The following is a 72,089-nucleotide window of genomic DNA, read 5'->3' as shown; positions in this document are numbered from 1 at the left end:
CATCATTGAAAACCCTAAAGAAATGGTTATACCATTGTTGCAAAGATACATCATTATACATAAGTCTTTCTATTCACCGATCTTATTATTGCCCAAAACGTTTTAGAATCCTTAACTGAATCTCTGTTTTTTTCTTCGCCATGTTGTCTTGAATTCTCACCTAAATTATACTGATTCTTTGTACATGTTACTTCTACCGGTAAATGCCACGAGTCCACACTCTCACCAACATGCAAATCAAAGTTCAATAATAAATCACAAGGAGTAAGAAAATAATCTATCACACTGCATCCACTGGGGGACACAAAAGTACATTCACCCTCTGTGTCGCCGATACAAAAATCATTAAAAATGACCACATCAAGCATGAAAACACAAATCCAACAAAGTTTTACCAGAATTATTAATCACCTGGTCCATAGAATTGCGCGTACAACTTCCTTCATCCACTTTGTCACACTCCCATTCATTCACATAGTTAGCCATGACTTCAAGTTCAGCTTGTTCCTGACCAGTTCTAACATTCAGATCTCCAGTGACCATGAAATATACTTTATCTTTTTCAAAATACTGTAGTAATGCTTCTTCTAATAGCAATATACCATCTTTAATCAGTTTATCATTGTACATCGGGCCTCCTTCCGGAACAACGTAGCAAGCTACAAAGGCTACATCTTTATTCAAACCAAAAACATTTTTATTTATTTTTATTACAACGGTATTATCACACTCCACCTTCACTTCAGTCACTTGCTCTGCCAGACTCTTTCTCACTAACAGTAACACACCGCCTGAACGTCTGCCATAACTTTTTAGCAGGAAATTTCACATGGTCAGTAAAAACACCAGAAAAATCAAATGACGAATCAAGAAACGTTTCTGTAAGGCAAACAAAATCAAAGTCATTTACATAATTAGCGAATGAAACATCTTTCAATTTACTGTATAATTTTTTTTTTTTTAATTTTCAACGTTATAATTCAGAAATGTCCCATTGTTTTGGATGGTCGAGCCTGTCCTATGGCTTTCTCAACACGCTCGAACGGAGGTTCCTGTCACCGAAACCGCCACCTCTCCCTCTGCCACTGCTCAAATTTGCTGGCGACTTGCGTGGCTGGTTCCCCAGGAATGCGCTCATCTCGGTCTGTTTACCTGCAACAAAAGAACTGCGTGCTGCTCGTGTGCCACCCCAGGGGTGACCCAGGGAATCCCTGCTGCCTCTGACTGACCCGCGTCGTTCCCCGATGACGTCACCTGGCCGCTACGAGGGAAGTCTCCGTCTCCACTCCCGCTGCCACTGTCACGCTGACGCTGACACGGAGTTGCACGGTGTCCAAGGGGTGAGGAGGGGGTAGAGACAGTCCCGCTGACACCTGTTGCACCGCCCTGCTCCGTGTCCACTGCCACCCCTCTGACCACCTCACTGTCAACCCCACGTGATTCCTCACGCTGATCGGCGGAGACAACCGTCTCCGTCCCCACTTGGTTCGGTGCTGGAGCACTGTGTAGGCCCTACTGGGTGAACTCACAGATTCATCATGTGTTATTACTGCACACTCTGCACGCCCACCCCCTACAACTTGTGCATTGGTTCGACTGTCAGGGAGCCTAGGCCCAATCACTAGCTGACCTTTTTGGAAATACGCCCTCTCTCCCTTTCGCCTTGCCTCGGCAACAATATGAGCCTGTGCATTGGTCACATCATTTGCAACCCTTACCCCTCTTTCCTGCAGTATTGTGTCCCTGTCTGTAATGACTGACATTTTGTCTTTCCATTTTGTGAACCGGACAATCATGGGTTTCGGTTGTCCTTGTTGTGAATGTCCTGTACGATGTGCTCTTGTAATATCGTCACTTGTCCATGTTTTTGGTCCGTCAATACTGTTTAAGATGTCGACAACTGCACTGGCACATGTATCAAAAGTTTCTGTGGGCCCTCGCTGGGGAATCCCCAAAAAGCGCAAGTTGTCTCTGCACGAGAAACCTTCAAGTCTGTCCGTGTCAGATTTCAGTTGATTTACTTCTACTTGCATTTCATGAATTGTATCTCTAATATATCGCAGTTCGTCCTTGCCGTCATTTGTTTCAGTGAACAGTTGTTGAATGTCTGCCGTAATGTCTGTCACTGTTTCTGTCAAGTGTCTGTGGTCTCTTTCAAGTCTGTCACAACGTCTGTTTATCTCCTCACACTGTTGTTTGACTTCACCCAATTTAACTTTGATTTCTCCAAGGTCACTCCTAATCAACCAAGTCTGCTCACTAAATTGTTGCTGCATTGCTTGCATCAGTTTGTTGATCATGACGTCTTCTACAGTCTCCGTGTTTGTCACTGTTTGGGAATCCCCGTTAGAGTCGCTCTGTCCGTCAGAGTTGGGACCAGGATTTTTCTCCACGTCACTGCTAAGAAGCATCCTCCGTAGTGAGAACATGGCGTGCTGCACGCAGCATGCAGAGAGGAGCATTGGCACATGCAGTGCAAGCTGACATACACTGTCACTGACACATCCCTCCTTCTCAACACATAACATTGTTCCTAAGTGTCAGTGCCCTAACAATTTGTCAAAATGGTCTATCATCGGGCAATACACTTTAGAGGGACATATATCAATGGCTACTGACCGTTGCTTCTTGTTTTTAGGGCAGGATGGTCAGTATTGGTGAGTTGGCGTGTCTGTGGGTGTTGTCGTCCTCGTAGTGGGAGGGTGTGGGCGTTCCAATCTTGTTTTGGTTGTCAAAGTTCATCAACGTTCAAGATGGCTGCCGTCGATGAGTCACTGGTCCGGGACTGGCGCGAAATTGTGGCTGGACTTCTTTTCAGAGCTGCGTGTGGTCAGATGCTTTCTCCTCGAAGGTCGAGTGTACACTGCCCAGATTTTCTGATGTGTCAGAGTGACCAAACACCAGTGAGTTGTTTACAGCGCCCCTCCTTTGCTGGTGAGAGTAACCGCCCCTTGGTGCTGAACTTCTGGCGTCTGCTAACTGTGTTTCACAACATTCCCTTTCTGTTTGACAGTTCTGTCAAATATGCACCACTGGTTGACATCAGTTTGCACACATTCCAACAAAAAGTGTGAAACAGTGATAAGATCATGCCACACAGTACAAAAGCAATGCAAACATTAGTCGATGTCAAATGTGCGCAACTCCTCACAACAGAAAATTCGCTGTGTGAATTCACACGGGCTGCTAGCCGGCCGCCATTACCCGTCATCCCCCCCCCCCCCCTAGAAGCATCAGAGAGAGAGAGAGAGAGACAGAGAGATTGAGAGACAGAGATATGACACTCCCATATATATATATATATATATATATATATATATATATATATATATATATATATATATATACATATATATATATGTATGTATGTATCTTAAAGTTTGCACGCGTTCTCCCTGTACACTATATATTTTTGAAAACAAAATACAAATACAAAGGCAGGCTTGCCAGACGTCTAGGAACGACTCGGGGTTTTTGATTGTTTTTTTTTTTTGTTTTGTTTTTGTTTTTTGTTTGTTTGTTTTTGTTGTTGGTTTTTGTTGTTGTTGTTGTTGTTGACCCGTCACCTGCACCGTTTCAGTGGCATCACTCCCATACCGTTCATTCCAAGTCCACCTTACACAGCCACACTCGGGTTCGCCTGTTACAGTCCCAGCATCGGCAGTCCACAAGGAACCATCCATGTTAGGCTGCCATGAAATCCACACCATATGAGACCCTGCACTGCTGCTGAGTCACTTTGATGGTGTTTAGTAGTGCCTGTTCTGATTTAGCGTACTCAGAACATCACCTACTAAGGATTCTACTGACGACAATTGCTTATTTGCTGGAGCCACGTAAAAGGAGGGGGATACAAATTGAAATCACCAAGAGAGCAGGGTATAAGGCCACTGTATATGTGATATTCTTCTTCTTCTACTTCAGCATCTTAGTCATCATAATATCATTATCATCCGTCATTATTATCATTAAAATGTATTGATCATAAGGGAGGAGGAGGAGGAGGAAATGGTGCTTTTCTTTCATAATGATAGCCCGGCATTAACCAGGCCCGAGAAATACAGACATTTGCAGCGTTGGTCAGGAAATTTGAGCAGCACACCCAAAGACGCATCCGCTAACTTCGCCACAGCGGCTGGTCTACGGGAGACAATCATGCATGTACATCCGTGCGAGATAGCATGGGTCCTCTCCCCGAGACCATTCATTTTCCAGTGCGTGTCTCGCGCGAGCACTGTGGTGTTCTCTCTTTGTGTGTGTGTGTGTGTGTGTGTGTGTGTGTGTGTGTCTGTGGCAGTGTCAGCACGTGCACTGTGATGTGTGTGTGTGTGTGTGGCAGTGCCGCCACGTGGTCTGACCTGCAGGAGGTGTGGCCGTGGTACCAGGGCAGTGCCTGCAGCGGACGGGGGGAGGAGGTGGTTGGGGACCAACCCTTCTTCCCCCCCTGTGCCCCCCACCTTCCCCAAGGAGTGGCCACCTGGGGTCGCTTCCCCTATGTGGTGAGACAGGGGGCACAGCTGGGGCCCCTTCTTTTCTTCTCTCTTTCGTTCAACGTCTCTTCTTCGCTTTGTATGTTAGACGTGCAGTGTCTCTATGAGTGTGTGTGTGTGTGTGTGTTGGGAGGGGGGGAGGGGTGTGTGCAGGAAATGGGGTTCATGTGTGTGGTGAGATAGGGGGACTGCTGGGGAAGGGGACACTTCTGTTCTCTGCTCTTTACTTCAAAGTGTTTTCCACTTTGTGAGTGATGTTAGATGTGTACTGTGTCGTGTGTGTGTGTGTGTGTGTGTGTGTGTGTGTGTGTGTGGAGGGGGGTTCTCCTATGCGTGTGTGTACATGTATGGTATTGTATTGCATTGTATTGTATTGTGTTATATTGTGGTTGCATTGTATTTTGTTACTCTTCTGTCGCAACAGATGAGTGCGCCACCCTTTTTTGCATTTTTTTTCTGCCCGCAATTTCTTTTCTATTTCTTTTCCTATCGGAGTGCCTTTTTCGATGGAGTTTTGTCCCGGACAACCCTTTTGTTGCCGTGGGTTCTTTTACGTGCGCTGAGTGTGTGCTACACATGGGACCTAGCTTTATGGTCTCATCCGAATGACCAGCGTCCAGACCCCCACTCAAGGTCCAGTGGAGGGTGAGAAAATATTGGCGGCTATGGGATTCGAACCAGTCCGTTCAGATTCTATCATGCATTACCACTCATTGAGCGGGTCCTTCAGAAACCAGGGGGATGGGAGTTCAAACCCACGTGGGTGTAAAGGAACATTAAATGAGACACAAACAAACGCTGTTAGTTTTTCAGTGAAAAACTGTGCTCACACACACACACACACACACACACACACACACACACACACACACACACACACACACACACACACACACACTGTTATTTATGGTTTTCATGGCAAGTAAATGATTCTGAGAATTATTTCTGATTCTGATATACACAGGGCGCGAGCGTCCGCGCACACACATACCCAGACACATTAGTCTGACACAAATATTTTTTTTTTCTGTTCCTGTCTTCAAATGTATCTGTTCTACTATCTGTACATGAGCGTGGGTGATGGTTGGGCACAGTCCATACTTGCCGTGTTTTAAGGCATTCTTTATTCCATGTCAGCGTTCATCAAGCTACACACATCAAGTGTGTGTTCACAGGTAAAAAGCCAGACATCAGTGTACAGAGTGATTGATCCCTCATAGCATGAATATGGTTCCTGTCAAGCAGAGTTCACAAAGAACTGGTGATCAGATCACAACTAATTACATCCTCCTTCTTATGATGAATCATATAAAATGTGAATACTTAGAAATAAGAAAATGAAAACTGTAGATCAAACAAGATATGACTTTGAAGGGATTACAATTTAACGAAAAGACGAAAATGCAAAAAAAACAAAAAAACAAACCCCCCCCCCCCCCCCCCCCCCCCCCCCCCAAAAAAAAAAGAAAAACCAAAAAAAATGAACAAACAAAACAAAAACAAACAAAGAAACAAAACAAAACAAAACAAAACAAAAAACCAAAGAAAAACAAAACAAAAAAACAACAACCTTCAATCAGATTCTCATGGAAAAAAAAAGAGCATTAGCGATCAAGCAGTTACCTCCCTCCCTAAAAAAATAACATGCAAGAAGGGCATAAGAAGATAGATTTAACGAACACTGTTGGTAAAAACAGCACATACTCGCATACTCTTACAAGAGGCACAGACAGCAAAGAGGGGTAACAACATGGAGCAAGACAAACATGACGCACCAACAATGCAACAGAACGCCTAGTGATGATCTGAACTAATAATCGTCAACTTGGACAAGTCTTAAAATCAAGGACCACAGTACTCTCAGACTATTGTACCTTGGAAGAGTCTCTAGTGGGTAGTGGCGGGTGCAGTGAGACCTGTGCGTCTTCGCCGAAAACCCGGCTGGTAGCCAAGTCGATGCGGTGTAGTCACCTGTCACCCGTACCTGGTGATGTAGGGGTCAGGCCTAGATGGCAGTGTCGGCGGGCGAGGCTGCAGCTTGAGTAGCTGCAGGCGGTGCAATGGCAGTCACTGGCAGTGGTGGAGCGTCGCTGCCGTCTGATGTACCGCCGGTTTCGGCGGTAGGTGCTGCCATCTTCAGAATGTAGGATCGTGACGTCCTGCTGCGGGTGGTGATTCTGGTGGTTGCCCGGGGCCAGCTGCACGAACACTTCATCTCCGGGCTGGAGGTCAGGGAGGGGCCAGCTGCCGCGGTCGTAATAGCGTTTCTGGCTGGCCTGGCACTGACGGCGCCTGGCCACCACGATCTGTGGATTGACAATTCGGGGCTGTAGTTGGCGCTGAGTCACGGGCAGCACAGAGCACCTGGCCACCACGATCTGTGGATTGACAATTCGGGGCTGTAACTGGCGCTGAGTCACGGGCAGCACAGAGCACCTGGCCACCACGATGTGTAGGTTGACAACTTGGGGCTGTAACTGGCACTGAGTCACGGGCAGCACAGAGCACCTGGCCACCACGATGTGTAGGTTGACAACTTGGGGCTGTAACTGGCGCTGAGTCACGGGCAACACAGAGCACCTGGCCACCACGATCTGTGGATTGACAACTTGGGGCTGTAGTTGGCGCTAAGTCACGGGCAGCACAGAGCACCTGGCGACCACGATCTGTGGATTGACAACTTGGGGCTGTAGTTGGCGCTGAGTCACGGGCAGCACAGAGCACCTGGCCACCACGATCTGTGGATTGACAATTCGGGGCTGTAACTGGCGCTGAGTCACGGGCAGCACAGAGCGCAACGACCAGCTCATCAGCAGTTGTGCTGGGGCTGCCAGTCCGTCCACTGGGGTGTTGCGGTACTCAAGGAGGCTGAGCAGTGCGGAACCTTTGCTTGACTTGGCCTTGTCCAGAATGTTTTTGGCGATTTGCAGTCTTTTCCACCAGGTCATTGGACTGTGCATGCCGGGGGCTAGTCGTCACGTGCTCGACATCCCAGGTTCAGGTGAAACAGACGAACTCGTCCGATGAGATTGCGGCCCGTTATCGTTTATTAGAGTCTCTGGGATGCCGTGCCTGGCTTTCTGACCACAGCTGCTGTTGTCGTGGTGGTCATCTCGTCCAGCTCGAAGAAGCGGCTGTAAAAGTCCATGGTGACCAGATGATCTTTGCCTTCCCTCGAGAAGAGATCAGTTGAGACCTTCTACTATGGGCGGGACATCATGTAACAGCATCGGCTCCTTGCAGTTGGACGGCCGCCTCTCGCTGCAGACGGCACACGCCGTCACGGTGCACTGTATGTCCGCCGCCATCTTGGCCCAGAACAGCAGCTGTCGGGCGCGCTGCAGGCACTTTTCCAATCCCAGGTGGCTGGCGTGGATCTTGGCCAGATTCTCGGGACGCAACGAAGTTGGTATGAAAATACGCTCGCCCTTGAAGACGACACCGTCAATGAGCAAGAATTTGTCTCTGTAGTTCCCGAAGTCTTCAGCGTTATTTTCACAGCGCTTGCGTGAGTCTGGCCAGCCGTCGCGAATGTAGGTCAGCACCACACTGAGGGTTGGGTCTTCAGCAGTGGTCTTTCTGATCAGCTCCATCTTCTCGTCGCTGACGGGGAGGTTCTGCACAATGCAGTGCACTTGTGCATCGAAGTCTTCTGTGACATCATTAAGCTCAGGGGGCGGCGATTTCCGTGACAGCGTGTCAGCGACAGGTATCTGTTTGCCAGGGACGTGCGTGACCTTGCTGCTGTCCTTCTGCAGGCGCAGAAGCATGTGTTGGAGACATGGGGGTGCTGACGCCAGCGGCTTTTTCATGATGGTTTCCAGGGATTTATGGTCGGACATAGAATATACTGATGGAATCTTTCGCAGCCAAACACGATAGCCTACAGTTCTTTTTCAATTTGTGCATACATTTCCCAGGCCGTGTTTGCTTGCATCCACCTGCAGTGTTATTTTCTTGGGTGGGTCGTTGATGGCGAGTACAGCTTGACTGGCCAAGGTCGACTCCATTTGCTCCCAGGCAGCTTTCCGCGGCTCTTCCCACACGAAGTCATTTTCTTCTTTGGGCACGTCTCGTAGCGGCTTCGTTTTTTCTGCGAAGCAGGGAGCGAACTTTGACAGGTACATCACCATTCCCAGTATGGTCTCCACCTCCTTGTGGTCTACCGGTGGCTTCATGTCTTCCACGCCCTTCACCTTCAGTGGGTCAGACTTCGACTCCATCAGAGAAAATGACGTTGGCAAAGTATTCTACCTCCTGCACGCCGATAGTGAGTTTCTCAGGGTTCAGCATCAAGCATCTCTCAGTGGATCTGACAAGGGTGTCCTTGAGGTTCTGGTCGTGCTCGTCCTTGGTTCACACCGTCACCAGCAGGTCGTCCACCAGCGCCACCACGCCTGGCATGCCTTCAAAGATTTGCAATTCGTCTTGTGGGCTCACCAGGTCAAAGGGCATGCGTAGGAATCGGTACCTGCTGAAGGGCGAGTTCAATGTTGTCAGGTAGGAACCTTTGTTCGACAGGGTCATCTGCCAGTAGCTGCTTTTGGCATCTAATTTGCAAGTGTACTTGGCGCTCAGAATCTTGGCCAGCACGTTTTCCAGCATCAGCATGGCGTAGTGCAGCCTCTTTAGGGTCCAGGCAGACACGTAGCTTGCCGTTGGTTTTTTCTACCACCACTAGGAAGTTGAAAGTCAGTGGGACGCATGACTTTGGCGATGACTCCAGCAGCTTCCACGGCGTCCAGCTCTACCTTTAGGCGCTCTCTCACTACGTGTGGCACGCCTCTGGGCGGGTGGACCACGGGTACGCTGTCCTCTCGTTGATGAATGTTGACCTCTCCTTCCAGGTTCCCCAGATCGTCCTCAAACTGGTGACTATTCCCGAAGCACTGCTTCCTTCGTCAGGTCAGGGTGGGACATGGTAAGCATCATCATGATAATCTGCAGCTGCAGCAATGCCTGAAGCCAAAGACAGGTTGCGAGTGATCCGATGTGTCGGTTATGTAGAACGTGCAATGGTAGTGCTTGCCTTTGTAGGAGCATTACAAGGTCATGATGCCGTGGATTTCGATTTTGATCGGCATACCCGTACAGGCTGGATTTTCCTGGCTTGAGCTGTGGCGGTGCGGACATCTTGTAGATTTGGTGTGGAATCACGTTCGCCTGCGCCTCCATGTCGATTTTGAAGCGCAGGACGTCGCCTGTCTCCATGCTGATGTTAACGTATGCCGTGTCAGGGTGGTCTCTGCCGTCGGCGATGACGTCAATGGTGAGAGACGAATTCAGCTCATTTTCGTCCACCTCTTCCACCACGCCCCTCAAAAAATATTACTGAAGGACCTGTAGTTTTCCGCAAAATACAATCTGCTACGCAACAATACCCAGATGCACCCTTCAACCGGCTAAGAGGAGACAACCTGACTAAAATCCCCAATCCCTCGGCTTTCATACAGTACCAATGGGATGAATGGCTGTTGGGTTAAACAGTCACTAACTGTGTGCAGTCTGGCCTTAGGGCGACACCAGGCTGACGGACTGCACACAGATGGACATCCATTGCCCTTCCCTGATAAGAGGCCCTGTCAGGGCGACCGAATATTTTCCCTCACCACACAGAACACCCTTCTATGGATACTAACAAAACCCTGTCTCGCGTGCACCACGGGGATCAGCTGCATAGCACGAGACAAATTCAGATCCCCAAAACCCCAAAACAGACGTGGCAAAAGAGGTAGGAAAAGATTGTGCTTAGGTAGCAGAATGACAAAAGCATAGCGGCTGTCAAAGAAATTCTTTAAAATCAGCGGTTGGAATTGTTCAAGCGCGAGAATGAGAATCTCAACAATTGAGAAATTGGCATATGATTTTGACATTTTATGTCTCCAGGACAAGTGCAGACAGACCAATACATTTTGAGAATTTCAGTCTTTCAAAGGAATGAAGGAAGAGGAGTAGCAATCATACTGAACAAAACCTAAAAAACAAAGTTTCCACCATAAATCTAGAGAAATGGTGCAGCAACTCATGTGAACTAGTGGGGGTGTGTCTTGAAAAACCTGACGGAATTCACAAAAGCATCGTGCTCATCAATGCCTATGTTCACCCAGGAACCTGCACAACAAAAGAGGATTGGGTCTTTTTAGAGGAAATAGAGAACGAATTTGGAGACTCAGTCATTATCTGCAGAGCCCTTAATGCAAGATCGAAGTTATGGGACCAGCGGAACACCAACCCACAAGGACTCGCACTTGAAGGAATGATAGGGGAAATTCTTCTTAGCCCATTAACAACCACATCCCCAACTCGCCTTGGAACAAGACAAGGGGACAGTGACAGTGTGATCGACATCGCTCTAACATCTCCAAAATTCAGAGCAGAAATGAATGCAGAGACGCTTCCACACCAAGGCAGTGACCACCTCCCGGTAGTTTTCAGTCTACAGAAACTGTCAGATAAACCCTGTATGAAACCGTGTGATCCATTTCAGTATGGAATCAAAGAGACAACCATCATCGAAAAATTAAGACGCAGAAGAACGGCACCGAACAGGATGCAAACTATTCAGCCCCCATGGTGGAATACCGACACAGAAAGAGCCTGGATAGAAAAACATGCGGCTGTCAAACTTTGGCAAAAAGAAAGAACAAAACCATCTCCGGACAAAGATACTGCAGCAAAAATGAAAGAAAAAACTAAACAGTTTGAATTCATTGCTCAAGAGGCCAAAAATGACAAGTGGAAACAGTTTTGCGAGGCACTCAGTTATGACACAACATTGACAGAGTTCTGGCAATTTTATCGTCGCATGGAAGGGAAAACGTGCACAACAACAACCACAGACATGTTAGACACTGACGGAACCAAGCTTAGGACAAACGAAGGAAAAGGATTCGCCCTGCTCAAACGTTTCATACAACAGAGCGATCAAAGAAACTTAGATGAGATAAAGAAATATGTTGAGGAGTTAAACCAAACCCTTATGCAGACTGGACCCGATGATGACTTGACAATAGATGATCTAAACGAATCAATAGCTAAATGCAAGAAAGAATCGGCTCCTGGTCCAGACAAAGTTCGCTACTCGGACATCAAGGAGCTATCGGAAGAAGACAGAAGCAAACTTTTCAATCTATATCGAAACAATTTCCACAATGGACATGTGTCGGAGGACTGGACACAAAGCTTCTTAAAACCCATACCAAAACCAGGAAGGGACCATCGTCAGGTAAGCAGCTATTGGATCCTAACCATGCAAAACATTGCTGGAAAGCTCATGGAACGCATGATAGCTGGGAAACTTGCAAGGGATCTTGAACACAGGCACATTCTCCCTTCAAATCAAGGTGGTTACAGAACAGGCAAGTCCACATGGGAAAATGCAGCTGCTTTTGCATATGAGTTGTATGAAGGATTTCAAAGAAAAGAAGAAACACTAGCGGTAGCAATCGACCTTGAAGATGCCTACAATAATAAAGTCCAGTTTGCGCAGCTCACGGAGCTGCTACTAAGGTATGGAGTAAGTTTGACACTGACAAGATGGATAGCAGCAGCGCTTCAGGAAAGAACCGTCGTCCTAAGCCTCGGAGATTGGATGTCTGCACCTTCTAAACTATCCATGGGACTGCCACAAGGGTCTCCGCTCTCTCCTGTCCTCTACAATGTCTACACAAAGGGCCTTGCGGACTTAAACAACAATGGAATAGCTCGGGTGCTTACTCTTGCGGATGATGGCCTGGTCTTCAAAACTTCGAAAGATGCTCAGGAAAGAACTAAAGCCGTCCAGAAACAACTAAACAATATTGCTCAATGGTGCAAAGACACAGGATCTTCCATCAATCCAGCGAAAGCCCAAACGTTGCTGTGCACCCTCAACAACAGAACCGCGAGCAAATCACCACCACCTGTGCCATTCGACAGGATTCAGATCGAGAAAACTGAATGCCTACGCTACCTAGGAATACACTTCGACAGGACGCTGACCTTCAGAAAACATACAGAAAATACTGTTCTCAAATGCAAAAAGGGCCTTTCAGTCTTAAAAGCAATGGCAACCAAAGGTATTGAACAACGCCACCTCTTCCTGCTATAACAACCACTCGTCCTCAGTACGATCGACTACGGACTTGGGCTAACAACACCATCTCAAAGCAACCTCCTAAAATTAGAAAGAGTTCAAAATGAAGCTATGATGCTGATCCTTGGAACAACAAAAGACACGCCCACAGAAACCATGCGATACCTGCTTGACCTTCCTTCAGTGCAGGCCAGAAACAAGTTGGAACAGGTTAAGACCTACTTCAAAGCATTAGAAAACCCTCAAAACCCACTGCATGACGCAGCCAAAGAACCAGAAGGCAGCCGTCTAGGACGAGGAAGATCATGGATGGGGCAAGCAGAAGACACAATCCAGCTAGTATGCCGACCATAAGACCTGAAAGAAACAAAAGAATGGGAGAAAAACCCCGAAAACCTCAACCATCTATTCAACACAGCCATTTCACCCACTCCAGGAAGACATTGTCGGGAATGGCCAGAGGGCAAAACTGATGCGGAAGTGAAGGTACTCATAGAAGAAAACAGTAAAGAAGAGGACATCATCATATACACAGATGGCTCAGTCACCAAAGACCAATCCGGATGGGGATTCACTGCGAAACAAAATGGAAAAACAATTTGGGAAGAGAATGCTGCCTACAAAGTCACAACCTCCAGCCTAACGATGGAAGTTGAAGCTGTGACACATGCCCTCCAGTGGCTATCGTCCATCCATACGCCCGGAAACCAACATGCCATGATTCTAACCAACTCAGTGAACCTCATACAGAAAATTGAAAACGGAATGGGAAGCCCAGAGTGGCATAAGGCAATGCGCAACTTTCAGATTAAAAAACTCACATGGTCATACTGCCCGGGACATGCAGGTGTTAAGGGAAATGAGCGAGCTGACAGACTTGCTGGTAACGCAACACCAACGAGCGGCCTACATCTAGGAAAATCGGAAATCCTCAGAAAAGTCAAAGAATATCAAAAAGAACAGGTACAAGGCCATCACACCATCGATCGCCTCAAAGAAATAAAAGCAGAGAGAGGGAGCGGCCGTAAGTCTAACATGAAAGGTAGAGCACGATGCTTTGCAAACCAAACAAATATCGGCATCATTTCCAAACCAACATTGCGCAAATTTCTTCAAAACGGAACAGTCTCTGTGGGCTTTTCCGAATACAACATACTGAGCAACACACTAGACGCCACGTTCTTGGCATCAGAGATCTTTTCCCATCCCTCTTGTGGCCAATCAGTGGCAGCCTCTGTGCGTGTGTGTATGTGTGTGTTTGTGTGCATGTGTGGGTCTGTGTGTTTGAGTGCGTTTGTGCATGCGCGAGGGTGTAAGTGTACACAAGTGTCAGGAGTTCTGTGCACGTGCGTATGTGTGTGTGTGTGAGGGGGGGGGGGGGGGGGGGGGAGGGGGGGTAGAGGATGAGGTATGTGAGTGTATGCATGCCTCTACACTGTGGGAGCAACGGGATATTGGAACGTGCGGGTGTGTATAATATATATATCTTTGTATATATGTGTGTGGGGTTGGGGGGGGGGGGGGATATGGGCGTATGTGTGTGTGCTTGTACAAGTAAGTGTTCATCTGTGTGTGTGTGTGTGTGTGTGTGTGTGTGTGTGTGTGTGTGTGTGTGTGTGTGTGTGTGTGTGTGTGTGTGTGTGCCGTGGAAGCTGCGATACGTAGCCTAGAAATGAGTGTGTGGAGGAGGGGGTAGAGGAGGTGCAGGGTAATGTGTGTGTGTGGGGGGGGGGGGTGTATGTGTGTGTGTTGGGGCTCATGTACGTTTATGTGTATTTGTGCTTTCATATCTGTGAAACTGCATGTTTGGTGGATATCTCTTCACGCGTCTCTTTTTAATTGCATCGACCATTTCTTCTTTCTGCATCGCCTCCAGCTACTGTTTCATTGCCTCGCGCGTGACGACAATCTCGGTCGCCCTATCCATAATCAGCTGACAAAAAACTAAAGTTTATAAAAACCTTTTGGGTGGTAGTTGAATCCTCAGACAGCAATATATATGTGTATGCATTTGTGTGTGTGTGTGTGTGTGTGTGTGTGTGTGTGTCTGTTTGTCTGTCTGTGTGTTTGTGTGCGTGTGTGTGTGTGTATGTGGGTGTGTGTGTGTGAGTGAGTATGTATTGCACTGAATGGTGATCAGCAAGTGTTTAGTGTGCATGGCCCATCAAAACAGAAAGTAGTGAGATGTCATCACCCTTTCCTCACATATGCTTTCCTATTCACACTGTCCTCTTCTCTTCACTTGACAACGGGCCTATGGTCAGAAACGTCGTGTAAAAACAAAGAGGATTCAACTATCACCCAAAAGGTTTTTTTATAAACTTTAGTTTTTTGTCTTTGAAGAATCCTGCAGTCATTTTTGTCTTCTTCCATAATCAGCTGGTCGACTACTTGTAGCAGCTTTTCTCCACACACGATGCTGTCCCGCACCATTTCCTCAGGATCTTTGTAAGCACAGTCTTTGGCGAGGGTGCGTGTATCTGTGACGAAGGTCTCAAATGGTTCTCCCTCTTGCTGCTTTCTGTTCAGGAACAACGCGTTCTTCTTTCGGGTGGTGTGCTTTTCAAAGCTCTTACACAGCACCTCTAGCTTCTGGCTGTCTTCAGATGACAAGTTACACGTGTTGTAGATTTCTCTGCCTTTCTCACCCGACTAGATGAGGAAATATGCGCACTTTTTCGCTTCTCTAGTCTTGTGTAGAAGCCCGGCGAACATGGGATCCGCATGCTGCTTAAATTTTCGCCATTCTTCTTGCAGATTCTTGGAGTCCCACTTCAGGTTAAGTCTGTAGTGAAGAAGCCATGTTTCACTTGGCGTTGTGGTTCATTTCTTCTCTGACACCATGTAGAAGAGCGTAGCTTTTGGTTGGACACAATCATAGACAGGGCAGACTTGCCGTGTTGTTGAGACATTCTTTCTTCTATGTCTACATTCATCAAGCTCCAAATTTCAAGTGTGTGTTCACAGGTAAAAGGGCCGACATCAGTGTACAGAGTGAGTGATCCCTCATAGCATGAATACGCTTACTGTCGAGCAGAGTTCACAAACAAATGGTGATCAGGTCACAATTCATTCCACTGTCAACGTGGATTTTTCTTTTGGCAAGGGACAGCTTTTTTGTTGCCATGGATTATTTTGCGTGTGCTAAGCGCATGTTGCACACAAGACCTGGGTTTATCATTTCGTCCGAATGACTAGCACCCAGACCACCACTCACATTGTAGTGGAGAGGGGGCGGAGGGAGGGAACTCGTGAACCGAGGGACCCGTCCGTAAATGCTTCATAGTATGGTGCATGACCACCAGGCCATGACTCCATGACGTGTGGCCCGGCAGTCACAGACCTCTAACGACCTCACTGACACCTGATGACCTCATTGACGTCTAATGACCTCACTGACGTTTAATGACCTCACTGACCCATATGACCTTACTGACCCCTAATGACCTCTACTGACCTAAATAACCCCCTAATGGTCTATACTGTCCTAAATGACCCCTAATTACCTCACTGACCCCGACTGACCTTACCGTCCTCTAATGACCACACTGACCCCTAATTACTTTACTGATTACTAATGACCTAACTGACGCCTGATGACTGACCTCCGATGACCTTACTGACCTCTTATAACCCCATCGACCCCTGATGACCTCACTGACCTTACAGAATAATGACCTTACTGACTAATGACCTCACTGACTGGTAATGACACCCGTGGCAGGAGCCGCCCCCCAGGTACCTCCCGAACAGCAAGAACCCCTGCTGGCGGCACGAGGACCGCGTGCTGTGCGTGCCCTACTTCTTCCTGATCGGGGTCAGCAAGAGCGGGACCACTGACCTCTTCTCGCGCCTGACCTCTCACCCGGAAGTGATTCGCAGCCTGAAAGAGACTCACTTCTTTGACCGCCGTCGCTATGACCGTAAGTGCGAGTGTCTTTGTGTTTCAGCCACATCACCTCTCCAAATTTTTCCTTGTGTGTGTGTGTGTGTGTGTGTTTGAGTTTGAGTTTGTTTGCATGGACATAACATGCACAAACATACATTATACAACTATCCATTACTATCATTAAACATATGTTAATACGCTGGATAATTAGTGAGAAATACCTGATAATGGGTTGATGCATCACAGACCAACATCCTATTCTTGCACAGCCACACAAAAGGCAGCACGTCGTTCTGTGATGGACCGAGTACAAATTCAGTTATAAACTTTGAGGGTGTTGGGTGACTTGATGAGGACGCCGGAGCCGAGAATATTGGGGTGGGGGGTCTTAACCCATAATTCTGAAAATGATCTATTGATTTTGTGGTGAACCTGTCAAATGACCCACAGTGTCCTGAACCAAACCTGAAGTCTGCACTTACTAAAAGACCTCTCCGGCAATATACTTCAGATACTACAAATAGAAATAATGGATAAAAAATGAATGAATAAAACATGATTGGTGTTTATATATGGAAGATTACCACCTTGACTGCTGCATCCTTGGTGAAATTTCAGTGTGGCATGAACTGGAAATGTCAGTGGTATACTTTGTGTAGTCTACAGTGGTCCAGCGGTGGCAGAATTACATCCCAATGTAAAAACATGCTGTCAGTTTTGGATGTGACAGACCACACAGGTGCAGATGTTGTGCAGACGTGTGCTGTGATGTGCGTGGTGTCTGACTGTTGCAGGGAACATGTTGTTTCCTAAGTACGTCAACTGGTTTCGCGGGACTGCACGCAGAGTACAAGAAGACATCAGAAAGCAGGGGCATAGCCGTGTCATTTGTGGTACTGTGAGAGAGAGAGAGAGAGAGAGACAGAGAGAGAGAGAGACAGAGAGAGAGACAGAGAGAGTCTGCGGGGGAGAAGGGAAAGAGAGTAAGGGAGGGGGGTGGAAGAGCGAGGGAGAGAGAGGGGACAGAAGGGGAAGAGGTGGAAAAGGGAGAGAGAGACGGACAGGCAGACTGACTGACAGACTGACCAAAAGACAGAGAGAAAAACAAAGACAGAGACACCTGTCTTTCTTCACGTGTAGGGCTCGCTTACTGTTGATGTTAATATCTGGTTTTGTTTCCTCCGCTGGTAAAAATGAGTCATGTGTTTGACATTAATTGTTTCTGCGTATGTTTGTTTTGTTTTTTTCCCATACTCTGTGTGTGTGTGTGTGTGTGTGTGTGTGTGTGTGTGTGTGTGTGTGTGTGGTGGTTTTAGAGGCAATGTAATGTCTTAACAGTATGAATAAACTTCAGTTTCGTTTGACGTGACCGTGCAAGTATGTATGACATTATGTTGTGGCTGCAGTATGGATTGTATGTCCATGTACCCCCTTCTTGAGGGGCAATGGCCTAAAGATGAATACACAGGATTGACTTTGGCCTTGCCTCTTGGAAGACAGTCACAGCTATTTCTATTGGCCTTGGCATTGTCTCTGGGGATGGCAGTTGCTGCCGTTTGTATTGGCCTTGACACTGTCTCAGGAGATGGCAGTCTCAGCTATTTCTATTGGCCTTGACACTGTCTCAGGAGATGACAGTCTCAGCTATTTCTATTGGCCTTGACATTGTCTCAGGAGATGACAGTCCCAGCTATTTCTATTGTCTTTGACATTGTCTCAGGAGATGGCAGTCCCAGCTATTTCTACGACAACTACTTCTGGAAGCTGTACTCGGGCAACGAGAACTGTACAGAGCCCCGGGTGATTTTGGCCCATCACCTCTTCCATCTCAACCCCCGTCTCAAGATCGTCATGATCATCCGGCATCCCGTTGACAGGTACGTTTCATGCTCATCCACTATCCCTATAACAGGTAGGTGTCATGATCATCTGCCACCTCGTTCAGAGGTAGGTGTCATGATCATCCGCCACCCCGTTAACAGGTAGGTGTCATGATCATCCACCACCCTGTGAATAGATAGGTGTCATGATCATCCACCACCCTGTGAATAGATAGGTGTCATGATCATCCGCCACCCTGTGAATAGATAGGTGTCATGATCATCCACCACCCTGTGAATAGATAGGTGTCATGATCATCCACCACCCTGTGAATAGATAGGTGTCATGATCATCCGCCACCCTGTGAATAGATAGGTGTCATGATCATCCACCACCCTGTGAATAGATAGGTGTCATGATCATCCACCACCCTGTGAACAGATAGGTGTCATGATCATCCACCACCCTGTGAACAGATAGGTGTCATGATCATCCACCACCCTGTGAACAGACAGGTGTCATGATCATCCATCACCCTGTGAACAGATAGGTGTCATGATCATCCACCACCCTGTGAATAGATAGGTGTCATGATCATCCGCCACCCTGTGAATAGATAGGTGTCATGATCATCCACCACCCTGTGAATAGATAGGTGTCATGATCATCCGCCACCCTGTGAATAGATAGGTGTCATGATCATCCACCACCCTGTGAACAGATAGGTGTCATGATCATCCACCACCCTGTGAACAGATAGGTGTCATGATCATCCACCACCCTGTGAACAGATAGGTGTCATGATCATCCACCACCCTGTGAACAGACAGGTGTCATGATCATCCATCACCCTGTGAACAGATAGGTGTCATGATCATCCACCACCCTGTGAACAGATAGGTGTCATGATCATCCGCCATCCCGTCAACAGACAGGTGAAAGTCATCCCTAGAGAACATGATCGTGATATACAAGCAGTAACTTTTTTTCTCTGTGAACTGTATGTCGTTCTCTTTAAAACACCTTCCTGTAGTTATACTACACATCAGACCTTCCTGTGGCTTTACCACACATCACACCTTCCTGTAGTTGTACTTCACATCACACCATCCTGTAGTATACTACACAACTCACCTTTGCAGGCTCTACTCGAGGTACTTGTTTGACTTTGGGAAACTGGAGAGAAACTTCCCACCCTCTCCCGAGGAGTTCCACGACTTTGTGGTACATTGTCTTCATCACTACAAACTCTGCTTCCAGCGTTGGTCGATACGGCACTGTCTCTACAATAGGACTTTGTGGGAGTCTCTGCCTAATGTATGTGACTGTTCTCTGTATGTCTGTCTCTGTGTGTCTCTTTCTCTGTTTCTTTGTGTGTGTCTGTCAATCTGTCTTTTTGTCTGTCTGTCTCTGTATGTCTATCTAATACCTGTGTGTCTCTGTCTCTTTGTATATCTCACTTTCTCTTCCCCTCTGTCTGTCTGTCTCTGTGTGTGTCTCGGTCTCTTTCTCTTTTTTTCCCTTTTTTTTTGCGTGTCTATCTATCTCAGTCTCTACGTCTCTGCATGTCTGTTTGATGTCTCTATGTCTCTGTCTCTCTGTATGTCTCTCTCTGTCTCTGTTTCTCTCAGTTTCTTTGTGTGTGTCTTTCTTTCTCTGTCTCTATGTCTTTGCGTCAGTATGTCTGTCTGTTTCTGTCTGATGTCTATGTGTCTGTCTCTGTACGTCTCTCTCTTTGTGTCTGTCTCTCTCTGGGTCTCCTTTTCAAATCTCCAGGCATGAGGAGCAAAGATAAATCATTACCCCTACGATTGACAGCATCAAACTGTGACTGGTGTCTCTGCATCACTTGCCATTACGGACAACAGGTCACTGCCGATGCCGAGTTATCTGAGGAGCCCATAGGGAAGTAAACTGCAGTTATTAGATGTACAATTAGATCTCTCCATTGGAGAAAAGAGTAATGGCTCCATATTGCACTCTGAGAAGGGTTTCGAATTTAGATTTCCCTTTGGAAATAACGGTAAGGGTGTTGAGTTGTTACCTGCACCTGGTTCATCCACTACGTATGTTCTTTGAACACACACACTCACAAATGTGCTCCACTGTGTGTGTGACCCAGTTACGGGTCCAGGAGAACGTGTATCCCGTGCTGATGGAGGATTGGCTGAGGGTGGTACCACGTGACCAGTTCCTCTTCATCCGCTATGAGGACTACAGGCAGGACATGGGAAGAGAACTCCGCAAGATCTTCCGCTTCCTTCGGCTGGGTGAGGTCCCTGTTCTGTGACGTGTGTGCATGATATCATCCAATGATTCACTAACTGTGACGTGTGTGTATGGTGTAAGGCAATGGTTCATGAACTGTGACGTGTGTGCATGATGTCAGTCAATGATTCTAGAACTGTGGCGTGTGTGTGTGGTCTCTGGTGGTGGTTCACGATCTGTGACGTGTGTGCATGATGTCAGTCAATGATTCTGGAACTGTGACGTGTGTGTGGTGTCAGCCAGTGGTTCATGAGCTGTGACATGTTTGTGTGAATGGCAGCTAATAGTTTATTAACTGAACCATTTATACAAGTGACTGTTAATGACTCATCAACTGAACCTTCGGCATTAACAAATAAATGGTTGTTGAAATTACATTGTACTATGAACACTTTTCCAGATCCCCTCTCAGACAAGCAGTTGCGGAAGACCACATTTTTGAAAATCAAGAATCCGGGCAAGTGGAAGAGATCGCCAATGCTGCCAGAGACGAGGCAAATCCTACAGGAGTTTTACCAGCCCTTTATTCGACGTTTTGCTGCAATACTCAACGACAGGAGATTTCTGTGGGAAGATTAATAATCGTGGCATGGGAATGGCACCGCACGTCCAGTGGAATGGAATGTTTGAGCCCTACTGCCCTCAATAAATACATAATCTGCTTTGATCGGAGCACCAGATCACCAAACATATGCCCGCCCCCCCCCCCCCCCCCCCCCCCCCCCAACTCCCCCCACCCCCCTCCACACACACACACACACACACACACACAATCACTCTCTCTCTCTAAAATGTACATCTGTACATAAATGCATCTGTTTTGATTCTTATTTTTCATATTGTGCAATGTTTGTGTTACAACCCCCTTCAAATAGAGATTGTGGCACGTCATTTATTAATCGTTCATTTATTCGTATAAAATCTACATCATTGAGAGCTGTGTCCTCTGTGCAAGGTGTCCAATGAGGATGAACTTCGTTTTGTTTTGAAGTGTCCTCTGTTGGCTGATGTTATTTATTTCAATGAACTATTATATACGTCTATGTTTGTTTAGAATTTGTTGACTGACGGCATCATCTGATGGTGGAGTTGTAAGTCATCACGCGTTGTATCTACAGAGAGCTGTTAAGTAAAGAGAAACAGCATTGTCCTGATTTACAAGGTTTAGTTGTGAAAACCGTAACTTTCTTTAGCTGCCTACATTTACAATAACATATGCAAATTTTCTAATCACCCCTCGTTCATATCGGGCTACAGTCTTAAATGAGTAAATCATCTGAGTCCGTGTCCGTGTCATTGATATCCATAAGCCCGTTTTTTTAACATGTGCATCAGATCAGTGTGATAGGAGTAGTTTCTTTCCCTTGCAAAGATGGTTCTTTTCTTTTCAATCAATACATCACAATTCACATTCAACACATAATGACCAATAACATTTGACATTCAATGAAGTCAGTACCACTAATAATAACATTAGGTAATGACTATGGTGCGCATATGAGTTAACATCACCAATGCAGCATTTGTCTTCATATAATCACGATATGCTATATTATCATAATCTGCAAGACTATCTCATAGTTTAGCTTAATAAGAATGTGAGTTACTGCAAGGGCTTCCTTCTGTATAATCGCTCCTTCCCCCCAACCCCCTTACACTCTCTGGTCCGTGACCCACCCGTGTCAACACAATCCTATCGCTCTCTCTATGTTCTTTTTTTATTATTATTATTTTTTTTATATCTTTTTACTATAATTATATAGTTATCATCTAGCAAGGCATGAAAAGTAAACATCCATTCAACAAAGACATTCTCAGCCGTTTGATTTATCATCCAGCATCAGTATCCACACTTACGAAAGAAAGTACAGTATACGAAATCATTGCATCGAGATCAATGAACATGATACATGAATACCAGTTTCTTTTGGGTTTCTCAAATTCTGTTTTCCCATGCAACATATGTCGGTATTTTTTCAACTGCATATCTATGTTTTAATGATCTTATAAAGACTGTCACACTTGGAGCTGTATTTCGCAACTTACTCTTGTAAACATAGAATTTTTACATTTATTTTATCAAGTTCGTTATATTGTCTGTCGAATGTTGGCGTGTAAAGCCAAAAATAATGAGAGGTTCTGAAAATGTGAAATGGAAACAGGGCTCACATTTCTCATGCAATAAATTTGTCAAACCGGACCAGAACTCCCGTGACTTTGCACTGCTCCACAAGATGTGCACAAGGTTTCCTCCTCAACGGTACAAAATGAAACGAAAGGGAATCTGTCATTTTCCGAAGAAATAAAAAGCTCTACATGGGACTGAGTCTGTGCAAGACTCTTAGCTGGAACCATCTAAGATCCATTGAAGATTCAACTGGTATACAATATCTTTTTCCACTTGAAGGGAACACTGGCCTTATTTGTTGGGGGTGGAGTATTATTGGAATTTCCTCACCTTCCAAGATTCATCTCACCCAAGGATCAGCATCACTGAATTCCAGCCTTGACTTTTGCTTTTATCTTTTGACAGCATCTGTCACAACTCATGACAATCACGTGCAGAGCTCCGTGTCGTACTGCCCTTCCCCACTTATTCTCCCCAGCTTGCCTGTCATTTTTGTGTGTGTAATTCCCTGTTTTACTTTTATTTCGTGCAATCGGGGAGTCTCGTTTGTGTTTGTGTCACTGCTGAGCAGAGTTTAAAGTCTCTCTGTTCTGTCAGTGACACTTCTCTGGGCTTTGTGCTCACGGCTTTCTTGGAGGAAGATCGTGCCTGTTTGCTTCAAGGCTTTTTGCCCAGTTGGTTGCACCCTCATGTGAGGATCGCTTTTCCTCCAGGTTGGCATGCTTCTGTGTTTGTGCTCCAGCAAAGAGGGTAAGAGTGCCCTGCTGGACGTGTGTTGTCTGTTTGTTTTGTTTTTTTTCCAGTGTCAGGGTAGTACTCCCCAGCTGGCGAGTGAGTTTCCCTATTCAAATAGTTTGTCCTTGTCAGTTTGCTGTCAAAGTGTTTCTTTGTCCGTTTGTCCTGTTCCGTTTGTGGGATGAGAGATGTGACGGATGACTTTGTTCTTTGGGATGCGGAGCTAATACTGGAGAAGTAGTTTGTTGTCTTCTATTGTGAGAGAAGTGTTATAAACACAACCTTTTAAAGAATGGTGACAATGTGATTCAGTGGGTATGTTTATATAATTTCAGCCGCTGAGAAATGAGTTAACGGTTTCCTTGTGAACCCCTTTACTATTATTGTAAGAATGTTTGTATTTTCGTTATCTTCACAAGGTTGAATTATTGATAATTTCCTAATTGCAGCTTTTCCCCACTTCTTCCTTAACATGTCTTTGTACAAGGTATTCCTTCAGAATGTGTTCACTAGTGAGTATGAAGAGGGGGAGAGGGGGAATCGAAAGGAATTTTATATCAGTAGTTTTACATGCTGTTTCAGTTTCGTTAAATCTTTTGTTCATCACTTTGTCTTGCACGTTCATTTAGGGGAGGTAGGGGTAATCCTTCCAGAAGGATAATATAGTTCATGCAGTTTTCAGCATCCCACTTCCTGTGCCTTTGTCCTTCCCCCTGGGTAGTGTTGGTGCTCCAGTCGTCTGTTACCGGCTGTCTTCCTCCTGCCCTTTTCTCGTCACTGTCGTCGGTTGTGCACTAGTTTCGTCGTCTTCGTCTGTTTTCAGTCTTCACCGTCCAAGTCCTAAGTTTATTTATTCATCAAACGTCCTAAGTTCACTGATAACAATTTACGGACTGGTTGCCGCCGGAGGCCGTGTCTTCAAGCTGTGTTTTTTTTTTTTGTGTGTGTGTGGATTTATCCATTCTGTCATCATTTAAGTGTATCCGTTGTTGCGGCTGGGATTGTGGTTAATGTTTTATTTGGCAAGTTCTGTGTGTGACTGAATAAACATGTGAACCCTGAATTATTTTAATCTGTGTGTTGTCTGGGTATTAGTGCTGGGTTGGGTGAGGGTTTCCAGTTTCTCTCTCATAGGGCATGACAGCATCTGTTATCCCAGCACACATCAAAAATGGTTAATATTCTACGAAACGTAAGCTGAAAGTGGTCAATACTGAGTGGTTAATACTCAGCCAGTTCCAAGTAATGTCTGTCAGTTGACCAATACTGATTATACCATTTTCAAATCATTCCTGCAAGTCTTTTTTTTTATCACGACTCACACTGGCATTTTAGTAGATACATTCTGGTTGGAATTCTGTCATTTTCTGGTTTATATTTGTCACAGTCTGCTTTTTATAGTGTTTACAAACATCAAACCAGAACATTGGTGTTTCTATTCACAACAATATTAACATATTTCCCACTATACATATAAATTTCTGTATGAAACATCTTTTGCAACAATGATTCAGCACACCAAATCATTTACAACCAACTTATTTTTCAAATGACAGAAATGAGTACATATTTAACATCTTGAGACCACCTTTTTCATTAGAACAACAGATGTATGATTTCCATAATTTACTTCCTTTTCTACCCCAAAGAAATTCATACGATTTTGGAAAAGCCAGGGTTTGACTTTTTTCCCCCAAACGGTGTCAGTTTTCTCCATGACTAGGTTCTAAATATATGTATGTCATCCAGCATATGATCATAACTGCGTCAGGTCAGAGGATCTTCTCTGCTTATGGTAATCACGTAACCCAGTACTACCTGCCGCATTTGGGGAGTAAATCCATCATGAAAATCTGGAGAGGGATAGTCTCTACCAGATTTGGCACATCATTAAAAATGTCTTTTGAGATAGGATCGTGCTGGCCCCCTACACATAACGTGCAGCACGCATGGCCCACCGGTATGTGGATACGCCTTGACGCCCACGAACCAAGGAAGAGGAGACGTCTCCAAACGGCTGCAATTCTGGATTAGGATGCCCAAACAATGGGTAGGGAGGCTTGCGACCACGCCACAAGAACTGCCATGGACCCACAACATTTAGGGCTTGTCTACCTGGAGTGTGAAACCTGGATTCGGTGGACTGGGGGAAGAAACCATCTTTGGTTCAACGGGCAGAAAGGCGATTCAGGAATGCGCTGCAGAGTGCTAAAAGGACACAGTGAGACACATGCAGAACACTGCCAGCTATCCACTGCATCCTGACCTGTCTCCACTCATCTCCACTATGTCATGCTACTGGGTCCAGATAGGCCGGGAGGAGAGAGTGAGGCTGACCACCTGTGCCACTCTCCCTCACTTTAATCCAAGTCAAGTGCAAGTCATGACTTCAAACTTTCCACCTTACCACCCATACGAAAACATCATGGATCATCACTTGAGGCACTTGCATCATATAGAAGAGGGACAGGCTGGACGTCAGAGTGACGAGAGCCATGTGTGCTGGACCAACAACCACCTCATTGTGTCCAAGTTCAGACTTCACATTCTGCCCATGAGAAAACCCCAAGGTCAGAACCCAAGGTCAGAAGATGCAAAGAGACTGAATGTCTCCAAGCTGAAAAGCAGCAAGGTTGCGGAACTCGCCCACGACTTTGAAGGCAGACTGCCAGACACACCATAGGAAGATGGGACCAGTGTTGAGGAACAGTGGATGGCCTTCAGAGACGCTGTCTACAATACTGCCCTCGAACAACTCGGACAAGCAACCTCAAGAAACCAAGATTGGTTCGATGAGAATGACGAAGAAACACAGGCACTGATAACAGAGTAAAATCAACTGTTCAGAGCGCAACAGAACAACCCAACGTCACAAGCCAAGGAAGACGCCTTTGCTAACGAAAAAAGAAAGTTGCAGAAGAAACTTCGCGAGATGCAGGACAGCTGGTTCAGAAAGAAGGCAGATGAAATCAAGGGCTACACAGGCAGCCACAACACTAAGTGCTTTCTACGATGTGCTTTAGGATGTATACGGACCCCAGTCCTACGGCTCCTTTATCAACGACATTGCTCACCTGTTCCAGTTAGAGATTGAGGACTTCCACACCCTTCCCACAGAAGATGAAGTCAGGAAGGCAGTGAAGCATATTCTGTCGCAAAATGCCAGGGTCTGATGCAATCCCTGCTGAGGTATACGAAGCAGGAGGCCCTGCCATGATGCAAAAGCTGACTGAACTCTTCCAGTCCATGTGGAACGAAGGACAAATCCCGCAAAAACTGGAAGATGCCAGCTTAGTCCACATCTACAAGAGAAAGTCAACTGTCAGTCTTGTGACAACCACCGAGGCATCTCCCTCTTGTCTATTGCTGGGAAGATTCTGGCCTGTGTCCTGCTCAACCACCTTCACCAACATCTTGAGCAAGGTCTTCTCCCAAAAAGCCAGTGTGGCTTCCATGCTGAACGTGAGACTGCTGCATGCAAACTCCAGGGAAAATGCCAAGAGTAACACAGCGACCTCTTCATGACCTTTGTCAATCTGACCAAGTCTTTCGATGCAGTCAGCAGAGAAGTCTTGTGGAAGATCATAGAGAAGTATGGCTGTCCAACAAGTTTAACACAATTGTCCAGAATAATAGTAAAAGTTCTGAACGACGGAGACGAGTCAGAAGCCTTCCCAGTGACGAACGGTGTCAAACAAGGCTGCGTTCTCTCCCCAACTCAGTATGGTATGTCCAGTATGGTATTCTCTGCCATGCTGACATATGCCTTCAATGACTGCGAAGAAGGAATCCACTTCAGGTACAGGACTAATAGCAGGTTGTTCAACCTCAGGAACCTGCAGGCTGTTACAAAGGTGAAAAAGACTGTCATCAGAGATTTCTTGCTTGCTGATGACGGCGCACTCAACGCCAGCACAGAGCAGAAGATACAGTGTGAAATGGACTGTTTCTCACAAGCCTGTGACAACGATCTCACCATCAGCACTATCAGTCATCAGACCACAGTCATGTACCAGCCTGCCCCAGGAAAGTCATACCAGCAGCGCACGTTAAGGACCCTGAAATCCATGTCAGCGTTAAGTGGTTCATGGAAACAAGAGTATACCCAGCATGCACACCCCAGAAAACGGAGTATGGCTGCCTACATCAGCCAGGACGAATCACATCCAGCTTTTGGGATTTTCGAGATGCTCCCCTCTGGTCGACGGAACAGAAGTATAAGGACGAAAACCAATCACTTCGCCAATAGCTTTTCCCCGAAAGCAGTCAATGCCCTGTCTCTTGAACAAATCCAGTATAATAACTAGAATTGTGCAATCAACAAACATCTACCTGAAGATCTAGTCATCAGCCCCATCCACATGTAATATGCGGCTTCTATTCAAACGTGTGTGTGTGTGTGCGCGCACGCATGTGTGTGTGTGTGTGTGTGTGTGTGTGTGTGTGTGTGCAGTGCGTGGATGTGTGAGTATGCACAAGTTTTTATATTGATATACACTTGTATGTATCCAAATTTCTACTGTATCTGTGTTTGTGTATGATTTTCGATTTATGTTCGTACCTTGTTATGTACTATCTCCCCCCCCCCCCCCCCCCCCCCCCCCCCCCCCCCCCAATATTCCTTGTGACCCTGGTACACTTGGTAATAAAGACATATTCTATTCTATTCTCTTCTATTCTACATGGAGGTTAAACAAACGGTTATACACGTAAAATGCTACATGTCTGTACGAGTGGGTATGTTTGCATGACTGATTGAATGACACAGGAAACTAATGACGAGCGCCCAGTGGCAGCTTTCAGCTGGTTCTACCCAGGCTGGCAGCCAGTTCTACAAATGACTCCAAGTTTGTAAAGCGCTTAGAGCTTGGCCTGTGACAGAGGATAGGTGCTGTATAAGTATCCATATCATTAAAGGGTAGGATAGGATAGTGTTTTCTACTTCAGACATATTACAGAGTATGGACACAGTGTTTTCTACTTCAGACGTATTACAGAGAAGGGACACATAGTGTTTTCTTCTTCAGACGTGTTACAGAGAAGGGACACATAGTGTTTTCTACTTCAGACGTGTTACAGAGAAGGGACACATAGTGTTTTCTACTTCAGACATATTACAGAGAAGGGACACATAGTGTTTTCTGCTTCAGACGTGTTACAGAGAAGGGACACATAGTGTTTTCTACTTCAGACGTATTACAGAGAAGGGACACATAGTGTTTTCTACTTCAGACGTGTTACAGAGAAGGGACACATAGCGTTTTCTACTTCAGACGTATTACAGAGAAGGGACACATAGTGTTTTCTACTTCAGACGTCTTACAGAGTAGGGACACATAGTGTTGTGTGCATTTCAATTCATTGTCTGACACATGCACGTTTGAAACCCTGCATTACAGACGCAAGTACCATGGTTTCTATACATTTGCACACTATGGTCTTTGGTTCTACCACAAAATTATATGAGACTGCTGTACTATTAAATCTTTCCAATCTAAACTTGCAACATACTTGTTCTTTACCCCCGTCCCCCAAATCGTCCTGCGTGTGTGTGTGTGTGTGTGTGTGTGTGTGTGTGTGGTGTGTGTGTGTGTGTGTGTGTGCCCGTCAGCGTGTGTGCGTGGAGGGTGTAGGGAGAGGTGTATGAATCGTGAGTGATATACACCGTTTTTAGGTTAAAATAGCATGGGAGTGAGTTTTTACCTAAACCCTTTTTTTATAATTATTATAATCCTGTGTTTTATTCGTACATATATTGGTTGTGATAATAATAATAATAATTATAATAATGTAGCCGACCGAGTGGTTCTAATAGGGTACGGACGGTACAAAAGAACTAACTAAATGATGATTGACTGTATTAAAGGATATACAAGAATTCCTGCACACAGGCCAGGAACATACAGAGGCCAGTCACAAATGGGGGTTTTCTATTGTTTTATTTACAACAGTTATGAGAACATAAGAAAAGAAGATAAAAACTAAAGGAGAAGAACACAAAATATAAAAAGAGAAGCAGACATAAAAAGAAAAGATCTGAGAAGAGAAGACAATAAAAGAGAAAACTAAGAAGAGAAGACAGTGCCTGAACAGACACAAGTAAACAGATGTCATTAAGCACATGTCAGCACAAGTGAATAGTAAAGTACATGTATACATATTACATGGAAAGACTACCACTTGGTAATGCATATGTGTGAAGACCAAACACTGACACCAAATGACATTTCTAATACATTTAAATAGTGCAGTTAAAGTGATTGAAGCTATGCTGATTTAGTGAAAGTACACTGACAGTATAGGTAAAGCTTATACTGTCATAGTGACTCAAATGAATCAGTTTCTCATGTTGCACTATACTGGAGTAAGCTGTATAGGAGAGAGCATAACTAAATTACAATTAACAAACTGATACATATCAGGTGGTTTTAACCAATAACTGATATTAATCCAACACTATCTTGTAATCATGATAGAATACTACACACATCTTAGAGTACTGAGCACACTGTAGCAGTACAACTGATATCAGCATGTAAGATAATACATGAATAATAACCAAGATAGAGAATCAGTGGCTTAGATATAATACTGGCAAACTGACAGACCAGATTACTAGTAAGTGAAGCACCATCATGGCTTACCCCTTAAGTGGTGAATGAACTTACACAAGTTATTCGTTGCATCAAAGCCAAGTATCAACATTGCTAAGCTTGTGCTCAACATTTAAATCTCCTCCACTGAAGTGGGGATAAGTAACCAAACCTTCATCAGTGACAGTAAATGAGAAAGAACGCATCATATGCACTTGCTAGAATATTCTGGAACAAACTGTCAGTGGCCAGAAACGTCAATGACTGTGACGTTAAGAAGAATCAAATGGAACACTTCTCCAAGCATATGACAACATGGTGATTATTTAGATCAATCATAGTGGAGCTGTGACTACATGTCAAAGTAATAACTGAACAAAACAATAACTGAACATACTCATATGAACACAAGTACTGTGTCAAACAATACAATTTACAAATCATCAGCACATTCTACACAATAGCACTTACAGAGATATGTAGCGAGATGTCTGCCATTGTAGCAGCACAAACAACACACACTGCTCACGACGCAGCAAGAGAGAGAGAGAGAGAGAGAGAGAGCAGCTCTGGTCAGATGACTGACCAGGTATGAAGTGACCACTCATCACTCACTGTGCCAATTTATACAGGTTAAGCGAACTACAAAGACAGTCACGTGTGCTGCAAAGCAGATTGGCACTAATCTGGCCAAATCTGACAACAACTGTGTTTCTTACAAGGTGTTCAGTGACAGATTTCTAAATGATTCCTGAACCGATTTACGTCGGATAAGTTGCAAAAGAAAGAGCTCAACGCCTACTTTCTAATGAGTATAAAATGAAGTGTTGATTGTTTACGCTAAATTTATAATCTTAATTTAAGTCACCTGAACAGGGTCAGTTTTAACGAGCTTGTCGCTGAAAATTACAAACTGCATTAAATCATTTTAACGTAGGCAAACATAAATGGAATAGATTTAAAGATGGAATTGCGACGATTCTGCCAGTATATAGTATTTGTAGTTTACTGATCTGACAAAAGAGATATTAATTAACTACGGTGAAGAGAAACACAAGTTTCCGTTCAGCCAATGACGTACCATGACACTGGTTGCGAACAGTGAGTGTGTGGTGAGAAGGACAAAATGATGTAAGCCGTTTTGCGTTCAAACTGGGAGTGACGTCACACATATTCTGTGTGCGGGTTAGTTGCGAAAACTATCGTCTGATGTAGCTCGTGTATGAGCAGTTTTTGAAGCAAGCATAGAGCACTTGGTCACAATAATAATGGATACTTATATAGCACACTATCCATAAATCTGCTCTAGGTGCTTTACAAAAACGCTTTTGTTAACATAAAACATTACATCAATGTTACATACACACACCAAAATGTTTCTACACACACACGCACACACGCACACACACACACACACACACACACATTGCATACATACATTTTAACATACATGTGTATCTAACAGCTACCCTAACACATACGCACACATAGGCAGGCACAAACTTACATAAACTCACACACACACAATACACATTCATATATATGCATGTAGTTATGTACACATACATATGTATACATACATAGTCAAGCACAGCTAACGCAAAGGAAGTGGACCTGTCACAATTGAACTTATTGCTGAGGGAAAAGGTGAGTTTTGAGACGAGATTTAAAAGATGCAAGGGAATCAGAATGACGTAGGTTATCAGGGAGCTTGTTCCACGTCTTTGGCGATTGAAAAGAAAACGATCGGTGTCTATAGGTCTTACTTCTGACGTGAGGTATCCTGAGAAGTCGAGTATCAGAGGAAGAATGGAGCTGGCGAGACGGGGTATAGATATGGAGGAGTTCAGAAAGATACTTGGGGCCAGATCCATTGACTGCAGAAAAGGTCAGAGTGGATAGCTTATAGTCTATTCGATCAGAAATAGGCAACCAGTGGAGAGACTGAAGGAGAAGAGAAACATGGTCAAATTTAGAAGCTCTGCAAATGAGTCTGGCAGCGTTATTCTGAATTCGTTGGAGTCTGTCTAACAGATATTTGGGAAGGCAGGCCAAAAGAGAGCTGCAGTAATGCAATCTTGAGAGAACCAGAGAGCATACAAGTGTCTTGGCTACATTGGTTGAGAGATAGTGGCGGATAGAGCTGATTCTACACAGTTCTAAATAGGCAGCTTTACAGATATTCGAAATGTGCTGTTGGAAGGAAAGAGACTGGTTTAGGATTACACCAAGACTGCGAACAGAAGGAGAAAGTGAAACAGGTGTGCTATTGATCAGAACAGAGTCAGGAAAGGAAGTATGTTGACGAAACATCTTTGGACAGGTTATCAGTGTTCAGTTTTATCATCATTTAGTTGCAGCTTGTTGAGAGTCATCCTGTCCTTTAGGCCAGCAATGCACTCCTGTGTTTGAGTCACCAATGCATCAAATTCAGCTATGGAAGCCAACTGATAAAGTTGTGTGTCATCAGCAAAGCTCTCATGCGACATCGCATGATGACTGATGACATCCGACACAGGAGCCGCATACAGCATGAAAAGAACAGGACCTAGGACGGACCCCTGTGGGACACCATATTTCAAGGCAGATACACTAGAATATTTATCATTTACACACACTTTCTGTGTACGATCTGACAGGTAAGACGTGATCCATGCTAGTGCAGTATCACGAATACCAAAGGATGTTTTAAGTCTGTTCAAGAGGATAGAGTGGTCGATAGTGTCAAAAGCTGCTGACAAATCTAATAGAGCGAGAACAGATATCTTATCCTTATCAAATCCCGAAAGCAAATCATTCACTATTTTAAGAAGGGCCGTTTCGCAACTATGACCACGTCTATAAGCTGACTAGTGGGAATTAAGTAAACTATTTTGTTCCAGATGAGCTAAGAGCTGAGACAATATGATCTTTTCTAGCAGTTTTGATCAAAATGACAGATTAGAGACAGGTCGATAATTTTTCAAACAATTATGATCCAAAGATTGATATGGTTGATTGATATGGATACTCACACAGCGCCTATCCTCAGTCAGAGACCAAGTTCTAAGTGCTTTACAAACACGGCGTCATTTGCACAACAGGCTGTCGACATGGGTAGAGCCAACTGTCGGCTGCCATTGGGCGCTCACCAAACATTACCTGTGTCATTCAATCAGATTTCAGGCACACACACATGCAGACTCAGACAGACATTAACATTTTACGTGTATGACCGTTTTGTTTATTTACCCCACCACATAAGCAGCCATTCTCAGTTTTCGGGGGTGTGCGTGCTGGGTATGGTCTTGTTTCCATGACCCACTGAACACTGACATGGATTGCAGGATCTTTAACGTGTGTATTTGATCTTCTGCATGCGTATCCACACGAAAGCCTGCTGTGTGTAAAGCCCGAGCAGCATCCACTGCCACGACAGCACCCACTCTCTTGTGTCCCACGTGTGAAGAGAGAGAGAGAGTTCATGTTGTTGATTGCGCCCATAATGTCCTTCAGCGTCGGCTCACCTGACGTTCTTGCTGAATAAGATGTTGACGCAGTGGTACAGCCACTAGAGATCATCTGGGTCTGTCGCAGGTTGTCTGCCTTCCTACTGGGTCTTGGGCCCGGGTTCAGTTCCACGTCCCCACATCAATGCAGAAAAACGCCTAGGTACAAATAGGCCAGGAGGAAACCAACGATGACACCGTCTTGCAGTTTACGTAGCTTCAATGTTCGAATGTACAGAGAGAGAGAGAGCGAGAGCGAATAGAGCCACTGTATAAGTGCTGTGCAAATGCACATTATTCGTTTTATCGGCACTTATGTTTTATGAGACATTTCGCCACCGTACTTGTCATGCCACACATGCACACGGCCTTTGACACATTGATAGACGCTGCGAGGGCATTGTTTTAACTCACTCGCTGCCATTGTCCGCATATTTGGATTTTGAAATGTCGTGCTGTTGGAGTGACGTGTCGGATACGAAACTCAAAAGCAGAACTGATTCGTAAGTTATCTCTGGCCAAGTTTTCATTCACTGAAGCAAACCCTCGGTCAGCTCTGCAAGTTGTTTGACAAGATGGCGTCGCGTCAAAGTGTTCGACACGGTAGGAGAGGTCAAACGCAACACAGCGTTGAAGCTACTTTGGAAATGATCCAAACTGAAGGCTCCAATGTGAAGGAGATAATATTAATTCGTCGGACAGTGATTTTGAACCATATCCCGATGAACTAGAAATAGATTCGGCCGCTGAAGAGGGTGTTTACAGTGGAGAGGAAAGCGAGTCCTGACAATGTGTCAGCTGACCGACACTGACTGTCACGCTACGGCTGACAGATTGACAGACAGACGGACGAACGATGACAAAAACTCAATGAATCTGTCAGCCCTTCGCACCAGTCGGAACAACCAGATCCCACTTGAAATGATAACATTTATTCAAAATAATAATAATAATAATAATATTTGGTATTTTTGAACACGAAATTCAATAACAAAACAATACTGACAATTGCCCCTCTCACGCAATTACAAACACACAAAAATTATAGTCTGCTGTGCTCAGCCTCTGCCGCCACAGTCTAGAATACACCAGCAGTCAGGAATGGATGGAAGAAGGGAGATAGTAAGTTGGGGACAGCACTTAACTCAACACAGCGCCAAAGTCCTTCCAGCCGACGCTGTTGTCGCCGTCGCTGTTATCGTCGACGCGGTTGCGCCGCTGCCGCAGAACACTGCCAGTCCCGCACCATGCAGACCTCCCTCCAGCCCACAGCCACAACCAGCAGAGGAGTGGAATCATCCAAACGGGCACAATGGAAGATAAAAACCTCAGACAGGTTATGTGAAAACCTGGAACTGGTATTCCAGCCGTTGCAACGCCCGCCGACAAATGACGACAACCTGCTGCTTCACCACAGCAGAAGACATGGGAAGTTCAACTCCCAAAACCCCTGGTCGAAATGACTCTCACAGCAGTTGACAGTGGAGTGCCAGAAAGATACAGGAACAAATCAAAAACAAATCAAAAACCAAAACACAACTCACTGACGCGAGTTGGTTCGCACGTGGGATTCGGGCCAAACGCGTTGCCAGCCTATCTGGCGGCTTACAGAAATATTTCAGCTAAGGGGAGTCTCACATTCTGGGTATGTCGACGCGTGACACTGACAACGAAATCACTGAGGAAACGGACGACTTTGCTGGTGTTTTTGCCAGTGATTGGACAGAAAATGGTGAGTGTGTATGCATTATATATATATATATATATATATATATATATATATGTGTGTGTGTGTGTGTGTGTGTGTGTGAAACAAAACAATGTCACATGCTCAGGTGTACAACTCTGTGTGTGTGTGTGTGTGTGTGTGTGTGTGATTGCATGCATATGTTTACTTATTTTCTTTTTTTTCTGTCTTTTTTTCCTTCTTTCTCTCAAGGCCTGACTAAGCGCGTTGGGTTACGCTGCTGGTCAGGCATCTGCTTGGCAGATGTGGTGTAGCGTATATGGATTTGTCCGAACGCAGTGACGCCTCCTTGAGCTACTGAAACTGAAACTGAAACTTTACAATAACATGGAGTTTATTTGTAGAACAAGGTGCTATAGAAATGACAGTAATAGTACTAATACTGATGATACTGTCATTATTGTTTGTAATATTGTAAAAAAATAAAAATAAAATAAAAATTAAAAAAATCTAAAGTGGTTTACTTTGACTACATGTAAAAAACTTACCACATTATGCTTCCATTCACATAAATATTTAGAATAAACAAGGGAATAAGCAAACAAATAATTTAAACAACAATAAGAAGAAAGAGTCAGACCTGCATGATCATTTGTGTGTGTGTGTATGGTTGCAGGTCATTTTGCTGTGCTGAAGTGGCAGGACAAAAATCCAGTTCATGTGCTGACAACAGTCATGCTGCCAACTACCATGGTCAGTGTGACAACATGACACCATCCTGAAAGACAGAAGCCAGCTGCAGTACAAGACTACATCACCAACATGGCTGGAGTGGATATGAGTGACCAGCTACTGGAAGTGCAAGGTCTGTGAAGACCTGTTCAAGCGCCACAACACACCAAGACACCAAACTGCCAACTGGTGTCCAAAATGTGGAGTTCCACTGTGTGTGAAGCTGCGCCCAGGACTCAACATCACCTGCCATGAGTTTTTTTCACTCCAGACAAGACTATTGTCAGTGATAATACATCAGGTTTTTGTGTACAGTGAACTCCCTTTTTTATGTACAGACAATATTTTCTTTTGTGTGCGTGATTTTCAACTTTCTCCACCATCTGTTCATACTTCATTGCATGTACTTGGTCTTCAGTTCCTCATATAGTGAGTGTTAGGATGTGATGTGGAACATTTGTAAGCTGTTCAAGTACACTTGGTATACCTTTCTGATGGGTGCAAAAATGCTACAAAATACACAAAAAATGAATACCGTGGTCAACAAGATGGTGAGTAAATAATTTAATTTTTTGCACAAATATGGAACAACATTCACAGAATACACATACTAAATTTCAATTGTCTGGGTGTTTGGTTTTTTGAGAATTTTTTTCCCATCCTATACAAACCCTGGGTTTTCTGGGATTCGCAAGGGCAAAAACTCTTGGCGTGGAGTGAGAGTGAGTTTATGCATAATTCTAGTTATCATTATTGTCACGGAACGCGATCGCCTAGCTGAACTCCGACAGTACTGCCTTTCACTATGAACATGAAAACAATGCTCTGACAAAAAGAATAGCAACAGCAACAACAGTAACAATAAACCAATTTGTATACACTCTTGCCCATTCCTACTGATATTCAGCAGAAGCAGTGAATACAGTTTCTGGGAAAAAAAAAAAAAAAACAACAACTGTACCACATGTGAAAGTGTCGGAGTACAAAATTACGAACTAATCATCTGCAACCAAACATGGATATTTGATGCCGCAAACGAACAACGGATTCCGATTAATGTACACGTTGAATGTGTGCACGGTCAGAAAGTGGTGTGACAGACTTGAGAGAAGAAGGCACTTGGGACATTGTCAGTGTGACGTTTTATGAGCTTTCACCAGAAGACATAGCCAACAGGTATGTCTGTCTCTGTGTGTATAGCAAGAAAACATATGCAGTGATTTCAGCTTCAAACGTATTAGAGTGGGGAAACAGTGTTTTGTTTTGTTTTTTGTTGTTTTTTTGACTCACTTGTGTAAACAAAGTGAGTCTATGTTTTAACGCGGTGTTCGGTTGTCTGTGTGTGTGTCTGTGTGTCCATGGTAAACGTTAACATTGCCATTTTCTCTGCAAATACTTTGTCAGTTGACACCAAATTTGACATAAAAATAGGAAAATTTCAGTGGGCGCAAAAAAAATTAAAAAAGAAGCCAAATTTTTATATTTTATAAAGTACAAATTAACAATATAAAAACAGCTGTGAACATTTGTTTTAAATTGATCAAAATTTGTCATAGCTGCAAAGAAACTAAAAATTATATTCCGATATGGTATAGAGATTATAACTTGAAACCCTGTCTCGCGCGACCACGTGGTAATTTAATTGGATTTAACAATCTTTTCCTGATTCTTATACAAATAAGATGTCACAGAAAATTGTATTAAGCTTGGTCTGACTCGTTAATTGAGAAAAAGAAAATGAGACCTGGCGCAACTATGGATAAATATATATAGATCAGGCCGTCCTTGACACGACCCTGGCCGTCCTTGACACGGCCCTGTCCGGTGGCGGCGAGCATGGATAAATATAGAGCAGCCTTGACACGGCCCTGGCCGTTCTTGACACGGCCCTGTCCGGTGCTAGCGAGCATGGATAAATATAGAGCAGGCCTTCCGAGAGTCGGGATTTACAAATCGGGGAAAATGGTCATTAAAAGAAATATTAGTAACATACAAAACACAAAATACATTCACTTTGTGGAGGTGTTATCTGTTGAAGATGTTCTTTATTATTCATTAGAACGAAAATTATTGTGTGTGGTTGCATTCTAGCCGTGTGAATTACTTTCAAACTTTTCCTGTGTCGGGCCTGTTTTATAACTTTGTACAACGATATACAGCTGTACAGTTTTTGCAGCGCGAAACAAGGGTCTCTTCTTTTCCTCGTTCAGCTTCGGCTCATGCTTGGCAGCAGCGGGAGGGAACGGAACGGGTAAGATGCCTAAACAAACTTGACAAGCTTTACAAGGCCCAGCTAAACTATCCTTGCAACAGCGGTAGACACGCTATAGAAGATCTCCGCATGACTTGGCGGACTTAAAAAGAATTCTTAATTGCCCTTAAACATTTTTTGAATGCCCAAGATACACCAGAATAATAGGTTCAAACAGCGTTCTCACTGCGAATACCGCAATCGATTTATCGCCCTTAAAAAAGCATGTTTAAATGTTAAATTTTTTACCATCAGTTAAGGAGCCAGGATAGTGTAATGGGTAAGACAGTTTCTTCTCACCCGAACACGCAGGGTTCGAATCTACCTTCAGGACTTTTTTTTTTTTTTTTTTTTTTTTTTTTTTTACCTGAAGCTTTATGTAACAAATACAGAACACATTTTAAAGATTAGATTTTTTTTTTTTAAGTATATCACAAGTGAATCTTCAAGGCCTTGCCTCTCTTGCAGTTGTTTGTTTTTTTCGTCCATTTTATTCAACAATGGCGCAGAAGAAAAAAACACATACACGTACACGGCCAGGCAGGAGTGACCTGCCCATGGATAACGTCAAGCAGCAGGAACATCCAGCTCTGCCATAAAATAATATCTTTTAACTGTTAATTGTTGTTGTTGTTTTTAATATCATGAGATTCGTTTCCCCATTCATCTGTGTTTTGGTGACGTGAAATCGGACTTTTTGTGCAGTGGATTCGGTAGGAGAGTGCAACCGGAGATTAGAAAAGAGAGATAAACCACTTGCAGAAATTGCTGAAGCCAGGCAGCCTGCGCCACGAGACGCATTCATTATTCATGAGCTGCCTTTGCCCCGCCCAAACTAAGGGAAAGCGTCAGTCGAACGCAGTCTCCTGAGTGATTTTATAATTTGGATTACACCTTTTTTCCCTTTTCTGTTTGCTTCATCCCACGCAGATGTCAAGCTCAATTTTGTTGTGAATAACATTCCTAAATATTTATATGTATTGGTTACTTTTATTTCCCTATCACCACAGCACCATTTTTCACGAGTCGAAAGATGACCTCCATTGCGGAAAACTATAATATTGGTCTTATCGAGATTCACTGTTTGTTGTAGTCTGTCTGTTTCTTGCTTAAGGGCATTTAATTGATTTTGTAACCCTATGGGTGTGTCAGACAAGAGAACAACATCATCAGCAAATAGCATTAAGAGCAAATCTGTTGCGCCAGGTATCATTTGTATTCCATGTCTCCCCTTCTTTGATAACTCCACTGCCAATTCACCGATGAAAAAGGAAAACAGCTGTGAGCTTAGCATACAACCTTGTTTAACCCCTCTTGGACACTGAAAAAAGTCTGAATAAATACCTTTGTCACGAACACATACAAGTACAGAATCGTAGATGCTTTTAACAGCCATGTAAAACTCCCGAGAGAGAGAGACAGAGACAGAGACTTAGAGAGAGAGAAAGAGCACAATACAACAGTCTGCTCGGGCAACATGAAGCGTTCGTATATATATGAATTATATATATGATTATGTACATATAGATAGATTTAGATTTACATACTGATAGATCTATATGAAATTATGTATGTATGTATTCATGTATGTATGTATGTATGTATAGACAGATGTTAGAAGAGAGACAGAGCTGAATATGTGTTTTATGTTTTGATATATATATATATATATATTTGTTGTTGAAGAAATGGTGATGTAAACCAGAAAGTGTGAAGAAAAAGTAGCGTTACGAAAACGCAGTTCAATAATTTACAACTGTCTCTCTCATGTGCAACATTGCGCTGGGGGGGGGGGGGGGGGGGGGGGGGGGGAGTTGGTGGTGGTGGGAGCTGCTTTATTTTCTTTTTATATTATCTACATTCAAGCAGATGCAAACGTGCTAAAAACCAAGCAAAAATGAATCGGTTTTCATTGTATACAGCGAATCTTACTACACGTGGGAAATTCCAGGCATAACTTAACTTTCGCTTTACTGCAGCTGAACCGTCAGAACCGACTAGTTTCCTTCAGGTGGGGAAGGAGAGGGTGATTTACCCCCACCCTTCCGCACTGCGTGTGTGCCCCAAAACGGCTTCAGCACTGTTATAGACAGTAAGAAGGGGCCTGCCGCGAGTGGTTTATCTCTCTTTTCTAATCTCCGGTGCAACAAGGTCCATGTGTGCGTTGACCTGTGTTCGTGGCTGTACTTAAAGCCTGAACCGGACTATAAATGGCGGGCGATTTGAATCAAGCCAGTTTCTCACCAGAGTCTGACACTGTGACGTCGGTGAAGGTTTATTCAAAATAAAAGCCTAATAAAGCTACGGTTTGGCTTCATTTATGGCAGAGAGCGAGATTTGCCTAGCAGCTTCCAATCTAGACCTGAATTGACTTTGGAAAGTACAAAATGTGTCAGCTACACGTAATACAAAATTTGAATGCAGAGAAAAGGGGCGGAGCTAGAGCCGTTTGTGTTTGCGCTAGACGTGTCTGTCAGATAAAAATAGCACCAGCACGTGGTACTGTCCGGTGAGAATTGGAAAGCATGCAGACAGCCCCTCGACGTTGGCAACCGTAAACGACCACATTGTTTGTAAAACATGCAAACGGAGAGAAATATGACGATCTACTAACCTACCGGACACGTGCTCGCGCTTTTTATAGATAAACTCCGCCCCTTTCCCTTTTATGGATAGGCTCTAGTGCGCATGCGCAACCGAAACCTTGCTCTCGGGAGTTAAGACTTTAAGCCATTGTACCAGCGGCCTCTTTAGGAGCGGTGCTCTTCTACCAGAATATTACACGTCACGATTAACACGAAGCTGAAATCAGTATTTACTTTGTTCTTCGTGTATTAACCTTTCTTTTCTTTAATTTTTTTCCCCCAAACCCTTTTGAGTGTGTTATTGCAAAGTTGTTTTTTTGTTTTGTTTTGTTTTTAACCTGAATATGACGTCTTACATTGACGTAACTGGATGAGGCTATGTCGTCAATACAGTTTGCGTCATTATCATGATGGAATTTAAGTGGGGAAAGAATGAACATCTGACAGTAACCACTCCTTCAAAACAAGTACATCTTAAGTATCAACAGTCATCCTTTTCACCTGATCTGATAAAACACAGAGGAACAGTTTCCTGTTTTATTAAAAGATTTGGGAAATGACTCTCTCCAATTGCGACATTTATATCCTCATTACCATAAAAACGCCACCCAGTCTGTAGTTGGAGAGGTGGAATCTGTCCTAACAACTGAGAAATAATAGTTTTTACATCGAGTGTATGAACGAGGGACAACGTAAGAAGTTGTTACAGACGCAAAGCATCGCGGGCATTTCTGTTTTAGCTTTGTTAAGATAGAGACATATGAATGATGATCTTAAAATTATGTCCCTTGTTAATGTTGTCTTTGTACCAGAATAAATACTGGTGGCGCCATCTTGCTTCTTCGCCAACGGTCCAAGACAAATAGACGTGATTTCTGTTATGCTGTGAGAAAGTAACGTTTGTTCGGCAGATTGAGTTTTTTCCTCCATCATGTCATTGTCAACAGGTTATGGGCCCAGTACGGGTAGATACTCAAGGCTTGTTTTCGATGGGGACGAACGTAAATAAATGGAAACTTAAATTTATCGGTTACATGAAGCTGCAGAAACTCAAAGATGTAATCCTAGCAGACGACGATGAAAAAGTCGATGAGAGCAGAAATGAAGAAGCCTTCGCCGAATTAATTCAATTTCTTGATGATAGAAGTTTATCTCTTATAATGAGAGATGCTGTTGATGACGGAAGAAAAGCCTTGAAAATCTTATGTGAACACTATGCAGGAAAAGGCACTCCACGTGTGATAGCACTTTATACTGAACTTACCTCACTCGTGAAACGGTCAGACGAAACAGTAACAGATTATATCATTTGTGCAGAAACTGCTGCTGCTGTTGCTTTGAAAAACGTTGGTGAAACGGTGAATGATAGTCTGCTGATTGCAATGGTATTGAAAGATTTACCTGATTCGTTTCAATCTTTCCTTGCTGTTGTTACTCAAAGTGAAAAGAAACAAACTTTCACAGAGTTCAAAGTGTCTTTACGACGTTTTGAAGACACGGAGCGGTCGAGATCTGTTTCGGGTGATGATTCACTGCTGAAGTCTGCGTCCAGATCTGAGCTAAGTCACAGGCGGGATTGAGATGGAAATGCATGTGTGGAGGCTGTAAATACAAAGAAACTGGCATTCCTAACATGGTTACGACTCCGAAAAGTACCTGACAAAGATGTAAAAGAAGCCGCTCATAAAGAAATGTGTTTCAAAAAAATCAAGGCGAATAGAGTCATAGCCCCCCAAAAAGACAATACTGGTCACAGTTATGTTTGAATGAAGTATCTGACCACAAGGATATGAAAAAAGTGTGGGCCAAAATGAAAGAGATGAAATCAGGCATTGTTCTGCAAGACTATCCTATTAAACGAAAGATAAAGAGTTTCTGTCCTCTCAAGAGAAGGCTGAAGAATTTGTTTGTATGTATTCTAAAACAGGTAGTGTGGATAGTTTTGTCAAATAAACAAAAGACATTAAGAGAGGAAGAAGAAATCAGTGACAAATATAGAGATCCTATCCCACAAAATGATAATACAATCAGCTCGGCAGTAACTTTACAGGAGGTAAAGAACGCTATTTATTTGTTGAGTAACAAAAATGTGTCAGTTGGTAAGGATGTAGTATCTTACACCATGTTAAACCATTTGCCGGAAAACTGGATAATCATATTACATACATTATTTCAAAAGTGCTGGGAATGTGGACAAATCCCTGAGGTATGGAAAACTTCCATTGTAACTCCTGTATTAAACAGAGTAAACCTCGAACAGAAGCTTTGAGCTATAGACCTATAGACCTCCCATGTTGGGAAAGTCATAGAGAAAATTGTAAATATTAGAATGGTATATTACTGAGACAAAAATGACATAATTCCGTCAGCTCAAACTGGATTCTGGAAAGGAAGATTAAAAAAACAATTTTCTAAGCGAAAAAGTATCCTTGCATCCTTCTTCGATCTTACTAAAGCTTATGACCGAGTATGGCATAGCAGACTGTTATTTAAGCTGAAACAAATTGGTCTGTCGGGTCATGTTTATGACTATGTTAAATCCCTTTTTTAAGTGGGAGATATATAGTGGCAAAAGTGGGAGTAATTTTATCAACCTCTAGACCTATAAACATTGGAAACCCACAGGGTTCCATTATTTCTCCATTGTTGTTCATCATTATGCTTTATGATTTACACACATGTTTTTCATCATCTACCAAGCTGGCTCAATGTGTTGATGTTATTGCTATATGGATTCAGACATCCTTGAGGAAAAGGACAAGCCTACATTATATCAGTTATGTACAGAAACATTTTCAGGGAGAACTCGATAGACTGAGTAGCTATATGCACTCTAATGGTTTTGAGTTTTCTGTAGAAAAAACACATTTGATCCTCTTTAATAATGGTCATAATCCCAGCAAACTACCACGGTTTGTTTTGTTTTGTTTTGTTTGTTTTTTGGGGGGGAGGACGTGAAATATTTTTCAAGTTGGAAATAAAATTTCTTGGGATCCCATTTACTGCAAAACTGAACTGGAAGAAACACATTGATTCAATAGTGACTGTAAGACACTATACTACTAAAGCCATGGTCACGACTGCTGAACACTATAGGCTAGCTCACCATAGAAAGAGCTTGGCTCGGTCAGTAAAGATGGATTTTGGTTTAGCAGCTGGACCGATTCAAGGGCAGCATTTTCCAGGCCAACAGGGCTCATCTGGTACAGGATCTTGGGGTTATCGAGGAGGCAGGACTCCCTTCCGCACACCCCAGAGAGGAGGACAAAGAAATCAGATGCTGGATCCAAGACATGAATCCCAAACGGAAGAAAATACACCAGTTTGTTTTGAATGCAATGGTACTGGCCATTTTAAGAGGGAATGCCCAATTTACCTGAAACGCACTAAGAAGGACGGACGTGCAGGCAGTCCTGGTACAAGAGCTAAAGGTTCTCTATCCAACTCACCAAACAGTCGGGTTTTTGGAGGAAACGCAGGAGAAGGCGGTACTTTGCTCAGGATCCACAACAGGATCTTTGCCAGTTGTGGAGGGGTCAGTCAACGGGTTTCAGGTGTCGGTACTGCGAGATACTGGAGCCACTACTGGCGGCGTCAGGAAAGAGTTGATACGCCCAGATCAGTTTGTGGGCCACACTCAGAAAGTTGTCTCTTTTGGAGGTAACGTGGAGGTTTTTCCCCTGGCTAAGGTGGAGGTCAAGTCACGTTTCTTTTCTGGTCATGTATAATGCTGTGTCATAGACAACCCGGTAGCAGATCTCATTTTGGGAAACGTTGAGGGAGTCTCACCTGTTGCTGGACTGGTGCTTGGAAACATTGATCATCAGGTGGCTGCTGTTATGACATGGGCCCAAAGGAGAAACCAAAACAAGACACCAGTAGTTTTAGATGCTCCGCTTCAAGATCTTGCTGTCGACCCAACGGAACTCCGTGAACTACAGAAAACAGACGATTCTCTTCAACATGTGAATGAGTTGGAGAGAGAGGGTGCATCTGTCAGCAGAGGAAAAGGGTCATTTTCTTTTTTCCGTCAGAATGATATTCTGCTTCGGCGATTCTCCAAGAATGGGACCCATGTGGAGCAAGTGGTTGTCCCTGCATCTCTTAAGGAAAAAGTACTGTTCATGGCTCATGATGGACTATTGGCAGGTCACTGTGGGGTCTGGAAGACATTAGGTAGAGTACAAAATCGATTTTGGTGGCCGGGTATTGCCAGACTTGTGCAACATGTCAAAAATGTGCTGCAAAAGATCGTACTCCAGATATACCTCTGGAGAGTATGCCGAGGATTGAGGAACCTTTCTGCAGAGTTGCAGTGGATATTGTGGGTCCTGTTTCTCCACCATCTGAAGAGGGGCATAGATATCTGCTGTCAATTGTGGATGTGGCTACGCGATACCGGAAGCCATTCCATTGAAGAACATTGACTCTGTTTCAGTGGCTGATGCACTGTTTTCAGTCTTTTGCCGACTAGGGTTTCCAAAAGAACTTCTGTCTGACAATGGGTCGCAGTTCAAGTCAGAGATGTTTTCTGAATTCCTTCATCTGCTGTCCATCAAAAGTATCCACTCGTCTCCCTACCATGCACAATCGAATGGTATTGTGGAAAGATTTCATGGAACACTGAAGCCAATCTTGCGAAAACTCATTCAGGATCAACCCAGACTGTGGCATCGATACATCCCTGCGGTGTTGTTCTCATGCCGTGAGATGCCGAACGATTCAACAGGATTTTGTCCCTTTGAATTACTCTTTGGACGTCGTCCTCGTGGACCAATCGACTTCTTGGCGGACTCTTGGACAGGTCAAGATAATTCTGAAGAAGCAAGTACCGCCTGTGAGTACGTCTTCAACCTGCGGAATACTATCGCGGAAATGTCTTCACTAGCTCATGATACAGTTGAACATTCCAGACAGATTCAGAAACACTACCATGACAGAACAACAAGACATCGATCCTTCAAAGTGGGTGATGAGGTGCTAGTGTTTCTTCCCTCATCTACCAACAAGCTGCTGATGAGATGGAAAGGTCCTTACAAAGTCGTAGAGAAGCTGGACTACGACTACGTCATTGATATGGGCGACAGAAGGAACATTTTCCACCTAAATATGCTGACGAATTTTTTCAGACGGAAGGAAGAAACTGCATCAGTCTCTCTTTGTGGAGACAGTGTTGGCTTTGAGGACATTTTGCCATCATTGTTTGTATCACAGACAGAAAAACTACAACCAGCTGTCCCAGACGTTCCTTCCAAAATCCCATCTGTTATGGGAATGGTGGCAGTTATCTCAGACACGGAGGAATTCAATGATGATACTCCGATACAACCTTCCACTCTGCTGTCACCGGAAAAAGAGACATTCCAAGACGTTCATTTTGGTCCGGATTTGTCTTCAGCTCAGCTAACAGAAATACAAGAGTTGTTCACTTCGTTTTCACGAATTCTGACTACTGAACCAGGCTGCTGTTCATTGGACGTTTCTCATGAGATTCATCTCACCACTGACCAGCCAGTTCATAGGAAGCAATACCCATTGCCATTCTCTGCCATAGAGACTGTCAAACATGATCTGAGATAACGAAAATGCTGGGGATGGGCGTCATAGAACCATCTCAGTCTGCTTACTGTGCCCCGGTTGTGCTTGTTAAGAAGACCAATGGCTCAACAAAGTTTTGCTGTGACTACAGAGAATTAAACAAAGTGACAGTAGCAGATGCTGAACCTATTCCCGATCAGGAACAGTTGTTTTCAAGGCTGAAGTCTGCAAACTTTTTCACCAAGCTGGATTTGACGAAAGGATATTGGCAGATCATGGTCAAGCCAGAAGATCGTCATAAGACTGCGTTTCAGACACCTATGGGACTTTTCCAATGGGTGAGGATGCCTTTTGGGTTAGTCACAGCAGCTGCTACATTTGCCAGGACTATGAGACTACTCAAGATGGGGGAGTCTGCTGTCAACTTCTTCAATGACATACTTGTACACAGTCAGTCATGGACGCATCACCTGCAGGATGTTCAGAAGGTTCTTGTGGCTCTTCAAGAAGCGGGATTCACGGCTCAACCAACAAAAATCTTTGCTGGATTTTCAGAGCTGGAATTCCTTGGACATGTGGTTGGTAATGGTGTGTGTCAACCACAGAAGGACAAGATTCAGAAGATAGTGAAGATCATTACCCCTTCTACAAAACGTCAAATCAGGGCTCTTTTAGGGTTGGTTGGGTATTATCGGAAGTTTATTCCGAATTTCGCCACAATCACTGCTCCGATTTCCAACTTGTTGGCTGGGCATTCATCTCGACGAATCGTTTAGACTCCAGACTGTCAGAGTGCTTTGCAGATTCTACAGAGGTGTTTGTCGAGCTCCCCAGTTCTCTTGTTGGCAGACCTTTCGAAGCCATTTTTTGTCAGGACAGACGCCAGTTCAGTGGGAATTGGGGAAGTTTTGTTGCAGGACTGGGAGGGCACCCTACATCCTGTGACTTTTGTCAGCAGAAAACTACTTCCCAGAGAGACAAGGTACAGCACAATTGAGAGGGAGTGTTTGGCCATTGTTTGGGTCATCTCAAAGCTAGGAAGATACTTGTGGGGAAGAGGATTTCTGCTGGAAACAGATCACCGTCCATTGACCTACCTTCAATCTGGAAGGTTCAAGAATTCCAGAATCATGTGCTGGGCACTTGCTTTGCAAGAATACCACTTTTCTGTACGATCAGTGAAAGGAACTGAAAACCTGTGGGCTGATTGTCTCAGCAGAGCTGATTGAAATTGTTGTGTTGCGTGTTCGAATCACGTCGGGCTGATGGATTGACAAGAAATTGTTTGAAGAACGTTGGACGTTCTTTTATTAAGGGGGGGGGGGGGAACTGTAAAGAAAATGGTATCCTATTTTCCTAGATCCATTTTTTTACAGGGCAACATTTATATCAGGGATTGGAATTTGTTATTTTGATACTATTTTCCTAGATCCTTTTTTTTTTTTTTTTTTTTTTTTATGGGGGATTGGGAATTGTTTCTTTTGAAAAATGGTTTCACGTGTTTCACGTGCATTTTTGTAATCCTACCATGAGCTATGAATGTGATGTGCTGCTGTGAAGTGCAGAGTGTCATGAAGCTGTCCAGGTTAGGGACATATTTTTGCCTGTAAAGGTATGTTGAAAATTATTGCACTCAGTTTGAAATGACTTTGACTACGTTTTGTGATGGGATATTGACCATAGTATATAAAAGCAGGACATTTGAATTGATAATTTAGGTAGCGTTTAAATGAGATACATTGATATGTTGTGGTTGATTTGATGTTGTTGTAAAGCTTGTATGGGTAATCAGTACTTGGTGCTTTGATGATATACAGTTAGGTTGATAATAGATAGTAGTTACTTAAATTTGTCTTAAGTTTTGTTGGACTATTCGATGGCTAAGAAATGGTAATTTTTTTTGGAAACATTGAATTGTGTGGTAGCTAAGCAGCTACATTTTGGTATTTCCTGATGGGATGAATGGGAATCATTTTAAGGTAACTGTATTTTGCATTACTTAGGGTGGTGAATGGACATCGTTTTCCAAGCGAATATTTAATTTTTTATATTAGCTTCACTGATAATTGGAATTTATGTCAATAGTATTGGATGAAGATTTCCTCTTTAGTGTTTATGTAAAGGTATGATGCCTGTGTAGTCTTGTTTGTCCACTTAGGTTTCTAGGAATAATATTCAAAACATGGTCTGTAGTGGGACTGGAAATGAGGGGGGGATGCATCCAGAAAGTCAAGGAACTGACGTATACTAAAAATGTGCAGGCGTCTAGTGGCTGGGGACAGGCCACGGGTTTTGTCTTGTGCCGAGGTGCCAGGGACTGGGCACGGGACTTCATAGAACTGGATGGTGGGACCATCGGGACGAACTATCGGCACAGAAGATGAACGTGATGGTGGGACCACTGGGACGTGCTGAGTGAGGAGCCAGGAGTTGGCGAGACTGCTGAAGAACATTCACGGCGGTGAAGTTAAAATTGTTTCCCCCCATAAAAAATTATATTCCAGTCCAGGCCATGAGTAGCAGCTTTTGATATCTCTCTTAGTAATAAATAAAAGGGTGTGGTTAATAAGTGCTGTTTTCGTGTTTTCGGGAGAAAACGTTCTGATTGGAGTGACAAGTGAACAGATAGCAGGCATACTTACAAGCAAGCACATTCATTCTTATGTAGTTATTTGTCTATCTGGCACTTTCTTTTCAGTGACAAAAGCAGTTAAAAGTATAAATTTCTTAAAAAATTGTAAGTCACTCTCCTTGGGGACAAGACTCCAAAATTCTTTTGCATTTAGCGACATCTCTCGTAAGATCAAGATTGACCTACAGTCAAGAAATCTTTTCTGCTCCGCCGACGTTTCTAAAGAAGCTGCGAATAATTGACAGTAAAGCTGTGAAACTGGCTTTAGGGGTACCTGTGCATACTAAAACCTCAAAAGCCTATAAGCTTGTGGGTATTCTACCACTAGGTGAAATCAGAAAATTAAGTTCTGCTAAATACATTGTGAGATGTACAGCAGTGGATGATTTTGAGGAATTTAGATATTAGGCCTGATATTTATTTTTCAAAAAATGCACAAAATAATTCAAATCTATAAACCATTCGTACATATGTTTCAGATATCTTAAATTCTTCAGACATTGATTTACATGATATGGCACCTCGTGTTCTGGTGCCACCTGTCCCTCCCTGGGAGTTTGCAAAAGCAAACGTCAACATATGTGCTTCTGACACAACAAAAGGAGAATCTCCACATATAATAGCAGTATCTGTCAGAATTGAATTAGTAGAAAATTTTGATTATCATTTAAAACTTTACACTGGTGACTTGGTCCTGGATGATAGCAGTGCAGGATCTGCTTTTGTCATTCCTGACCTAAAAACAGAAAAATCATTATTTAGGTAAGGGACATTCAATTTTTACAGCTGAATTGGTGGCCATCATTATGGCTTTAAATCATCTTGTTGATATACCAATCACAGTAAGTAATATCCTATTTTGTGTTGATTCTCAATCTGTTTTTAAAGGTTTGCTCCTTTTTGAGAATAACCAAAGAGATTTATTGTTTGAAATTAGGTATTTATTGCACTCCCTATTTGTGAAGGGTACATATGTTGATTTTTGTTGGATACCATCCCACACTGGATTCCTTTATAACGACCAAGCAGACAGGGCAGCAAAAAGGGGAGCAAAGAATCATATAGATAGTATAAAAGTATATTGTCCATTGTCATACAAGGAAATAAGCAATGTACTAGAAAGATACTTTAATAGGTGCTTGAATTCAAGTCTAAAACCTCGTCAGTTGACTCTCTCAGACTTTGGTCCGATTCGCAGACCTATTCTGAGTTTAGTGCTCAGACTGTTATCAAATTCATTACGGACCAAGTATTGTTCAAATGTCAAGTGCATATGCTTTAGTAACCTGACAATTAAGCATATATTTTTTTTTTACTGTAGCTTGATGAAGCCTTGTGTGCACGAAAGTGTGTCTTCACAAGTGACTGAGAGCGTTGATCTTTTTGACTTTTTGCATTCATTATCAGTTGTTTCGCTTGTCAGGTTAACGACTTCTCTTTTACGAAGTCCTTTAAGTAATTTCCTGTAATTGTTTTTTTGTTTGTTTGTTTTTTCAAATTTCACCCTCATTTGCCCAGTTTCCACCAACCCTCCATTCATTCACGTCTCCCACCCCTTCTAACCGATAATATTCAAATGTATTCATAAATACTTTAACAAAATGTCTTCAATCACCGATATGTGTGACGGGACATTAAACAAAATCCCTCCTTCCTCCAGTCTGGATGTGTGCATGGTCGTGAGAATTGTGAAGAGGGACTTGGAGAATGAGTACACTTCCTTTTGAAGTGGGGCATTTCTTACCCTGGTGCTCACTCACGGCCCACTCACACTTCTGTCTGTTGTTTTTTTCTGTAGATGGACACTTTTTGTTTTGCAGTTTCAAAATGTGTGTTCGTATGTCTGGGTTTGTTAATGCTCTAGTGTGAGTTTAGTAATGTGTGCGCATCTCTCATTTACTCATTCTTGCTCCATATTCCGCTTTTCCACCATGGAAAACAGTTTTCAAACATCACATAAAACATTCCTTAAATCGACATCATTATAACGTTTCTGATAGCAAGCTCTGTCTCAAAAATAAGCTGAAGAGTAGGATCTGATTCTTTTTTTTTTAAATGCTGATACATTGGAAATATTGGGATTATCGGTGCCAAATAATATATTTATGTTTGACAACTTTACGTTGAAATTTGTTTCTGCAAATATTTTCTTCTCAACCAATTTCCAAACATGACACACAGTTGGACACTCACAAAAGTGTCCAATAAAGTCAACAGTATTGTGACAGTATGAGCATTTGTTAGTTTCTTTTACTTTCATTTTATTTAGCAAGATGTTTGTGGAATATATATTATATAATATTTTCCAATGTAATACTCTAAGCCTTGTTTCTTTGGTAATGTCCTTCGCTCTAGACCAAGTTAATGTGTCAGTATTAATGTCAAATTTTCTCTTCCAAAAAAAGGAGGCAGCTGGGATGGTAGTTTCTTTGCATAATATATGCCAGAGTTCCCCTATTCGCTTTGGCTTTCCGTTAAATAGGCTGGCTTTACAAGACCGCGTGCCTGTTTCTATTTCGCCTGCCTGGATCCACTCGATCCACTGGCTAGGGATGGAGCTCACCAAAGCAATGTACTGGAACAACGTATTAGTGCTGTGTTGTCCGATTAAATCCTGAACCTCTGCGAGAGATAGCAGTCTATTTTCATTGGGGTGAATTATGTCTCTTATTTGTTCGATGCCATGATCAATCCGACTTTGAAAGAATAGCACATTGTTTTTTTGCTTTGTTTTTAAATCGGTATTAAGCAACTCAATATCTAAAAGATCTCTACTTTTGCAGATGTATAACAGATTAGAGAAATAGTGTTTTCTACTTCAGTGGAATTACAAAGTTGGGAAACAGGGTGTTGTGAGCGTTTCAGTTCATTGAATGGTTCTGCACAATTGCACCCCTCTGACCTAGTGAAGTTTGAAATTCTGCTTTCTACTTCAGACGCACTACATAGTAGAGAAACAATGCTGCCTACTTCAGACGAGGCGTACAACAGATTCAGGAAACATAACAGATAAATGATGTATGAGTACATGTGTGCCCTGACTGAAACATGATTGAATGACACAGGAAACGAATGATGAGCGCCTAACAGTAGCTCTCAGAACTACCTGAGTGGGCAGCCTGTTGTGCAAATGACTCCATGTTTGCAAAGCGTTTAGAGCTTGGTCTCTGACCGAGGATAGGAGCTATATAAGTATCCATATCATCATCATAATCATTTTTATCTATTTATTTATCCATCTATCTATTCATTTATCTATCTATTTGCCTATTTACCTATTTATTTATCCTGATACAGAGTTCACCGGTGATCAGGGATCGTCATATATATATATATATATATATATATATATATAGAGAGAGAGAGAGAGAGAGAGAGAGAGAGAGAGAGCCTCCCTCCCCTGTCTCTTTTGATTGTCTTGTTGTTCAGCATGAATCACACGTGAACTATGGCTTGTTGGGAAAGGCAAAAGAAAAGCATGGAACACATTACTGAGCAGGTTGTTGCCCTGCTGTCTGAGCAAGCTGCGTGACATCAGCCAGGCCAGACAGCCTCTTCTCGCTTAAGAAAAGATACCTTTGGAAAACATCCTGTCGACATCAGCAGCTCTTGAACGGCACACAAACAGACCAGTTTACCAGAGAGTGCTTACATCTGGAGATAGAACGGAGGGGATTGCAACAAATAGGGACAGACATGGCGACCCTAGTAGACCACACTGCCTCAAATTCAAGAAACGTGATGTGAAGTGATTCACTGCTCCTGCACACTGATTTCCAGAGAAAGTGCACATGTTACAAGACCAGCTTGCAGTGCACATTTTTGTGTACATGTGGCAGGGACTGACACTAGGACTATACATGGTTCAGTTGGAAAGAGACAACCCAGAAGTTTTTCGGTGAAGCTGAAACATGATCAGAATTGGTTTGTTTGGCTTTATAGGGAGCACATTTTGTAATTTGTGATTCTTTTAACCACACATTCGATGACTTGCAAATGGTATTTTCATCTCTTGAACCCGTCCCTCAGTCCAAGCCCCCAAACTCACTATATCCCACCTTTTTCCATTGCCCTTTGATGTCTCGTGGGTGATAATCAACCCAAACTAGTTACCCTACCTTAATACTTATTCAGAACCGAAAGTTGCTGCGTTTGCCCTCCTTTACAATTCCTGTGATGTGACCTGGTATCCAAATGACAGATGCAAGCAGGCAGCAACCAGTCTGGTGCTCTGGCTTGAATGGACTGGTCATTTTTGTCATTTTCGTATGAGATTGTGCCATCCAGTCATACTTCTGATCATGTATTTTGTTGGGTCAGTCGTTTACAGTCCAAGTCAGTTACTTGAGCACTGTTTGGAAGAAAGAAAAGTATCCTGGTTGATGAGTGAAAGCTGATTTATATGTTGTGAAAGTTCCAAGGACTGTCAGTTAAGCATTCATTTTTATGCTTTTTAGTAGGGTATCATAGCAAATATAATTTGACATGAGGAGAACTGTCTTACTGCATTTCCTACATAATAAAATACATGTTTCGGTAATTACAATATCATAATTACCCAGTTATCATGACCTAATTAAACCCATCTTGTTCAGACATTTAAGATATCTTCCAGACCTAATTAAATATCAAGTTGCTGGTCAAGGGCATCACATCTTGCTGTGACCTTATTGCATATTTTAATTAATCTCCTGACGAGCAGTTCATGTAGACTTTAAACAAAACGAATTCAATTAGATTCCAGGTAATAAGAGCGTTTATGAATATATCTAATACAGATCCAGTGCAGCACAATCTTTTTGTGAATAGTCATAGGTGATGCGATAAACAAACATACTATTTAAAACAGCAGTCACCATAGAGTGCGAGTTAAGTGACCTACATTCATAAGCCAGTTGAAGAAAGTGCTAAGTGGCCAATGTGCCTCAAAATGTTCAGATAGCATCAAAGTACATGTACCCTTTATATTTTCATTCAATTGTCTCTGTGTACAAATTTATTATTTGTCATCAAAAACTTTCAAATTACGAGTTTACCGGTCAAGGTCATCAGTTTTTACATGTTTAATGCTAAATCCATTAAATAAAGTATCTGAAACGAATAATACACATCATAAGTGTTTGAAAATCGTAAGTGATGCTCAAAGGCAATACAACATTTAGATATGAAGAGTGACCCAATTTCATAGCTATTTATAGCTGAACAAGGAAAGTCTCAAGATGTGCCCAAATATGTTCGGACAGAGCCATGGTACATGTGTGCAACAGGTCATGCTTTCACTCAATTTTGCAGAAATCACCTGATAGTGTTTTACAATGTTTCGTGTGACGAAATTTTTGTTTGACGTATTCTTAATTCCAGTGTCATATTAGTAACTCAAGTATATTTTTTTTAAGCACTGGAACTTGCTGACATGGATCTAAACTATGAATTCACTATAAAAGGTTTTCAAGCATTGGATGGTGTTGTACACAGTTATGAAATAGTATGATGATAAATCACTCTCGATAAACGTGATTGTTTGACTGCTTGGTGCAGTGGACTGATGTTAGCTTTAAGTGATGGTGAGTGAAGTCACCTGAACAACTTCCCAGAGTGGAAATGACTAAGTAATTTGCTTTGTTTCCTTTCTTGTCTATGTGAGCTGGAAAGGTGTGCGTGATCGCCTACTGATCCCTAGTGTGGAGGTAACTGATAAAACAAGAAATGAAAAGTTGTAAACATTGTATAAAATTGAATAAGCTGAATAAAAAAAGTCTTTCAAAGTTTAAGACTGAGGACTGAGCAAGTGGAAATGTGTACGCATGAATTAATGTTATTAGTGAATGAGTGTGAATCGAATATGTGAACTTCTGACAATTGCATTGACTTGGAAACAGATGGCCAGGCTTCTATTGGCCCACACTGTGAGTATACCGACTGTCTAAGACAACACACCAACACACTGTCTGTTCAAACGCAGGACAGTTGGATCAACCCTCATCATTGAACACGGAGACAAGGCAATCAACTCACAGCACTGAACACGGAGCCAGTGACATCACGTCCAACCAACAGCCGCACGCGAGACAAGATGCGGAAGGGACTCTCGTCTCGTCGAACGTCACTCTGGTGCTTGACAGTCCTACTGCTGATTCTGACCTTCACCTTCATCAGTTGTTTTATGTTCAGGCTGGGAAAGGGTTATCTGCCCATGCCACAGAGATGGAAAAACTTGTGGGGAGGAGTTTTCCCCGCCACGTCGAGGTAATGTGCTGGGCTGGGTTGGGTTGGGTTGGGTTGGGTTGTGTTGGGTGGGGTTGTCTTGGGTTGTGCTGGGCTGCGTTGGGTTGGGCTGGGTTCAGTTCGCCTGTGCAGGGTTGGGTTGGGATGGGTTGCGTTGGCAGTCCACAGGGAACCATCGATATGAGGATGCCATGAAGCCTCACACCATTGGAGACCTTGCATTGCTGCTGAGCCACCTTGGTGTTGTTCATTAGTGGCTGTTCTGGTTTAGCTTAATTAAGACACCACTTCCTAAGCCCCCTCCTACTGATGACAATAATTGCATATTTGTGAAGCCACGTAAGCGGGGATTGGTGGGTAGAAACTGAGGTCACCATGAGAGCAGGGTATAAGGCCACTGTTTTTGTGATCTTCTTCTTCTTCTGGTCATTATTACCATTATAATATATTGATTATATGATAAGGGAGGAGGAGGAGGATGACGATGCTGCTTTAGAGGTCTATCAAGGTTTGAGACTTAGTGACAAGGCTGCAATCTAAGTCTTCAATCATGATATCCTGGCATTAACCAGGCCCGAGAAATACAGACATTTGCAGCGTTGGTCAGGGAATTTGAGCAGCACACCCAAAGACGCATCCGCTAACTTCGCCACAGCGGCTGGTCTACGGGAGACAATCATGCATGTGCATCTGTGCGAGATACCATGGATCCTCTCCCCGAGACCATTCATTTTCCAGCGTGTCTTGCGCGAGCAGTATGGTGCACTATGAAGATGTGTGTGTTGGACAGTGTCATCACGTTCACCATAATGCTGTGTGTTTGTCGGGCAGTGTCATCACGTGTGCTATACTGTGTGTGTGTCGGGCAGTGTCATCACGTGCACTATGATGATGTGTGTGTCAGGTAGTGTCATCACGTGCACTATGATGCTGTGTGTGTGTCGAGCAGTTTCATCACGTGCACTATGATGCTGTGAGTGTCGGGCAGTGTCATCACGTGCACTATGATGCTCTGTGTGTCGGGCAGTGTCATCACGTCCACTATGATGAAGTGTGTGTCGGGTAGTGACATCACGTGCACTATTATGATGTGTGTGTCAAGCAGTGTCATCACGTGCACTATTATGATGATGTGTGTGTCGGGCAGTGTCATCACGTGCACTATGATGCTCTGTGTGTCGGGCAGTGTCATCACGTGCACTATGTTCCTCTGTGTGTGTGTGTGTGTGTGTGTGTGTGTGTGTGTGTGTGTGTGTGTGTGTGTGAGTGAGTGTGAGCCAGTGTCATCACGTGCACTATTATGATGTGTGTGTCGGGCAGTGTCATCACGTGCACTATGATGCTGTGTGTGTCAGGTAATGTCATCACGTGCACCTATGATGCTGTGTGTGTCTCTAGCGGTGTCATCACGTACAACATGATGCTGTGAATGTATCTGGCAGTGTCATCACGTGAACTATGATGCTATGTGTGGCAGGCAGTTTCATCACGTGCACTATGATTCTGTGTGTGTGTCTGGCAGTGTCATCTCGTGCAGTATGATGCTGTGAGTGTGTGGCAGTGTCATCACGTGTACATTGATGCTGTGTGTGTCGGGCAGTGTCATCACGTGCACTATGATGCTGTGTGTGTGTGTGTGTGTGTGTGTGTGTGTGTGTGTGTGTGTGTGTGTGTGTGAGGCAGTGTTATCACGTGCACTATTATGACAATGTGTGTGTCGGGCAGTGTCATCACGTGCACTATGATGCTATGTGTGTCTGGCAGTGTCATGATATACACTTTGATGCTGTGGGTGTGTCGGGCAGTGTCATCACGTGCACTATGATGCTGTCTGTCTCTGGCAGTGTCATCACGTGCACTATGATAATGTGTGTCAGGCAGTGTCATCACGTGCAATATGATGCTCTGTGTGTGTGTGTGTGTGTGTGTGTGTGTGTGTGTGTGTGTGTGTGTGTGTGTGTGAGGTAGTGTCATTACGTGCACTTTTATGATGATGTGTGTGTCGGGCAGTGTCATCACGTGCACTATGATGCTATGTGTGTCTGGCAGTGTCATCACATACACTATGATGCTGTGGAGGTGTCGGGCAGTGTCATCACGTGCACTACTATGCTGTGTGTGTCAGGCAGTGTCATCACGTGCACTATGATGCTGTGTGTGGCGGACAGTGTCATCACGTGCACTATGATGCTGTGCGTGTCGGGCAGTGTCATGACGTGCACTATGATGCTGTGTGTGGCGGACAGTGTCATCACGTGGACTATGCTGTGAGTGTTTCGGGCAGTGTCATCACGTGCACTATGATGTGTGTCTGTGTGGCAGTGCCGTCACGTGGTCTGACCTGCAGGAGGTGTGGCCGTGGTACCAGGGCAGTGCCTGCAGCGGACGGGGGGAGGAGGTGGTTGGGGACCAGCCCTTCTTCCCCCCCTGTGCCCCCCACCTTCCCCAAGGAGTGGCCACCTGGGGTAGCTTCCCCTATGTGGTGAGACAGGGGGCACACCTGGGGCCACTTCTTTTCTTCTCTCTTTCGTTCAACGTCTCTTCTTCGCTTTGTATGATGTTAGACGTGCAGTGTCTGTATGAGTGCGCGCGCGCGCGCGTGTGTGTGTTGGGGAGGGGGGCGAGGGGTGTGTGCAGGAAATGGGATTTTGTGTGTGTGGTGAGATAGGGGGACTGCTGGGGAAGGGGACACTTCTGTTCTCTGCTCTTTACTTCAACGTCTTTTCCACTTTGTGAGTGATGTTAGATGTTAGATGTGAGTGTACTGTGTCGTGTGTGTGTGAAATTCGGTCTGCTAACCCCAAGGAGAGCTCGCCGCTACACTGAGTTTGCCACCCTTTTTTTGCATCTTTTTTCTGCCCGCACTTTCTTTCCTTTGTTTTCCTATCGAAGTGCCTTTTTCGATGGAATTTTGCCACAGACAACCCCTTTGTTGTCGTGGGTTCCTTTACGTGCGCTGAGTGTGTGCTACACATGGGACCTAGCTTTATGGTCTTATCCGAATGACCAGCGTCCAGACCCCCACTCAAGGTCTAGTGGAGGATGAGAAAATACTGGCGGCTATGGCATTCGATCCAGCGCGTTCAGATTCTGTCATGCAATACCACTGGGCCAACAACACTCATTGAGCGGATCCTTCAGAAACCAGGGTGATGGGAGTTCAAACTCACGTGGGTGTAAAGGAACATTAAATGAAACACAAACAAACCCTGTTAGTTTTTCACAGAGTATAACTGTGCTCTCTCTCTCTCTCTCTCTCTCTCTGTCTCTCTCTGTCTCTCTCTCTCTCTCTCTCACACACACACACACACACACACACACACACACACACACACACACACACACACACACACACACACACACACACTGTTATTTCTAGTTTTCACAGCAAACAAATGATTCTGAAAATTATTTCTATGATTCTGAAAAATACAGGGGCGCGGGCGCGCGCGCACACACACACACACTGGTCAGACACAAATATTTTTTTCTGTTCCTGTCTTCAAATGAATCTGTTCTGCTATCTCTACAAGAACAAGAGCATAGGTGATGGTTGGACAGTCATAGACAGGCCAGAATTGCCGTGTTGTTAAGACATTCTTAACATTGTATGGAGAGGGGACGGAAGGATAGAACTCGGGAACCGAGAGACCCGGTCCGTAAATGGAACTCGAACCCATGGACACTTACTTCACAGTGTGGTGCATGACCACCAGGCCATGACTCCCTGACGTGTGGCCTGGCAGTCACCGACCTCTAATGACACCTGATGGCCTCATTGACGTCTAATGACCTCACTGACCTAAATGATCCCCTAATGACCTCACTGACCCCTAATAACCTCACCGTCCTCTAATGACCTCACTCACCCTGCATGGCATCTCTGTACTCTAATTACCTTACTGATTCCTAATGACCTAACTGACGCCTGATGACGTCACTGACCTCCAATGACCTTACTGACCCATAATAACCCCATTGACCCCTGATGACCTCACTGGCCTCTAATGACCTTTCTGACTAATGACCTCATGACTCATGAACCCCGTGGCAGGAGCCGCCCCCCAGGTACCTCCCGAACAGCAAGAACCCCTGCTGGCGTCACGAAGGCCGCGTGCTGTGCGTGCCCTACTTCTTCCTGATCGGGGTCAGCAAGAGCGGGACCACTGACCTCTTCTCGCGCCTGGCTTTTCACCCGGAAGTGATTCGCAACCGGAAAGAGACCCACTTCTTTGACCGCCGTCGCTATGATCGTACGTATAAATGTCCTTGTGTTTCAGCCACATCACATCTCCAAATTTTCCTTTCTTTTGTGTGTGTGTGTTTGAGTTTTAGTTTGTTTGCATGGACATAACATGCACAAACATACATTATACAACTATCCATTACTGTCATTAAACAGATATATTAATACGCTGGATAATTAGTGAGAAATACCTGATAATGGGTTGATGCATCACAGACCTACATCCTATTCTTGCACAGCCACACAAAAGGCAGCACGTCGTTCTGTGATGAACAGAGTACAAATTCAGTTATAAACTTTGAGGGTGTTGGGTGACTTGATGAGGACGCTGGAGGCGAGAATAAGGGAAGGATGATGGGGTGGGGGGTCATGCCCATTTATTCTGAAAATGATCCATTGGTTTTGTGGTGAACCTGTCAAATGACCCACAGTGTCCTGAACCAAACCATAAGTCTGCACTTACTAAAAGACCTCTCCAGCAATATACTTCAGATACTACAAATAGAAATAATGGATAAAAAATGAATGAATAAAACATGATTGGTGTTTATATATGGAAGATTACCACCTTGACTGCTGCATCCTTGGTGAAATTTCAGTGTGGCATGAACTGGAAATGTCAGTGGTATACTTTGTGTAGTCTTCAGTGGTCCAGCGGTGGCAGAATTACATCCCAATGTAAAAACATGCTGTCAGTTTTGGATGTGACAGACCACACAGGTGCAGATGTTGTGCAGACGTGTGCTGTGATGTGCGTGGTGTCTGACTGTTGCAGGGAACATGTTGTTTCCTAAGTACGTCAACTGGTTCCGCGGGACTGCACGCAGAGTACAAGAAGACATCAGAAAGCAGGGGCATAGCCGTGTCATTTGTGGTACTGTGAGAGAAAGAGAGAGAGAGAGAAAGAGAGAGAGAGAGAGAGAGAGAGAGGGAGTCGGCGGGGGAGAAGGGAAAGTGAGGGGGCGGGGAGGAAGAGCAGGGGAAGAGAGGGGGCAGAAGGGGAAGAGGTGGAAAAGGGAGAGAGAGACAGACAGACAGACTGACAAACTGACCAAGAGACAGAGACAAAGACAGAGACAGAGACACCTGTCTTTCTTCACGTGGAGGATCGCTTACTGTTGATGTTATGTCTAGTTCTGTTTCCTCCGCTGGTCAAAATGAGTCATGTGTTTGACATTAATTGTGATTGTCTCTAATTGTCTCTAAGATGGACAGGTTTCCGTGTATGTTTTGTTTTTATCCCATACTCTCTCTCTCTCTGTATATGTATATATATATATATATATATATATATATATATATATATATATATATATATATATATATGGTGGTTTTAGAGACAATGTAATATTTTAACAGTATGAATCAAACTTCAGTTTTGTTTGACGTAACTGTGTAAGTATGTATGACATTATGTTGTGGCTGCAGTATGGATTGTATGTCCATGTACCCCCTTCTTGAGGGGCAATGGCCTAAAGATGAATACACAGGATTGTCTTTGGCCTTCCCTCTTGGAAGACAGTCCCAGCTATCTCTATTGGCCTTGGCGTAGTCTCTGGGATGACAGTCCCAGTTATTTCTATTGGCCTTGGCGTAGTCTCTGGGATGACAGTCCCAGTTATTTCTATTGGCCTTGGCGTAGTCTCTGGGATGACAGTCCCAGTTATTTCTATTGGCCTTGGCATATTCTCTTGGATGACAGTCCCAGTTATTTCTATTGGCCTTGGCGTAGTCTCTGGGATGACAGTCCCAGTTATTTCTATTGGCCTTGGCATTGTCTCTGGGGATGACAGTCCCAGCTATTTCTACTGGCCTTGACATTGTCTCTTGAATCACAGTCCCAGCTATTTCTATTGGCCTTAACATTGTCTCTTGAATCACAGCCTCAGTTATTTCTATTGGCTTAACATTGTCTCTTGGATGACAGTCCCAGCGATTTCTATTGGCCTTGGCATTGTCTCAGGAGATGGCAGTCCCAGCTATTTCTATTGGCCTTGACATTGTCTCAGGAGATGCCAGTCCCAGCTATTTCTACGACAACTACTTCTGGAAGCTGTACTCGGGCAATGAGAACTGTACGGAGCCCCGGGTGATTTTGGCCCATCACCTCTTCCATCTCAATCCCCGTCTCAAGATTGTCATGATCATCCGGCATCCCGTTGACAGGTACGTTTTATGCTCATCCACTATCCCTTTAACAGGTAGGTGTCATGATCATCTGCCACCCCGACAATAGGTAGGTTTTATGATCATCCGCCACCTTGTGAACAGGTAGGTTTCATGATCGTCTACCACCCAGTTGACAGGTAGGTATCTTGATCATCCACCACCTCAGTGACAAGTAGGTGTCATGATCTTCTGCCCTTTAACGGACAGGTGAAAGTCACCCCCTAGAGAACATGATCGTGATATACAAGCAGTAACTGTTCTCTTTGTGAACTGTATGTCACTCTCTTTAACACACCTTCCTGTAGCTATACTACACATCACACCTTCCTGTAGTTGTACAACACAACACACCTTCCTGTAGTTATACTTCGCATCACACCATCATGTAGTATACTACACAACTCACCTTTGCAGGCTCTACTCGAGGTACTTGTTTGACTTTGGGAAACTGGGGAGAAACTACCCACCCTCTCCCGAGGAGTTCCACGACTTTGTGGTACAGTGTCTTCATCACTACAAACTCTGCTTCCAGCGTTGGTCGATACGGCACTGTCTCTACAATAGGACTTTGTGGGAGTCTCTGCCTAATGTATGTGACTGTTCTCTGTATGTCTGCCTCTGTGCATGTCTTTCTCTGTTTCTTTGTCTGTGTCTGTCAATCTGTCTCTTTGTCTGTCTGTCTCTGTCTGATACCTGTATGTCTCTGTCTCTTTGTATATCTCACTTTCTCTTCCCCTCTGACTGTCTGTCTCTGTGTGTGTCTCGGTCTCTGTCTTTTTGTGCGTGTCTATGTCCGTCTCTCTGTCCCTGCATGTTTGTTTAATGTCTGTATGTGTCTGTCTCTTTGTGTGTCTCTCTCTGTCACTGTCTCTGTTTCTTTGTGTGTCTATCTTTGTCTGTCTCTATATCTTTGCTTCTGTTTGTCTGTCTCTGTCTGATGTCTGTGTATCTCTGTCTCTCTGTATGTCTGTCTCTGTGTCTGTCTCTCTCTGGGTCTCCTTTTTGAATACCCAGGCATGAGAAGCAAAGATAAATCGTTACCGCTACGATTGACAGCATTAAACTATGATTGGTGTCTCTGCATCACTTGCCATTACGGACAACAGGTCACTGCTGATGCCGAGTTATCTGAGGAGCCCATAGGAGACAAAACTGCAGTTGTTTTTTTTAAAGGAGGAATCACAGGATGCGTAAAAGTTTTGCAAACGAGCATGATGATTTCAGCATCCCTGGAAGGCTCTTTTTTTTCTTCTTTTTTTTCTCTTTTTTGTTCCTTCCATCATTTTTATCCTTTCTGTTGTCTTTTCTTTCTTTCTTTCTTTTTTCATATTTTTTTTCTCATATTTATTTTCAATCTGTCTTCTTCCCTCTGGCATGTTTGAACACTTACAAGACCATGCAACATATATTACACATGCATGATGGTTCCACACACAATTGACTGAAAGAGAAGCACGGTACACACACACACACACCCCACCCCACCTTTACTCAGTCACTCCTCTCCCTCTCCACAAGTACTACACCTAAGTACAATAATATGTATGTGCACATTGGACAATGCCCTCAGAATTTTTTGTGGGCCTGGCTGCTCAGTGTTCTGGTATCTTAACGTTTATTGATCATAGGTTACGTAGACTGAGCTCTGATTCAAAGATAAGGCCCAGATTTTTGCACTTGCTGTATTTAAATTTGGAGATGGACAGTTTTGCTATTAACAATGTCGTATTGATTTCCTTTCTTTTTCCATTAGTCAGAATGTCTTTTTCTTGTACCAAACAGAGCTACTTTTTCATCCATGGGAATCAGCGTACTGTAGCGTGTGAGAATGAATTGTTTCACATGTTTCCAAAAGGAGAAAAGTTTGGGGCACGAGTTAAAGGTATGATCAATGTAATCAGTTTCGTGGCACCAGTTACATCTATTTGTGTCCGTTACACCCAAGCAAAATATTCGTTGGGTAAATATTGTCTGAATTTGAAGTGAAGTAATCTCAGTCGTGATTCTTTCGTACATTCATATGCTAATTTGAAGTAAGTCGCTTATACTGATGTCCAGTTTACGTTTCCAAAACAGAGCTTCACATATTTCTTGATTTTGTTTTTGAACGAATGTTTTCTTGCAATGTCGTTCGGATTTTCATTGCTGTGGACATCATTAGCTGGATGTAGTTTCCATGTTTGTGGGACTGAGTTTATTATGGCATTGTATTCAAAACGAAGGCCAGGGCCAGCGCCTAATTTACGCTCTATTTCTTCATACGTCATTATTCTTCCGTGCTGCCAAAGGTCCTGCACGACACGAATGCCGCCTTTACTCCATTTGGGAAAGTGCAGCGCATTTCTTTTGTATATATATTTCTGTTATTCCATAACGGTTCTGTTTTTATGTTTTCTGTCGGTCTGTCTTCGTTAAAGATAGCCACTGCTTTTATTACATCTCTCCAAAAGACTGCCTGCACTTTTTCCAGTATTTTAATTTCTTCACTTGAAACGTTTCACTTGAAACTGCTATGACTACCTTGAAAAGGGGAGATGTATCTCGTCAGAATGCTCCAGTGAGCTTTTGTCTCTTTGAGGAGTCTGGCTGCCCGTTTCACCAAGAACATTTGCTGCTAGTGTTCGATGTTGATCATGATTAAACCATCTTTGTCGAGGCTGAGAACGCCTCTGCAGTTATTAGACATACAATTAGATATCTCCATTGGAGAAAACAGTAATGGCTCCATACTGCACTCTGAGAAGGGTTTCTAATTTAGATTTCTCTTTGTTTAGTTGTTACCTGCACTTGGTTTTATCCTCTACGTATGTTGTCTGAACACACACACACTCACAAATGTGCTCCACTGTGTGTGTGACCCAGTTACGGGTGCAGGAGAACGTGTATCCCGTGCTGATGGAGGATTGGCTGAGGGTGGTACCACGTGACCAGTTCCTCTTCATCCGCTATGAGGACTACAGGCAGGACATGGGCAGAGAACTCCGCAAGGTCTTCCACTTCCTTGGACTGGGTGAGGTCCCCTTATCTGTGACGTGTGTACATGTCAGCCAGTGGTTCATAAACTGTGACAGTGTGCATGATGTCAGCTAGTGGTTCTTGAAATGTGACAGTGTGAATGATGTCAGCCAGTGGTCCATGAACTGTGACCTGTATGCATGATGTCAGCCAGTGATTCATTAACTGTGTTTCAATGGTTCATGAACCGTGACAGTGTGTATGATGTCAACCAGTGGTTCTCGAGCTGTGACGTGTGTGCATGATGTCAGCCAATGGTTAAAAAAACTTTGACGTCTGTGCATGATGTCATCCAATGATTCATTAACTGTGACGACTGTATGGTGTAAGTCAATGGTTCATGAACTGTGACGTGTGTGTATGGTGTCAGCCAGTGGTTCATGAGCTGTGACATGCTTGCGTGAATGGCAGCTAATAAATCAGTAATTGAACCGTTTGTACAAGTGACTGTTAATAATTCATCAACTGAACCTTCGACATTAACAAATTAATGGCTGTTGAAATTACATTATGCTATGAACACTATTCCAGATCCCCTCTCAGACAAGCAGTTGTGGAAGACCACATCTGCGAAAATCAGGAACCAGGGCAAGTGGAAGAGATGGCCAATGCTGCCAGAGACGAGACAAATCCTACAGGAGTTTTACCAGCCCTTTATTCGACGTTTTGCTGCAATACTCAACGACAGGAGATTTATGTGGGAAGATTAATAATCGAGGCATGGGAATGGCTCCGCGCGTCCAGCGGAAAGGAATGTTTGAGCCCTACTGCCCTCAATAAATACATAATCTGCTTTGATGGGAGCACCAGATCAGCAAACATAAAACCCCCATCTCTTTCACTAAAATGTTTATTTGTGCATAAATGCAACTGTTCTTATTCTTTTATTATATTTTGTTACAACCCCTTCAAATAGAGATCGTGGCACGCCATTTATTCGTATAAAATCTACATCTTTGAGAGAAGTTGTGTCCTCTGTGCAAGGAGTCCAATGAGGATGAACTTCGTTTTGTTTTGAAGTGTCCTCTGTTGGCTGATGTTATTGATTTCAAAGGACTAATGTTATTTATTTCAAAGGACTATATGATATACTCATAACTATAAATCATCATCTAGCAAGGCATGAAAAGTGAATATCCATTCAGCGATGACATTCTCAGCTGTTTAATTGATCATCCAGCATCAAATGGGTTAACAATACTCATATCTTATTTACGTCTTGTGTTCTGTGAGGAAGCAGATATTCATAATTTACTAACTTGAATAAAAAATCGTATATCCACACTTACAAAAGAAAGTACAGTATATGAAATCATCGCATCATGATGAATAAACATGATTCATTAATACCAGTTTCTTTGGGGTTTCTCAAATTTGGTTTTCCCATGCAACGCATGCGCGCGCATATCATTTTAGTAATATATACCTTTTATTTGTTGGATGTTTTCATTTGTAAATATTGTTGTGCAATACCCTATTGTCTTAACATGAGTGTGTGTGTGTGTGTGGAGGGGGGGAGGGGGGGTAGTCTATCGTCAGCTGTTGGGAATTCTTATGTGACTAGTTTTAATCTCTTTATGTTGCGCATAATTTTATGTTGGTGTTTACACCGAGACTGTGATTGCACAACTTAATTTCCACGTGGATTAATTGTTTTTGATTTGATTTGATTTGATTACCTAATCCCCACGGGGGTGGTGGGGATGCTGTTAGACCCCCGGAATTCCCAGGGGGAAAGGCGGGGACTCTATTTATACTGAAATACCCCCAGCATTCCATGGGAGAGAGGTGGGGACGATATTTATACTGTGAGACCACCGGTATTCCATGGGGGCAAAGGTGGGGATGCTAAGTAGTCACATTCATGCACAAACACTGCACAGAGTGAAATCAATGTTTTAAACAGGGTCAATATCGATCAAGTGGAACCCGAAAAAAAATATAAAAAAATATTGAAGAACAAACAAACTGGTTTTCTAACGAACAGCCGAGATACATCGGTCACAACATAAAATTGTTTTATGATCTCATAAACTAGCTACAAACTTCAAGTATGCTGATACACTATGGGCGGGCAGTTTTTGCTAAAATCATTTTGCTTTGGTAAAGATTTATTTCAAATCACGACTTTTGAAATATTAGATCTACAGTAGTAGATAAAAAGGCCATATAGGCAAATAGCACCAGCAGAACGGACAGCAAATGCCCATCCCAGTGCTTACAAATTCATTACCAAGTCGCCAGTGCAAAGCAGCACAGGTGATAAACATGGATTGCGGAAAACAGAGAGAAAAAAAAGTGTCATGGCTTGTTCGATAAAACAAAGGGGAATGAACTGAACCCCCCCCCCCCCCACACACACACACACACACAAAACAAAAACAAAAAAACGAGACAACAGTGAAGCAAGAAAAAAGGCAGAAATAGAGAATATAAAAAGAGAAAATTTCTAGCATATAATTTCCTGAAGGCAGGGATTCTATTTGTACTGAAAGACCCACGGCATCCCACGGGGGCAGCAGTTACAATATGAGAAAACAAAATTATCAAAGGAATATATATCAATGATGCACAACACAGGTGGTCCCAGTTTGCAGATGATGCACAATAAATGAAGGGGACAGAATATGTCGAAAGTTCCATGGAAACTCTATACTTAATTGGAAAAGTGTCCGGTTTATTTGTAAATGTTGAAAAACAAAACAAAACAAAAAAACAAAACAAAAAACAAACCAACAACGAAAGCGGTATGGCAGGGTGTCAGTAAATTGCATTCAAATGTATGTCCCACCTGAAAATGGATTGGAATCCACAGTTTAAGATACCTGATATTTGATTTACACCAAACCTTTCACAGTGTGTTGAACTGAACTCCAGTGAACAAATTCAAAAAGGTAAGATCGTTTTTTAATATTCTATTACACTTATAGGCAGAGTAGCAGTACCTGTATCACTCATTCTCTCGAAACTGATATATTTCTGGGTATTGTATGTAACCCGCCAAATAACTATGCTATCTTGATTAACAGTGTTTTCAGTTCATGTGGGGTGGTAAACAAGGCAGGCTATCAAGGAGGACATCAATAAAAAAAAAAATATATATATATATATATATAAGAGATGGAAGACTAGGAATACCTTCAATAAAGCATCTGATAACGCCACTCAAGCTCATGTGGATTAGAAAACTGACATTCAGTAATCACAAATGGAGATCCATAACAGAACATACCTGCCCTTTAGTTAACAGCTATATGTACTATGTGAACCTGGTTCAGTCCTCCCGCTAACATTTCTCGCTGGAGGATAAAACACACACGCAAAACATTACCAGAGGATAAAACACACAGAGAAAACATTACCAGAGGATAAAACACCTGGAAAACATTACCACAGAATAAAACACACATGGAAAACATTACCAGAGGATAAAACACACATGGAAAACATTGCCAGAGGATGAAACACACATGGAAAACATTACCACAGAATAAAACACACAGGAAAAACATAACCAGAGGATAAAACACACACGCAAAACATTGCCAGAGGATAAAACACACATGGAAAACATTACCAGAGGATAAAACACACAGGAAAAACATTGCCAGAGGATAAAACACACATGGAAAACATTACCAGGGGATAAAACACACAGGAAAAACATTGCCAGAGGATAAAACACCTGGAAAACATTACCAGAGAATAAAACACACAGGAAAAACATTGCCAGAGGATGAAACACACACGGAAAACATTACCAGAGGATAAAACACACATGGAAAACATTACCAGAGGATAAAACACACATGGAAAACATTACCAGAGGATAAAACACACACGCAAAACATTGCCAGAGGATAAAACACCTGGAAACATTGCCAGAGGATAAAACACACATGGAAAATATTACCAGAGGATAAAACACCTGGAAAACATTACCACATGATAAGACACCTGAAAAACACTGAGGATAAAACACCTGGAAAACATTACCAGAGGTTAAACACACACGCGGAAAACATTATCAGAGGATGAAACACCATTCATCGCTCTAAGCATTGAGGACACATTCCAAGAAAAGAACACGCTTGCTGTCTGGATTGACATGGAGGCGTTCGACAAAGTCTGGAAGGACGGACTCAGGCTCAAACTACGGCGATGTGGTGTGTCTGGGAAGATGTACACCTGGATCAGCCAGTATCTACACAACCGCCAACCCGAGTCAAGATTCAGGGCCAGAAGAGCAAGAAGGTGCTGAGACAGGGAGTACCACAAGGATGAGTCCTTTCGCCAACGCTGTTCCTCATCTTCATAGATGACATCGTCAGAGAACTGCCAAGAGGGGTCAGAGGAGCGATCTACGCAGATGACCTGGTACTCTGGTGCTCTGAAGAGTACACCACTACAGCACAGGTACGCCTCCAGACTGCGCCCAACAAGATCACCAACTGGACCAAGGAATGGCTTGTCTCTGTCAACTCAAGTAAAACAACCTACACAGTCTTCAGCCTATCCAGCAAGAAGCAAGAGGCGAAACTGACACTGGACAACCAAAGGCTTGCAGAGGAACCCACACCTACCTACCTGGGAGTGACCTTTGACCGCAGGCTCACTTGGAAACAGCAGATCACCAGATGCTGTAGCAGGGCCAAGCTGAGACTGGCGATCATGAAGAAACTTGCAGGGACGGACTGGGGGGGGGGGGGGGGGGGGCTGATGAACGTATCCTAAAGAAACTCTATACGGGGAGAGTCCGACCTGTAGTTGAGTACAGGACATCAGCATGAGCATTAGCTGCAAAGTCTAACCTCGACCATCTCAACAAGATACAGAACCAAGCTCAGCGTGTCATAACTGGCGCCATGAGTTCCACCCCAATCCTGAAGATGGAGGAGACCACTGGGCTACAGTCATTGGAGGACAGAAGGGACACAAAGATCCTCATCCAGGCAGCAGAATTCAAACGCCTTGAAAACCATCCAATGAACAACGGAATGAGTAGACCCACCAAGAGGAGCTTCATCCACCAGTCAAAACGCCTTGAAAAACTCCGTCTTGATGGAACACGAAGCAAAGCCTATCCCGGCAAATGTCACCCACCCATCTTGGAAGAGGCAGGTGTTCCCAACAGTCGTCACCAGCATTCCCGGAGTGGAGAAGAGAGGAACACAGACACCCAAAGGAAGGCCTTGGCCATGGAGTACATCTGCAACCAGGGCCCCCAGGAAGACTGGACCCATGTCTTTACAGATGGCTCCGCCACAGAAGCAACGAGGGATGGTGGAACTGGAATCTTCCTCCGATACAAAGACCGAGATGAAGAATTTGCAATCCCAACAGGAAAATACTCCACCAGCTTCCGAGCTGAGCGAGAAGCGCTCTATGAGGCAGCCACAACAGTTTCGCAGAACTCCACAAGAACAACAGGGCAGGTGGTGGTGTTCTCAGACGCTCTCTCCGTGCTCCAAGCCCTCAAGAACTCCCGCTGCAAAGAACAGAACTATCTCACTTCAGCCCTTGTTGCCCTGAGTGCCAGAGTGGAGAAAGTGGTGATACAATGGGTACCAGGACATTGTGGCATCAGAGGCAACGAAAAAGCGGACATTCTGGCAAAAGGCGGTGCACAGAAGGAGCAGGCCAACAAACTGGTGTCATACGATGAAATCAAGACAATCATCAAGGCACAGCACGGAATGAAGTGGCGCCTCCAGCATCCCAAATATAACCCAGAAGAGATACCATTTGCTGGAACGACGGGAACAGGTCAAGATCTTCCGCCTGAGGACTGGACACAACCGCCTGCTCCACCACATGCACACAAAATTTGGCATTGGACAGAGTAGAGGGTGCCCTTGTGATGAGGGACCAATGACAACCGACCACATCCTTCAAGACTGTAGGACGCATGCAGCATCCAGGAGGAAGTACTGGCCAACACCGACAGCAGCGGAAGCCAAACTGTACGGCACCCTGGAGGAGCTGCGATGGACAACAACCTTCGTCGATGACACCGGGCTGCTCATCTACTGAGGCGAACGAGGAGGAAGAAGAAGAAACACCTGGAAAACATTACCACAGGATAAATCACACAGGAAAAACATTGCCAGAGGATAAAACACGGACGGAAAACATTGCCAAATGATAAAACACCTGGAAAACATTACCAGAGGATAAAATACACACGGAAAACATTACCAGAGGATAAAACATACATGGAAAACATTGCCAGTGGATGAAACACCTGGAAAACATTGCCAGAGGATGGAAAACATTGGCAGAGGATAAAACACCTGGAAAACATTGCCAGAGGATGGAAAACATTGCCAGAGGATAAGACACACATCGAAAACATTGCCAGAAGATACAACACACATGGAAAACAGAACCAGAGATAAAACAAATGAAAAACGTTGCCAGAGGATAAAACACACATGGAAAACATTACCAGAGGATAAAATACACATGGAAAACATCACCAGAGGATAACACACCTGGAAATAATTACCAGATGATAAACCACCTGAAAAACATCACCAGGGGATAAAACACCTGGAAATATCACCAAAAGATAAAACACCTGGAAATTAATACCAGAGGAAAACAACACCTGGAAAACACCACCAGAGGATAAAACACACCCTGGAAACAGGATCAGGGGGTTGCATCCACATGAAAAATATCACTAGAGGGTTAAATAAACCCAAAATTACCAGCGGTTTAAAAAAAATTACCAAAGGACTGCATGCACCTGAAAAACATAACCAGAAATTCAAAAACATTTCATGCTTAACTCCAGCCTAAAAATAGTGTCTATAAGGGTTAAGAAAATGGAAATGCTTTACTAAACGGTTGAGAAATAACATCACATGAAAATGCTTAATCATAGGTGATACAGCAAACTGCATACAAACAGACACAACTTAATGCACTTATAATGGTCAAGGACACCACTGACTGCAATGGGCTTAACAGAGTTGAAAACGTTTTAAAGCCAAGACGTCAAACAGTAAGCCACACTGTTAAACCACCATCACAACGTCAGGCATAAAACACATTAACGCTGAAAACTCGTCATAAAACCATCACGTCAGGTATACACTCCATTAATGCCGAAAACGTCACAAAACAATCACGTCAGGTGTACACTCCATTAACGCTGAAAGCACGGCATAAAACCATCAACATAACTGTCGAACAACGCAACTGCATGATACTAATAGTTCCCTGTGGACTGACCGTGGCTGGGACTGAGACAGACGAAACCGGGTATGGCTGTATATGGAGGACTCGAAACGAGCGGCATATGCCTATATCCAGGTATAGGAGTAATGTCACTACAACGGTGCTGATGATGCGACGGAAATAAAGCCATACTGTTACCTGGAAAGCAGGCAAATGGCAAGTATTCAAAAACAGAACTGCATCGACATTTCCTGAAAATGCTTCACACACACCCTCTTTTTCATGAAAAACACAGTTGTTATTGAACAACGTCAGGAGATAGAAATCTGATCTGGTAA

General features: G+C 43.7%; 2 protein-coding genes across 2 annotated transcripts; both read left to right on the top strand.

Annotated features, from left to right (window-relative positions):
* Positions 1-15,754: 15,754 nt before the first annotated feature.
* On the top strand, positions 15,755-21,121 carry LOC143299569 (carbohydrate sulfotransferase 15-like). The gene is made up of 7 exons (XM_076612852.1): positions 15,755-15,784; positions 16,289-16,487; positions 17,248-17,346; positions 18,174-18,330; positions 19,417-19,498; positions 20,397-20,544; positions 20,943-21,121. The coding sequence occupies exons 1-7, from the start codon at positions 15,755-15,757 to the stop codon at positions 21,119-21,121; spliced, it is 894 nt and encodes a 297-aa protein (XP_076468967.1).
* A 33,343-nt stretch (positions 21,122-54,464) lies between these two features.
* LOC143299568 (carbohydrate sulfotransferase 15-like) lies at positions 54,465-65,830 on the top strand. The gene is made up of 8 exons (XM_076612851.1): positions 54,465-55,157; positions 57,459-57,618; positions 59,191-59,389; positions 60,158-60,256; positions 61,392-61,548; positions 61,966-62,140; positions 64,426-64,561; positions 65,098-65,830. Exons 1-8 carry the CDS (start codon positions 54,985-54,987, stop codon positions 65,274-65,276), a joined length of 1,278 nt encoding a protein of 425 aa, XP_076468966.1. The 5' UTR covers positions 54,465-54,984; the 3' UTR covers positions 65,277-65,830.
* The last annotated feature ends 6,259 nt before the right edge of the window (positions 65,831-72,089 follow it).

The sequence above is a fragment of the Babylonia areolata genome, chromosome 25 (assembly GCF_041734735.1).
Source record: "Babylonia areolata isolate BAREFJ2019XMU chromosome 25, ASM4173473v1, whole genome shotgun sequence".
NCBI classification, from domain to species: domain Eukaryota; kingdom Metazoa; phylum Mollusca; class Gastropoda; order Neogastropoda; family Buccinidae; genus Babylonia; species Babylonia areolata.
This window is presented reverse-complemented; position numbering and strand designations above follow the sequence as displayed.

Bases quoted from the DNA above. Each gene is read 5' to 3' on its own strand.
- LOC143299569 (XM_076612852.1), top strand. From the start codon at position 15,755: ATGACTAGCACCCAGACCACCACTCACATT. The intron at 15,785-16,288 runs GTAGTGGAGAGG...CACCCGTGGCAG, and splicing joins CCCAGACCACCACTCACATT to GAGCCGCCCCCCAGGTACCT. The intron at 17,347-18,173 runs GTACTGTGAGAG...ACATTGTCTCAG, and splicing joins GCATAGCCGTGTCATTTGTG to GAGATGGCAGTCCCAGCTAT.
- LOC143299568 (XM_076612851.1), top strand. From the start codon at position 54,985: ATGCGGAAGGGACTCTCGTCTCGTCGAACGTCACTCTGGTGCTTGACA. The intron at 60,257-61,391 runs GTACTGTGAGAG...ACATTGTCTCAG, and splicing joins GCATAGCCGTGTCATTTGTG to GAGATGCCAGTCCCAGCTAT. The intron at 64,562-65,097 runs GTGAGGTCCCCT...ACACTATTCCAG, and splicing joins CTTCCACTTCCTTGGACTGG to ATCCCCTCTCAGACAAGCAG.